A 58,839-nucleotide genomic window follows, 5' to 3' on the forward strand; every position below is an offset into this window, starting at 1 on the left:
CATCTTCAGTTATATGAGAGGCTAAGACTCTATCAACAAATATCTACTGAGGGCCTAACATGTGCTGGGTTTCCCAGTTGGTTCAGTGGTAAAGAATCTGCCAAGGAAGGAGACACAAGAGATGCTTGGTTTGATCCCTGGGTTGGGAAGATCCTCTGGAGGAGGAAATGGCAACCCGATCTGGTATTCTTGCCTGGAAAATTGTATGGACAGAGGAGCCTGGTGGGCTACAGTTTGTGTGTGTTAGTCACTCAGTCGTGTCCGACTCTTTGTGACCCCATGGACTGTAGCCCACCAGGCTCCTCTGTCCACAGTCATGCCCTCACTTTAGCAACTCACAGGCCACGACAATATGGCATATTTTTGTGGGCTCCAGAGGGTAGACCCCAGTGCAAGGTGGGGGTCTGGGGAGGGGGTTGTCTAAGTGACATGCTGCTCAATGTAACAGACTCTTTTCTCAGCCCGAGCTGCCCTGAAATGCCCTGCTTGAAGGTGGTGAGTGCAGCGGGACTGCAGTGTTCAAGCCGGGCGCCAGCCAGCCGCCCACCTGTCAGAAACTGTGCCAGGAGTATGCGGGAGAAGAGAGTTCCGCCTCGGGTGAGGTCACTTCCCACCCCCAGATGCTCTGCCTACAAAACCCTGCAATTCTCTGACGCTGGATCTTATTCTTTTCTGAATTTCAAGGTCTCATGATGTTGACAGCTCCAAATTCTAAGTCGTCAGTCTGCCCACACTCGCGGACCCAAAAGAAAGAAAGCCGGATTCAGCCTGGGTCCTACCACCCACTGTCTCTGGGGATAGTCAGCGCCCCCTCCCCGCCTCGCGGGGGTTCTGAAGGGAGGTAACTCGGGCGCGGGGTGTAGAGGACGTCGTGGGGAGATAGGTGTTCCAGAGATGGAGTTGACAGGGCCGAGACACGTGACAGTCGAAGCGTCACGTTCTATGGTCTGAGAGGCTGGGACCAGGCAGGTCACGTGACGTGCGCGGTGGGGTTTGCACTATGGGGTGATGCGAGATGAGGGGCCTCTCATATCACGTACCAATGACGCATTCCCACCCCTTTTGGCAACAAGATTTCCGCTGGAAGATGCGATAGTTCCGGCAAAGGGGGCGGGTTCTCACGTCCTGGCAATTTCGCTTCCGTTCGGGGCGCTGCGGCTTCCGACCTCGGCCTTTCCCTGGGGTGGGGAAGGGACACGATCCGGTGCGCATGCTCCAGTCTTTCCAGAGGGGGCGGGGCCGAGGCTACAGGAGAGGGCGGGGGGGAAAGAAAAGGGAATTCCAACCTGTGGAATCTTGGGGGTCCCCGAGGTCGGCTCCTTCCCTTTGAAACTGTGAATGGTGCCAGGGACAGAGCCTCTAGCGACTCTTGGGGGGGGATTTGGGGTCTTCAGGGTGAGGGCGAGGGGAGTGTCAGAGTGTGAGTTTGGTACGGGAGTTCCAAACTTAGAATCTTGAGGCCCGCCGGGCTCCGGCGCCGGCGAGAGGGATCTCGGGCCGCCATGCGGGACAGGACCCACGAGCTGAGGCAGGTGAGAATTTGGCGCAGCAGGGTTGGGGATGGGTGGACGGGATGGGGTCTGCCGGAATGCAGGACTCCTGGTCCTCGGGGCCGGGAGGGATGACTGTGGGCTAGGAAGGAAAGTCCCGGAAGCCCATGAGTTCTACTGGGGGAGAGCAGTAGCAAGGAAGTGATGCCAGTGACCCCGGCCCTGGCAGGGGGATGACAGTTCCGACGATGAAGACAAGGAGCGAGTCGCGCTGGTGGTACACCCGGGTACTGCACGGCTGGGGAGCCCGGACGATGAGTTCTTCCAGAAGGTAAGAGGCTGGAGTCTCGGTCTGGATTCACGAAGGGGCTGGAGGGCCCGAGAAGCAGAGCAGCCCGGAGCACCCCCCATATCTCCCTCAGCCTTCTCGGTCATACTCCCCAGGTTGGGACAATTCGGCAGACTATCGTCAAGCTAGAGAATAAAGTCCGAGAGTTGGAGAAGCAGCAGGTCACCATCCTGGCCACGCCCCTTCCCGAGGAGAGTGAGTGAAACCCCGGGTGCAAAACGCATGCTCAACCGGCGGGCTTGTGGGGGTTGTAGTTCTGCACAGGTGGTGGCCAGGGAGATTTGTTGAGGTAGAGGTTGCTATTTGGGCATCATGGCTTTCTCTTGTTTAGGCATGAAGCAGGACCTGCAGAACCTGCGCGACGAGATCAAACAGCTAGGGAGGGACATCCGCGCGCAGCTGAAGGGTGAGCTCCTAGGACATCAGCCAGATACTTTCCTCTGATCCTGCCCAACTCCTGGTATATCTGGGGAGTGTGTGGTCCAGAGAGGCCAGTGATATATATCCAGGTCACACAGCAGACCAACGTCTAGAATCTCCATATCCTGGCTTCCAGTTCAAAGTTCTTTCCACAGCATATGCCTGCCTCTCAAGTTCCCTTGTTTATAATGAAACCATTTCCAGTTGACCTTTGTCCAAGGCAGAGGTTAGTGTTGCCACCCCCACCTGAAGGTCATTATCTACATATAACTGTATAGTCTGCCTTCCACATCCCAGGTTCTGCATGGGTGGATTCATGCAACTGTGGATTGTGTAGTACTGTAGTATGCATTTATTTTCTGAAAATTCAGGTATAAATGGACCCACACAGTTGTGCAAGGATCATCTGTACTCCTACAATTCTTGCTGCCCAGTGTGTATTCTTGGGGCGGGAAGATGTGGCTTTTGTTAGAAACCTTCTCCAAACATGTGGAAATTCTCTGGTGTATTTATTGCAAAGAAAAATATACTTTTGGCTGTCAGAGGCTCAGAAGTAGTCATTTTATGATGAATTTTATTTCCAAAAAAAAAAAAAAGCCCTGTGGAGATATTGTATCTCTCTCTATTGTATGCCGGGGTGGCTGGGTCCCAGTCCTCAAATGAATTTCAGAAGCCAGAGTCAAACCCCCTCCTCTACCAATACTCTTGTGTCTTTCCACAGCCATAGAGCCCCAGAAGGAGGAAGCTGATGAGAATTATAACTCCGTCAACACAAGAATGAGAAAAACCCAGGTGGGTTCATTATTCCCAGAAGTATGACATTTTAGCAAGTGTTCAATAGATCATTAGATGGCAGATGTAAGAAGGCAGGGCTCTTGGAGGTCATTAAATCCAACCTGATGATTTTCCAAATGAGGAAACTGAGGCTCAGAGATAAAAAAGGATTCACCCCAAGGTGAAGAACCCAGGTCTCCTGACTTCCAATCCATTATAACACCTTGCCTTCTTCTCCTCCATTCAGTGAGAAGTTGCTGAGACCCCAGACATGATCTGGGCTCGGCTGTAGGAGATATACTCTCTAGAAGCCAAGATGGGGAGTTAAGCTTGCATAGATGACAAAGACATTACTCAGGTAGGATTCGGTAGTTCATGGCTCTGCCCGGGAAGAAGAGGGTGCAGTCAAGTGACCGGGTGGTTCCCTACCCATGTGATGGGACATCCTCTGCCCCAGGGACAGAATTCAAGAAGTCAGGAAGAGGAACTTCCCTGGTGGGTCAGGAGGGGCCGGGAGAGGGAAGGTCACTGAATCATCATCTTTTTTTTTTTTTCCCATTTATTTTTATTAGTTGGAGGCTAATTCCTTTACAGTATTGTAGTGGTTTTTGCCATACATTGACATGAATCAGTCATGGATTTACATGTGTTCCCCATCCCGATCCCCACTCCCACCTCCCTCCCCACCCCATCCCTCTGGGTCTTCCCAGTGCACCAGCCCCGAGCACTTGTCTCATGCATCCAGCCTGGGCTGGTGATCTGTTTCACCCTAGATAATATACATGTTTCGATGCTGTTCTCTCAAAACATCCCACCCTCGCCTTCTCCCACAGAGTCCAAAAGTCTGTTCTGTACTTCAGTGTCTCTTTTTCTGTTTTGCATATAGGGTTATCGCTATCATCTTTCTAAATTGCATATATATGCATTAGTATACTGTATTGGTCTTTATCTTTCTAGCTTACTTCACTCTGTTTAATGGGCTCCAGTTTCATCCATCTCATTAGAACTGATTCAAATGAATTCTTTTTAATGGCTGAGTAATATTCCATAGTGTATATGTACCACAGCTTCCTTATCCATTTGTCTGCTGATGGGCATCTAGGTTGCTTCCATGTCCTGGCTATTATAAACAGTGCTGCGATGAACATTGGGGGTGCACGTGTCTCTTTCAGACCTGGTTTCCTCGGTGTGTATGCCCAGAAGTGGGATTGCTAGGTAATATGGCAGTTCTATTTCAGAATCATCATCTTAATAAGGAGATTTGAGATGGTTTGAGCAATGTCCTCTGGGTGCCCAGAGAGGCATGGTTTGGTGTTCTTGGAGATCAGATTTGGAGTAGGTGGGCCCAGAACTCAGCCAAGACCCTAGATTGAAGATTGAACAATTTGGGCATATTTTTTTTTAATGGAAGAGAAGGAAAGAGTAGCTTTATTACTTTTCCAAACAAAGGGGGAACACAGTAGGCTAGGGCCTTAAGAACTGCACCTCCTGCAATTTGGGCATCTTGAAAGGGTGCAGCTGAACCCAGGACAGCAGATGTGTCTTAGAGAAAGGAATTCCAAGGAATGAGCAGATTTTAGACATCAGGAAAATGGACAAGCAGGGAAGGCATTTCTGGGGGTAGGGGGTGGGGGGCTTGTGGTAGTCATTGTGTGAGAGGCTGAGTGCCCAGGTGGGCCTGCAAAATCTGGGCAATCAGCTGACCTCCAGGTATCCTGGCACACCTTTAGTCTAAGCAGGGATGCTGGTGTTCAGCAAGCATTCCACTAATATTCTTCGAGGGCCTACTGTATGCCAGACCCTTTTCTAGCTGTTTAGGAAACAGCTGTCAACAAATGATCTCTATCCTCATGCAGATTTTATTCCAGTAGGGAGAGACAGTGACCATAATAAATCAGTCAGTTATTGTAGAACATAGAAGTATGAAGGGAAAAGAGAAGAGAGATTGAGAACAGTGGGAGAAGGCAGGTTCCAACAAGGTGGAGAAAACTTCTGAAGGTGACACTGGAACAAAGACTTCTAGGCTTCTGTGGGGCCTGAACATTCTGGGCTGAAGAAATGGCAACTTCAGAGGCCTGAGGTGGGGCTGTGTACTGATCAGGGAGGAGTCAGGAGCCCACTGTGGTTGGAGGGAAGGAGTGAGGCAAACAGTGTGGGGAGGTAAGATGAAAGAGGGAATATCGGAAGGGGCGGGTCCTGTAGGGCCTTGTAGGCCCTGGGACGGGCTTTGACTTTTTGTTTTTTTTTTAGGGCTTTGGCTTTTATTTTGAGAGACCAGGGGAGCCTTTCAAGGAGGTCAAGGCCACAGGCACCTCTGAGCTCATGCTCTTTGCTCACTGTACCCAAGGGGATACTGAGGCCCAGACCAGGCAGGGATCCTCGCAGGGGTCCCCAGCTTCTCTTCTCCCTCCTTAGCACGGGATCCTGTCCCAGCAATTCGTGGAGCTCATCAACAAGTGCAACTCAATGCAGTCTGAATACCGGGAGAAGAACGTGGAGCGGATTCGGAGGCAGCTGAAGATCAGTGAGTTGTGGTGCCCGGCACACAGGGTCAGCTGACCCAACCGGCTCTGAGCCTGGCCTTTTCCTTCACAGCAAATGCTGGAATGGTATCTGACGAGGAGCTGGAGCAGATGCTGGACAGCGGGCAGAGCGAGGTGTTTGTGTCCAATGTGAGTGGCCGCTGCCAGCCTCCCTCTGCTGGGCCCCCCGTTCTCTCTGAGTCCTGACCCCTTTTTTAAAAAGAATTATTTATTTATTTTTGGCTGTGCTGGGTCCTCGTTGCTCTGCGGGCTTTTCTCTAGCTGCAGCGAGCAGGGGCTATTCTCCAGTTGCGGTGTGTGGACTTCTCCTTGCAGTGGCTTCTCTTGTTGTGGAGCACAGGCGCTACAGCCCATGGGCTCAGACAGTTGTGGTTTTGGGGCTCTAGAGCACAGGCGTAGTAGTTGTGGTGCATGGGCCTAGTTGCTTCTCAGCAGGTGGGATCTTCTCCGATCAGGGATGGAACTGGTGTCTCATGCATTAGCAGGCGGATTCTTTACCACTGAGCCACCAGGGAAGCCCTCCTGGCCCTTTTTCATGGAGGGAATCCTGAGGCCCAGAAGAGAACATATTAGCCTGCCTGGCATCCCTCATTAGGGTCTGGGCCCCAGTTCTAGGCCCGAGAGCTGCCCCGAAGCTGAACAGGAACTACTAAACGTGCTGCTGATTTCTTTGTGACCTGTCCCATCGCTCCTGTCCACTCTGCAGATACTGAAGGACACACAAGTGACTCGACAGGCCCTAAATGAGATCTCGGCCCGGCACAGCGAGATCCAGCAGCTGGAGCGAAGTATCCGTGAACTTCATGAGATTTTCACTTTTTTGGCCACTGAAGTGGAGATACAGGTGGGTGCCCGAGGTCACTGGCTGGGCTTGATCCAGCCCCCAGATGTGAGAGCGTGTCATGACAGTCAGCCTGCCTCCACCCTTAGCCTCTTGCACCAAGGCTTTTGTTACCCTCCAGACTGGCCCTTAGTTCCATCCTTAGCTGTGTCCCGAGGTTTCATCCTCCTCAGTAGCTACTCAGATGACTACTGCTCTATGCCTTGTACCCCACCCCTTGAACTGGAGCCCACACCAGGTGTGGCCCCCACCCTGGCTCCTCCTCCAGCAGCAGAATCCATTCTTATACACCTAAGAGCTCTTCAGTTGCCCCCTAGAGGAGCCTGCCTCCTAAAATGTAGACGAGGATGGGGTAGGAGGTGGTATTCTTCCCCCGGCCCTTATCTCATGATAAGGGGAGCTTCCAGCCCCATCTGGGAGGAGCTGACTCCAATGCCCTTTTGCAGCTGGGAGTCCTGGGGGAGAGATTTCACTTGGTAGGAGTTCAGGATCTGAAGGCTGGTGGTACCGTGAGGAGGCAGCGACAGGGAGGGTTTCCCAGCAGCTCAGAAAGAGGCCTGAAGAACAAGGGACTTCAGACAGATTTGCGAGGGGACAAAAGTTCACCCTCTGTGAAAACATATGAGCCATTCAAGGTGCTCGGCTCCCAGCCGGCACTGCGAGTAGAAATTGTATGGGGCGAGAGCGCAGGACAGAAGGGAGCATACGGTAGGAGGGAGCCTGGAAGCCATCCCCAGGCGTGGGGACTTCTGTCGGATGCGGTCCTGTCCCCACCTCTTAGTGCACCGTTTTCTGCCAGGAGTGTCCTTCAGTCCTCTGTGGTTGGGGTGGGCAGAGGAACTGCTGGGCCTTCCGCCCCCAGTCATTCCTTCCTGCCTGAACCGCCTCCTCTTCCGAGCAGGGGGAGATGATCAACCGAATTGAGAAGAACATTCTGAGCTCAGCCGACTATGTGGAACGTGGGCAGGAACATGTCAAGGTGGCCCTGGAGAACCAGAAGAAGGCGCGCAAGGTGAGCCTCCGCCCTTCCCCCCCGCCACCCCTCCCCCCTGGGTGGCCCTCCCTCCACTCCTGAGTTTCCCTGACACCCACCCCCACCACCCCACTTCCTCTCCCACAGAAGAAAGTCTTTATTGCCATCTGTGTGTCCATCATTGTCCTCATTCTGGTGGTCATCATTGTCATCTCCACGTTGGTTTGACAGCGCTGAGTATTCCTGGTGAGATGCCGTGGGCCTGCCCCCTGGCCTGCCCCACCCCCGACCCCAGCCTCTTCTCCTCCCCTCAGACCCTCTTCTCCCGCCTTCCCTTGCAGACACTAAGAGCACCAGGGACCCAGGGGCTGCCTTCTCCCCCAGCAGCTGAGGGTGGGCAGGACAGAGCCTCCAGCCAGACTCTTTCCTCACAGTGGCCTTGTGCAGAGGGGCAGACAGTTCTTCTGGGGTTGGCAGCCACTCATCCATGGGGGCCTCCCCCCCTGGGTCACAGTGCTTGGGGGCAGGCCTGCAGTGTCCTGTTTGGCAGGGACATGTGGTTTTGTAAGAAATTAAAAAAAAAAAAAAAGCTTGGAGATTCCCCTGTGCACGTGTGTCCTTGAAAAGTCTGGTCCAGGGCCTTCAGGTATCCAGCCTTCCTACCTCCCGGCCACCCTGGGGGAGAGACCCAGCCCAGGCAGACTCAAATCAGACTGTCTCAGGTGACCACGCCAGGCTGGCAGTGCCCTTCTCCTCTCCCATGAGAATGGGTGGGGCCTGGAGGAGGTGACACCCACATGTGGCTCAGTACTGTCCCTGGGGAAAGAGCATTGTGAGGACCTAAGCCCAAAGCAGTGAGGCTGAGCCAGGCCAGGCTGGGACACAGGGATGCGTGTGTGGCATCTATGGGCATTCCTGAGACCAAGAAGAAGAGGCACTGTGAAAAAGGAACTGAGTCTGTTACTTTGGATACAGTGGACAAGGAAGGGCCTGTCTCAGAGATGGCTATATTTGAGTCCAATGGGAAGCGAGGAGTCCAATGGCTGGTTATGGGAAGAATCAGTGAAGAGGTTGCCAGGCAGAGGGTTCAACAGGCCAGGCCTTGTGCTCAGAAAAAAAAAGCATTGCCTTTTCTTTTTATTTATTTATTTATTTAATTTACTTATTTTTGACTGTGCTGGGTCTTTGTTGCTGCACTCAAGTTTTCTCTAGTTGCGGTGAGCAGGGGCTACTCTTTAGTTTTGGTGGACAGGCTTCTCCTATCTGGGGCTTCTCTTGTGGAGCACAGGCTCCAGGCTGCGGGGGCTTAGTTGCCCCAAGGCATGTGGGGTCTTCCTAGACCAGGGATCAAACCCACGTTTCCTGCATTGGCAGGCAGATTCTTAACCACTGGACCAAGGGAAGTCCCCATTTATTTATTTTTTTAAATTAATTTTTATTGGAGTATAGTTGCTTTACAATGTTCTACTGTACAGCAAAGTGAATCAGCTGTATGTATACATTTATCCCCTCTGTTTTGGATTTCCTTCGCATTTAAAGTCACCACAGAGCAAAGAATAGGGTTTCCTGAGTTATGCAGTAGGTTCTCTTAGTTATTTTATACATAGTAACAATAGTGTAACAATAGTGACAGGGAAGCCTGGCGCGCTGCAGTCCATGGGGTGCAAAGAGTTAGACAGGACTGAGCAACTGAACAAAAACCCAGAGCAATAGTGTATATTTGTCAATGCCAATCTCCCAGTCACCCGCTCCCTCTCCCCACTTGGCATGGCATTGCCTTTTATATAAGAGTTCAGATTAGAGAGGGAGGCACTCTGAATCAGCCCACACCTTGTTTCTCAGGGGTCTTGTGGCTGAAGCGGGTAGAATAGGCCGAGGAGCTGAGTTTCTATGACTCACCTGAGTTCCAGACTCCAGCTCGAAATTTCTAAGAGTTCCAAGCGCCCTGCCTGGTTTCTGGAGCTGGATGTAGCGCCTGTCCCCAGACACTTGGTTTCAGGGCTCCTGCCTCCGAAGCCTGGTAGGAATGGGGCAGGGCCTGACCCCTGACCAAGGTCTGGGGGGCGGGGCTCCAGCCGCCTCGTCCCATCCCACCTTCGATCCCACTGGTCGCCGCCGCTGCTCCTGGCTGCCAAGATGTACCGCTTGCTTCGGCCGCCAAGTATGGGGTACACACGTGGGCTCCGGGGCGACGCGAGCCAAGGAAGTGATGGGCCAGTGGAAGTTGGTGCAGACTCGCACCCCGCCCCTGGACCCGGGCTGGGTGGGACCAGGGGGCGGGATTGGGCCGCAGTGACGTGCAACCGGACCTGCCTCGCCTCCACCCGAGGCTGGGCGACCGCCTGCAGCGCCTCCCGGTGGCCCGGAAGCGGCGGTTGCGCGGGGCCTGCGCCAGGTCCGAGGGTTACACTTGGCACCGAACGTACGGGGCGTGGCTGGGGGGGTGGCTGGGCAGACACTTAGAAAACGGACCGCTAGGATTGGCCAGCGGACCTAAATGTTGTTCCTGAAGAGCATCATGATTGGTCCGCAGGGCGTCCTGAAGGAGTGAGCATCCGGAATTAAACTCCAATTAGATGTGGGCGGGGCCTCAGAGCGAGACCGCAGTCGCACCGAAAAGCGATTGGATCACAGAGCGCAAGGGGCGTGATCAAAAGCCTAATAAGGCGGAAGGGGGCTGGCCTGAGAGAGACCCGTGAGGGTAGGGGCTGGGGACCTCATGAGAGAAGGCGTGGCCGGGTCCCGCCCCCTAGCAGCCGGAAATTGCGAGTTCTAGAGAGTCCGGGAGTGTACCCACACTTTAGTCCTGCTTGAGGTCCTGTGTCCCGTGTACAGAAGAAACTAGACGCCTGCAGGAGGAAGCCCCTCGTTTTTAGCAGCCTGCAAACACTCTGGATGTCCACCCAATGGGGAAACCGAGACCGGAAGGATCCTGCCCCAGTGGAAGACTGATTTGGACTCTGGGCTTCCCTGATTCTCCACTCTCCGTCTCTTCCCCTACGGGCCTGCTTCTTCAGCGGAATCCTGTCCTGTTGGTCGCCTTTATCCACTCTCTCACTTTTCTGCCTTCAGAATCAACTGAAGTTGACAACCCATGGCACCTACGGGGATCTGACAGAGACTGTCAAACCGACGCGGAGATTGCCACGTCTACGCAGCTGGGTGTCCACGTAGAGCATGTGCCTTCTGCTTGGCAGTGCTGGACAGCGCCACCCCCGAAAGGCTGCTTACTTGTCTCAGGACACCATCCAGAACTTCCCAGAAGAGTTGGCTTGACGGCCAAGCAAGGGCTCGGATGGTGGGTTCAGTAATTTGAACTTTTCCGGTGGGCTGTGGGGACCCATGGAAGGTTTCTGAACAGGTGAGTGGCAGGTTTGGAGCAGACCTAGTAGGCAAGTGGACCCAGGCACTGGAGATTTTACAAGTTCCTTTGTGTATACCCCTTCTGTGAGGGAAACCAACCTGAGTGAGGGGCCATGGGAAGGTTTTTTTCACTGAAATCCTGGCTTGGGTGCTGTCAGCCCAACTTTTAAGGAACACGGTCTGCGTGAGTTGTGGCTTTTCCAAATCCATCTTGTATCACAACCTTTCAGCTGCAGCCTTCTCCACTTATTCCTCAGCCACTGAATATGTCATGGTTCAGATTCTTAAGAAAAGGGACCTAATTGGTTTAGGTCAGGCTACATTGACTTACTTGGGAATTGTCTACCTTGAGTCAAGATTTTACCTTTGACCAAGGTGTATGCCAGGAGAATCCCAGGGACAGAGGCACCTGGTGGGCTACAGTCCATGGGGTCACAAAGAGTTGAACACGACTGAAGTGACTTAGCACATACACAAGATGTATGAGCGATGTTACAAGGTACAAAACGCATCAGCACAGTGTGTATGAAGGAAGAATGGACAAACTCAGTGATTGACGTTTCTGGTACAGCCCTGTGGTAGATTATATTATTATTCCAAATATATGCTGTTCTTCCTATTGGGCCCCTCATGTTATTAGGAGCCTATTTACAATAGGCTTGGCTATATAACATGCTTTGGAATCTGAGTAGATATTAAGACACCACTTCCAAGTAGAAGCTTTAAGCACCAATGAGTAGTCTGGCAGCTTCCCATCTCTTTTTCTTCTGCCACGAACCTGTCAATTGCCAGATGAAGACTCCTTCAGCCTAGAACCCAGCATTAATTAACAGGACATCAAACTGAGCTGTAGCCCACCTGTAAAGTGAGGTGTAATGTAAATGAGAAACTTCTGCTGGGAGCCACTGATATTTGGAGGTTGGTTTTTACCACATTATCTTAAGTCTAGTCCAGCTGTTACAGAACTAGTACCCAGAAGTGAGGTGTTGCTACAATAAAAAGAAAAACCTGAGTTGTGTGTCATTAACTTTGGATCCGGACAGTGGCTGATGAGGAAACTAGCATTGGAAGTTGGAAAGATGGTGATGTGTGTTATGTAAACGTGAAGCATTTGTTTCAACTGTAATCTGGAAATAGAACTAAGAGTACAAATAATGTCCAACTGAGTTTAGAGATTTAGGGAAAAAATTGGGGAAAGAGAATATTAGTAGCATGCCCTGATTGCTGTTGAGTGCATCTGACAAGTTACTGTAAGAAAGATGACTCAGAAAACAATTGGCCACTTTTAAAGCAGAAATGGAAGAGAATATAGAAACTCCAGGCAAATGATTTTTAAAAAATGCATTTTTGGTTGTGCTGTGCAGCATACAGGATCTTAGTTCCCCGACCAGGAATTGAACCTGTGCTCCCTGCAGTGCGAGTGAAGAGTCCCTGGGAATTCCCTCATCCAAATTTTTAACCAGTGAAAGATGCAACTGACAAGACCCTTAACCCACAAAGTTTCATTAAAACTCATCTTTGTGGGACTTCCTGGGTGGTCCAGTGGTTAAGACTGCAATTCCAAGGCAGGGGACATGAGTTCAATCCCTGATCAAGGAACTAAAATTCTACATGCCTGAGAGCAACTAAGCCTGCAAGCCACAACTACTGTGCCCACGTGCTCTGGAGCTAATCCCTAGCAAAGAAAGATTATGAATGATGCAAGGAAGATCCCTCGGGCCACAGCTAAGACCTGGCTCAGCCAAATAAATAAAATGAACAAATAAAGAAATATTAAAAATAAACAAATAGCCAGGACATCCCCAAACCAGGATATGTGTTATTAAGAAATTAATCAGTGTGTTGTGACAAAAAATTTTGGGGGCTGTTCTAAAAGATAGTCAGGAATGGCTGCTTAGGGAAGGTGACTGATTCAAAGGGCAGAAGTGACAGCTCAGAAGGCAGAATAAAATCATGGAGGATTGTTTTTAGGCCTAGAAAGCTAAAGAAATTTGGTTTGAAATTGCTGGTTTGCTGAATTGCTGGTTTTTGAAATTGCTTTGGATCAGTGACTCCTTTTTGCTTTCCATTTCTCCTCTTTTTTAACCAGAATGTCTATTACTATTACCAGATGCATGTCCCAGGCTTCCCTGGTGGCTCAGTGGTAAAGAATTTGCCTGCCAGTGCAGGAGACTCAGGTTCAATCCATGGGTCAGAAAGATCCCCTGGAGAAGGAAATGGCAGCACACTCCAGTACTCTTGTCTGGGAAATCTCATGGACAGGAGCCTGGCAGGGTACAGTCCATGGGGTTGAAAAAGAGTAGACCCAACTTAGAGACTAAACAACAAAAAATGCATGTCCCAGCATTGCATGTTGGAGTACATGACTTGTTTCATTCTTTGTCTTTTTTGGTGACCTGGCACAGCATGTGAGGTCTTCATTCCTCAATCAGGGATTGAACCTAAGTCCCCTGCATTGGAAGCGCAGAGGCTTAAGCACTGGACTGCCATGGAAGTTCCCACGACTTGTGTTTTTAGATTCATAGGTCCACAGATGGGAGGAATTGTGCTCCAGAATGGATTATACCCAGAGCCTCATCTGCATCTAATTTAGATAATGAGATTTGGGACTTTTGGTTTGATGAGATTTATGAGATTTTTTTTTTTTAACTCTGACTTGATGCTGCCATGGGATGAGACTTTTAGGGACCTTGGGAGGAAGTAAATGCATTTTGCTTGTGGGACAGATGTGCACCTTTGAGGCCTAGAGGGTGAACTCTGGTAAGGAGAATAATGACCCCCAAAGATTCCATGCCCTAATCTCTATGAATGTTATGTGCCAAAAAGGACTTTGCAGATGTAATTAAGTTCACCGATCAGTTGAGACAGGGAGATTGTCCTGAATTATTCACATGGGCCAAATGTAATCATATGAGCTCTTAAAAGCTGAGAAGCTTCTCCAGCTAGCTACAGAAGAGAAAGACAGAAGTCAGAGAAATTTGAAGCAGGAGGACTTAATGCACCATTGCTGACCTTGAAGAGGGAGGAGCTCCTAGCCAGGTAACATAGACAGCCTATAGAAACAGAACAAACCTCTGGGTGACAGCCAACAAAGAAACAGGGACCTTGGTACTACAGCCAAACGGAACTGAATTCTGTTAATACCCCCAGGTATGTCTGGAAGTGGATTCTATGCCAGAGCCTCCAGATAAAAGCTCACATTGGGCAAGACCTTGACTTCAGCCTTGTGAGACACTAGGTAGAAGCTCAGTCAGAGCCTGGACTTCTGAACCTACAGAACCATAGTATAAGAAATAGATGTTGTTTTTAAGATGTTAAGTTTATGGTCATTTATTATGCAGCAGTAGAAACAGAAAGATTTGAGCTGAGATGTGAAAGAACGGAAAACATCATGGGCACATCTAGGGTGATGGGTTCCATCCCCAGGAAAGAGCAAGTGCAAAGATTCCAATACGGAGAAGAAACAAATCAACAGAAGCCCAGCATAGCTGGAGCCTGCTGAGTGTAAGGAACAGGTAAGAGATTAGTCAGAACAGGGATAGGACTTGAATGGAAGGCAGGCTCCAGGGAGAGGAATTTTTGTTGAAGTGGGCTGTCTGTGTCTGTGCTAAGTTGCTTCAGTTGTGTCCGATTCTTTGAGACACTATGAACTGTAGCCCGCCAGGCTCCTCTGTCCATGGGATTGTCCGGGTAAGAATACTGGAGTGGGCTGCCATACTCTTCTCCAGGGGTCAAACCCAAGACTCTTACAGTCTCCTGCATTAGCAGGCAGGTTCTTTACCACTAGCACCATTTGGGAAGCCTGAGAGTCGGCTATGCATAAGTAACTGAGAACAAGTCACCAAATTTCCGTGGTTGAATACAGAATCACTGCCCCACCTACAAAGCCTGCTGCCTTCCCTTACCCCTGGCTCCGGCCCTGGTGCTAGAGTTTTCTTTCTTTTTTTTTTTTTTAGAGTTTTCTCCTGTGAGGAATTCTAATGTATCCAGCCACTTGGCTGGGGAGGGGATGATGACTGCAGTCCATGATAAGGAGTGATGTCAGCTATTGCCCTAGCAGTGGGGGCTATGATTTTGCATTCCCAAGATGCATTCACTACCTGGAACAGTCCTGGCAGAGCCAGGGAATTAAAGGAAGTTGGGACAGAAGAAAAGTGAGGGCTGGAAGTCAGACTGTCTGGAATTATCCAGATAACAAAATGAGGACAAAGACATCACAAGGAAAGAAAACTTCAGCTCACTATTTCTTATGAACATAGATGTAAAAGTCCTCAACAAAATACTGGCAAACAAAATCCAGCAATATGTAAAAATGACTCTACAAGTGAGATTTATCTCAAGAATGTAAGATTGGTTTAACATCTGAAAATCAGTTAATGTAGTAATAATAAAGACTATTAATAGAGTAAAAGACAAAAACCTTTTGATCATCTCAACAGACACAGAAAATACATTTGACAAAATCCAACAACTTTGATTTTTAAAAAAGCTTAAGAAACTACGAATAAGAGGGAATTTCCTTAACTTGCTAATTAGCAAAAGGCATCTATGAAAAAGTCACAGCTAACATCATACTTAAATGATGATAGACTGGATGTTTTCCCCTCCTCAGACTCAGGATGTCTGTGCCCATCACAGTTTAACACTGTAAAAATAAACACAATAAAAATAAATAAAAGGTATCCAGATTGGAAAAGAAGAACTAAACAACTGCATTTTACAGATGACATGATTTTGTATATAAAAAGTCCTTAGGAATTCATATACACAAAAAGATAACAGCTAATAAACCGGCTCAGCAAGGTTGTAGAATATAAGAACAGTGTACAGAAATCTATTGTATTTCTCATCACTAGCAATGAACAATCCAAAAAAGAAAGAAAATAATTCCATTCACAATAGCAACAAAAAGAAAAAATACTTCTATATAAATTTAACAAAAGAAATGTAAGACTTATACTCTTGAAAACTATAAAACACTGTTGAGAGAAATTAAAATCTAAATAAAATTTAAAACACCCAAATGTTCATGGGTCAAAAGATTTGATACTGTCAAGATGACAATACTCCTCAAATTGATCTACGGAGGCAGTGCAATCCCTATCAGAATCCCAGCCAGTTTCCTTTTCTTTTAGGCAAAAGTTGACAAGTTGATCCTAAAATTCATATGGAAATGCAAGGGATCTAGAAAAACAAAAATAATCTTGAAAGAAGAACAAGTTGGAGGACTCACAAGTCCTGATTTAAAATTTTACTACCAAGCTACAGTAAGCAAAACTGTGATACTGGCATAAAGAATGATATATACCCAGGGAATAAAATTGAGAGTCTAGAAATAAACCCTCATATTTATAGTCAGTTTACTTTCAGCAAGAAAGTCAAGACGACTCAATGGAGAAAGAATAGTCTTTTCAACAAATAGAGCTGGGATAGTTGGATATCCATATGCAGAAGAATGAAGTTGGACCTTTACTTCAAACCATATACAAAAATTAACTCAAAGTGGATCAAAAATCTGAATGGAAGAGCTTTTAGCTATAAAAACTTTAAATTTATTAAAAAAAACTTATGCATTTTAAACTTTTAAGCTTATAACTAAGTTATAAACTTTGTAAATGTTTATAAAACTCTAAGATGAAAACATAGGCATAAATCTTCATGACCTTGAATTAGAAAATGGGTTATTAGATATGGCTCTCAAAACACATGTGTGAGTGCGTGGTGCTAAGTGGCTTTAGTCATGTCTGACTCTTTATGACCCCATGGACAGTTACGTCTGTCCATGGGATTCTCCAGGCAAGAATACTGGAGTGGGTTGCTGTGCCCTCCTCTGGGGGATCTTTCCGACCCAGGGATCGAACCCATGTCTCCGAAGTCTCCTGCACTGGCAAGTGGGTTCTTTACCACTAATGCCACATGGGAAGTCCCTCTCAAAGCACAGGCAATAAGAAAAAGAATAGACAATTTGGACATCATCAAAATTAAAAATGTGCTTCAAAGGGTACCATTAAGAAAGTGAAAAGACAACCCACCCAATGGAAAGGAATTTTTGCAAATCATAAAGAATTTGTATCTGGAATACATAAGTCTTATCACTCAACAGAGTCAATCCAGTGAAGACAATGGGCCAAGGACTTGAACAGACATTTATCCAAAGATGATATATAGATACCCCATAAGTGCATGAAGAGATCCTCAACATCATTTTCCACCAGGGAAATACACATCAAAACCATGAATTTACACCTATTAGGATGGCTGTAATAAAAAAAGACAGATAATAACAACTGTTGATGAAGATGTGGAGAAATTGGAACATTCATACCTTGTTGGTGGGAATATCAAATGGTGCAGTCACTTTGGAAAACTGCCTGACAGTTGCTTAAATGGTTAAACATAGAGTTACCATATGATCCGGCAATTCTATCCCTAGATATATACACAGAGAATTTAAAAAGATGTCCACACAAAAACTTGTTCATGAATGTTCACAGCAGCGTTACTCATAATAGACCAAAATGGAAACCCAAATGCCCTTTGGCTGATGAATGGATAAACAGAGTAGTATATCCATACAATGGAATATTGACAATAAGAAGGAAAGAACTGATCAAACTGTCATTACAACATGGATGAGCCTTGAGAATGTTATGCTAAGTAAAAGAATTGGTCACAAAAGACCACATATTATATGACTCCATTTACATGAAATGTCCACAACAGGCAAATCTAGAGAGACTGAAAGCAAATTATCTGTTGCCTAGAGCTGAGGGTAAAGGATTGTCAGGGAATGGGGGCTTGGGATCAATAGGAAGTGACAGCTACCGGGTATGGAGTTTCTTTTAGGGGGTATGAAAATATTGTAAAATTAGATCATGACTGCATAACTCTGTGAATATACTAAAACCCCCTTAATTATATACTTCAGACAGATTAATTGTAGGGTGTATTGATTTTTGTTTAGTTTTGCCAGTTTATTGCTACCAACCCATCTCCCTCCACCCTCCTCATGTGTGCGCATGCTCAGTCATGTAACCCCATAGACTGCAGCCCCCCAGGCTCCTCTGTCCATGGGCTTTTCCAGGCAAGAATATTGGAGTGGATTGCCATTTTCTTCTCCATGAATTTTAATAACACTGTTAATTTTTTTGAAAGTCAGACTGAGTCTTCAGGGAGCAGGAACTTGGGTATAGGATGCTGGGGGTGTCAGAGAAGGGGGACCAAGGGATGGGCGGATTGTCTGGGCCCAGAAAGGGAGCAGGAGTTGTGGATCTCTTCTGAACATTCAGGGAACCCACTCCATCCTTCATTGTAGATAGATAGCCAGGGAGATCTATCAATTAGTGTATATGGTTTCTTTGTGTATGTGTATGTACACGCACTCAATTGTGCCTAAATACTCTTTGTGACCCCATGAACTGGAGCCTGCCAGTCTCCTCTGTCCACAGGATTTTCCAGGCACGAATGCTAGAGTGGGTTGCCATTTCCTACTCCGGGGGGGTCTTCCCCACCCAGGGATGGAAACTGCATCTCTTGAGTCTCCTGTTTGATAGATGATTTTTTACCACTGTGCCACCTGAGAAGTCCATATGGTATCTTTACACGAATATATCTTTAAAAGGTGCCACCCTAACCCCCAAGATAAATCGTCTTGTTCGAGGCCAAAAATCAAGTCAGTAGTAAACAAAAGTTCTTCTACTTTCAGTCTCCCAATCTGATGTCAGTTTCTTTCCTGGTCCCTTAGACTTTGATCCCAGCCTGGACAGGAAGGAGGCCTGGGGACAGTACTTATCCTGCTCTGGGTGTGAGTATGGCCAGTGAGTGTCCTTGGTCAAACTGGTGCCCTCTTTCTGCAGCCATTACAGCCTGGTCCCTGCTGTTGCCATGTGCCCGCCTTGTTCTGCTATGGAGAATGGACGTGAGGTCCCTGACACTAAGGTGATACCTACTATTTCTGCTTCGGGTGCTACCACATGGGCTGGAGGGGGGCTGAACACGAGACACTTCCTAAGGCTGCCAACTTGGTGGCCCCTAAGTCTACAGGTGCCAGTGTGGAAAGGAGGATCTGGTTCACTGTGACCTTTGGCTTTGTTTTGTCTTATTGTGAAAGGCCCTAGTAGTTGGGATTTGTAGTTCAGAATCAGTTCCTGAGGACCCTTCTAGAAATACTCTATAGCTTGAATTTGAGCACTTATGAGTAATTTGGCCCAAATGGGAGGATTCTAACCACACTGCTTTGCAGTTTTTCATTTGACATTTTTTTGGGATATTATTCAATGACATAGATTGATAAGCCTAATTTTTTTGGAAACTGTTGCATATTTTACAGTGGCTTTTAGTCCTTTGTAATGGACACAGAGGGTGTTCCCAGTCATCACACATTTTGCTGCACTGAACAAGGCTTCATTTTCAGTTTTGTCACAGAATTGGAAAAAGAAACTTGTGGTGTAAATTCTTTGAGGTGTATTTGCTGAGTGGAAAAGTGTATGCTTTTTTTTTTTTTTTTGCTGTGCTGCATGGCTTGTGGGATCTTAGTTCTCCAGTCAGGGATCAAACCCATGCCCTCTGCATTGGAAGTGAGGGGTCTTAACCACTGGACCGACAGGGAAGTCCTTTTACTTTTAAAAACTGTGTTTGCTTGCTTCTTTTTTCCTCTTCCAGTTTTACTGAGATATGACATACGGCACTGTGTTTAAGGTGTACAGCATAATGATCACATACATCACAAAGCTTTTAACTTTTGATAAACATCACACTGTCTTTCCAAGAGGTTGTACCAATTTACACTGTAGGGCCTCATTTTTGTTTTTCCATTTTTGGTCTTTGAAAAATTACTTTAGTGTCAAATACATCACCTCCACTGTTTTTAAAAATATATATTGCACAGGAATTTAGGATTTTCAAGTTCTGTTAAAAATATCCTTTTGAATGGCAATGAACTTAAAGATTAAACTGAGAATCAACAGCTTTTAATAGTATCTTTCCATTCAGGTACATGGTTATGTCTTCATTCAGTTAGGTCTTATATCCTTCAGGAGAGATACCATTTTCTTCATGTAGGATTAGTATGTTTTTGTGTGAGCTTTATTCCTTTGTAGTTTATGGGTTTTGTTGTTATTGAAAATGGGACTCCAAGTATATTTTCTAGTCTGTTATTGTAATTTACAGGAAATATAATAACTTTGGCCTTGGTTTATAATCTGTAAAAAGACAGAAGTAGAACGCTCAGTAAAAGGTTAAATAAGTATGGGCTAAAGAAAGCTAAACAGATTTGTTCATTGCAGGATTTATCAATGACTTTAATATACTCTGATCACCAAGAATTCCCAAGAAGGTACAGGAATTCCCGGTACTTACTTGACCATGGAACCCTTCGTCACAAGATATTCTGAAAACATATTTAGAGAAAACAATGCATCCAAAGACCCTTCTAGTTTCTAACTTGTCAGTCCAGGGATCTCCACTAAACCTTATCAGGTGCCCAAACTCCTCTGTTACTTACCCCCAACCAGGACACAGAAGACAACCCAGTGTCAAGTGAATGCTTTAATGAGTGGTGCTTGGAGGGAGCCAGGTCTCCCACCAACTGCTACCAGCCACCACTGTCCCCAGCTTTGTCAGGAAGATGAGCTAGCTGCCTGCGCACAGAGATGGATCTGAAGTCTAAGAGTGAGCTGGGGCAAAGGGGGGGTTTGGGAAGCACCTCATAGGGGCAGGGTTCCCAGGAGTGTGGCAGCGGGGACCTGGACCTCAGGCTGGTCCCTCTTCAGGCATTCCTAGCAAAGCCACGAGGGGCTCGAGGGGCGTGGGGGTGCCAATGGGCACAGGGTGGGTGCGTTCGTGCTTGCGCAGGTCGCTGGCACTCAAGAAGGCCTTGGGGCAGTGGGGGCAGGTGTAGGGGCGCACGGAGCTGTGGGTGCGGCTATGCTTGCGCAGCCCAGCCCGGTCTGAGAAGCTCTTGCCGCACTGGGTGCAGGGGAAGGGCCGGAGCTCTGGGTGGGAGCGCTCATGCCGTCGCAGCAATGTCAGCGTGGAGAACGTCTCCTTGCACTCCCGGCACACAAACTGGGGTGGTTTCTCATCCACCTCCTCACCCCCCACCTCACCTGCCGCCCCTAAGGGACCAGGAGCCTCCCCAACCCCTGCATCTTGGCACTCCACGTGCTCCACCGTCATGCCCACCACTTGCCACTGGGTAGCCATCACACCACCCGATTCCGGGGGCAGCCCCAGCAGCCCAGCTGGAGGGTCTCCGAGCGCTGCCCCTGATGCCGGGGCGGCGGAGCCCTCACCAGCCATGTTGACCGGCAGTGCCAGCCCCACCACCAGCTCCTGTTGCGGGGGAGCCCCTGTGGCCTCGCTGCTTCGATGGGTCCGTTCGTGCTTCCTCAGGCTGGATGAGACCACGAAGGACTTTCCGCAGGCATTGCAGTGGAAGGGGCGCTCACCCGAGTGCACCCGGCTGTGCTTAGTAAGGCTGGCTCGCTCGGCGAAGGCTCGCCCGCACTCCTCGCAGCGGAATGGCCGCTGGCCCGAGTGCACCAGCGCGTGCCGCTTGAGGTCCCAGGACGCCACGAATGTCTTGTCACACTGCAGGCACTTGAACGGCCGGTCGCCCGTGTGCACCCGCCGATGCATGGCCAGGTCGGCCGGCTGCCGAAAGTCCTTGCCGCACTTCTCGCAGCGGTAGGGCTTCACGCCCTCGTGTGCCCGCTGGTGGCGCCGGAAGCTTGAGGGGTCGGAGAACATGCGGCCACAGCGCGGGCACAAGAAGGGCTTCTCGCCCGAGTGCGTGCGCTCGTGGCTCTGGTAGGAACTGAGCTGCGTAAAGCCCTTGCCACAGGCTGGACAGCGGTAGGGCTTCTGCGCGGCGTGGATGCGCTGGTGGCAAGTCAGCGAGGAAGAGCGGGAGAAGCTCTTCCCGCACTCTGAGCAGAGGAAGGGGCGCTCGCCGGTGTGGGACCTGTGGGAGTACGGAGACCCGGTGTGAAGGTGGTAGCCCATTGCCTGATCCCCGCTGCCTGTCTGCACTGTAAGTTAGGACCCCCTAACCTCTCTGGGGCCTTGGTCTACCGGCCACAGCACTGTACCCCAGAGTAAAAAGCCTTCAGGACAGGTGTAGATTCCAGATCCATCACTGCACGCCCCAGACCCGGGCCCGACTCGCACCTCTTGCACTGGACCAAAGACCCTAGGAGCAGCCCAAATTCAAGCCCCGTCCCCTTCCCTGTGCGCTAGGAACCCAGGCCAATCATGTACCAGAAGACCCTCCAGCTCCCATAGATCCTTCCGCTAGATCCCACTCACCTTCCCATTGGTTCTTTCCGCTCTCTGGGACTCAACGCCTTTACCCTATTGGTGCACTCTTCCCAACCCCTTCAGAGGCCCCCACCTAGTCCACCTCCCTCACCGTTCATGGTTGCGAAGGTCCTTGAGCTCTGCATAGGCCTTGCCACAGCGCTCGCAGCTGTAGGGTCGCAAGCCTGCGTGAGTGCGCCGGTGCTTGCGGAACACCGAGGGGTCGGCGAAGCTCTTGCCACAGTCGGCGCAGGTGTAGGGCCTCTCGCCGGTGTGACCACGCTGGTGGATCTTTAGCTTGGAGAGCGCGCCGTAGGCCTTGGGGCAGTGCGTGCAGCGGAAGGGCAGCTCGCCAGCGTGTGAGGCCAGGTGCACGCGCAGACACACGGGTTGCATGAAGCGGCGGCCACACTCGGGGCAAGGGAAGGGCTTCTCGCCCGTGTGGCTGCGCCCATGGCTGCGCAGCTCTGGTGCTGTTTTGTAGGCCTTGGGGCACAGCGGGCAAGCATAGGGCCGAGGCTTGGCTGCTGCACCTGACACCTTGTCCCCGCTGGCATCTTCCGCTTTGGGGTCTGTCTCTGGCTTCAGCTTCGCCTCGGCCATCTCCTCAGTGCAGTCTGCAGGCCCATGCGTGGCAGCATGGCGTGCTGCCCGGGGTGCATTTGGAAATGTCTTGGTACAGGACAGGCACTTGTAGCGGCGGCCAGAGCGCTTGTAGCCGGGGGCTGGGGACCGGTCCTCCGGAGACTCTACCTCCATGGCCTCGATGGGCGGATCTTCTCTGCAAGAGAATCAAAGTTAGGAGCCACACCCCTTTCTGATTTCTCCAAGGACTCTCTCCTTACCAAAGCCCTCGGAGGCCTCAGAAGGAACTCTTAACTTATCTGCATGTCCCACCTGGGTGCATGTCCTGTCTGTGCTCCTGTTGCCCCTCTGGTCCATTCACTGATGAAAGGAGCTGGACTAGGTGACCTCAGAGGAGCCGACAGGGGAGGCTGGGGTCATCCAAATGTTCACTGGCACTTCTCTCCCCAGCCTTTGGGCTTCTCTAAGTCCTGTGGCATTCCCAGAAGGCCCAGGCTCGGTCCATCTCACCATCTTCATGTTCTTAACCTCAGCGTCCAAGACCTGTGCCAGGCTGCAGGCACGGAGGCTACCCAGGTGTGAGTCTGGCCTGAAGGTCTCTAAGTGCTCAGGAAAGAGACATGGGTCCAGAGGAGGGCAGAGCCAGCGGGCTAAATGTGGTGATTGGCATCATCTGTCTGGAAGGGTAGGTCCCCAGCATGTGTATCTTGTCTTTCCTTTCTGGTTGGTTAGCTGTCAGAGGCAGCAACTGTTCGCACAGAATTCTGGCCTCGCACAGCTGTAAGATACTCCACCCCAGATAGGAATCCTGGTCCACCCTCTGTTCTGGAATGGCCCTTTGGTTCTTGCTCCCATAACTCTGGTAATGGGGAGTTCAGTCACTCTCCAAGCGGCTTGAGCCACTGCTAGCAGAACTTAGAAGCCTCTGTCTCCTACTCAATGTATCTGCTCTGGCCTGGCCTCCTGGGACACCCGGCTGTAGCCACGACCCCTTCTTTTTCCATTCAGAGTCCAGACACCCTCCACCCAGCTGCTCCTGGGGATCATGGCTGGGAGGAAATAGGATTAATGGCTACATTAGTCTTAACACCAGCTCATCCTCCCTGGGGGATGAAGGGAAGAGGATTATAGCAGATCCACTTAAGGAGTGCTTGCAGCAGCTGCTGGGGGCAGCCAGGGATGGGGGGCGAGGACAATACTATGGAGAGGGGAGGGGAGCCACGTGTGCCCAGAAGGTGGACTGGGAGATGAGAGGTCAGGATTCTCCTTTCTGGGCCTGTTTCCTCATCCGTATACCGCAGGGATTTGGTGGCTTTAATTTATCACCCAGGAAGGACGCAGGAGTCTCTGAGGGTGAGTGGCAAGGGGTGCATCTTTAGAATCAGCATCCTTCTGCCTAGTGGCCCTGCCTCGGTTCCTGTCCCCCACATACACAGTCTAGTGTGCACAGGCAGCTGGAGTCTTCTCCCTAAGGTGCCATGTAATGCTCGGTCCCCTACTCAGGAACTTCCCATGGCTTCCATCACATCACACAAGTTCCCAGATCCTTCCTGGCTGTTACGGATCTCACCAATCCTTCCTTTTGGAGCCTTACTTCCCAAAGGAAGCTCATCCCGCATCTCCCTTTGGTTTTTGACCCCCATCCTACACAGCTCTGTTCCACCCCCAGCTTGGTTTTGGTACTTTTCCGACTAAATCCTAGGACTGGAAGGTGAGTTAAGGGCTTGAGGCCCCACCTTCCCCAGGGCTGAATTCCACCTACAGTTTCCAGGGGATCTGCTTATCCCTGGATGAGGCTCTCACAACCTCCCTTCCAGATCATCTCTGGCCAGTCTGACAGTCTCCTTAATAAAAATAAGAGCTCATATGTACAGAGTGCCTGCTAAATAACAGACAATATCCTAAGCTCTTTACATGCATTAACTCACTTGACCTTCACATGGGCACCAGGAGATAAGTTCTATCATTAACCTTCTTTCTCAGATAAGGCATTGAGGCCCAGAGAAACAAGGTAGCTTTGTGGTTAAGTGCAGTCTCTGAAGTCGAACTGCCTGGCTTTGACTCTTAGCTTGCTCACTTCCTAGCTGTACATTGACCCGGAGAAATGTACTTCCTGCTCCAGGACCTCAATTTTTCTCATCTGAAAAAAGGGAGGTAGTAACAGGACTTACTTCACAGGGTTGGGAAGGGCTGAATGAGATAATAATTACTGCCCTCAATTACTGAATCTTATCAGAGCCAGATACTTTGCTGCATGTGCTACCTTATTCTCTCATAGCTTTCTGAGATCAGGATTATTTATTCTCATTTTACAGACGAATAAACTGAGGTTCTAGACTTCCCTGTGGTCCAGTGGTTAAGAATCCACCTGCCAATGCAGGGGACATGGGTTCGATCCCCAGCCTGGGAAGATTCCACATGCTCAGATCAACTAAGCCTATGTGCCACAGCTATTGAGCTTGTGCCCGCAACAAGAGAAGCCACCTCAATGAGAAGCCCAGGCACTGCAACTAGAGAGTAGCCCCAGTTGCCACAACTGGGGAAAGCCAGTGCACAGCCACAAAGACCCAGCACAGCCAAAAATAATAAATAAATAAAATTTATTAAAAACAAAACTGAGGTTCCAAGAAGGTTAGTGATTAACCTATGATCACATAGCTAATAACTCATGCAGCAGACTTGAAATCCAGGTGTTTAATCTGCCTTGGGTTGTTGGGCCCTCCCAGACTTTGCTGCTTGGGCTAGCCCCATGGGGACGAGAACTCTTGAGCTCAGGTTACACCTTGGTCTTTTCACATCCCTGTAGAATTGCCTGGAGACCAGAGCCAGTCCCCATTATGTTTCTGTCTCCCTCTCAGAGGGCTGGACCCAGGGGTTCTGAGCTTTGAGCCTCAACCTCCCCCTCTGAGCCAGAAAGCAGGTAGCTGGAAGGGTAAACCTGTCCTAAAGCACTTCCCAGGGAAAACAGGAGGGGAGCACCAGGCTGGTCCCAGAAGATATCAGCTCCAGCAGCAGTGGAGGGCCAGGTAGCCTAGGCTCTGTCTGAAACCCCACTATCAGCTCCTCACTTCCCTGTTCACAGAGGACTCTTCCACCCACCACTCCTTACAGTGAAGACTCTGAGCTCCTGGCATGAGGATCATCATCCAGGGAGCATGGGGTAGGAGTCATAAACCTATTCTCAACATGTTTTCTGGGTCATCCCAACCAACATTTAACATTTAAGAACCAAAGACACATCCATGGATCTTCAGAAGCTTCCAGGAGAGAGGCATTTTTAACATTTTTTTTTTTCTTCAGATGTGGACATTAAGGCCTCCATAAGCGAAAAAACTTACCCAAGGACACATAGCTAGTCAAGGAGCCCAGACTCAAACCCAAATCTGCAAGTCCCTGGGCTGGGCTCTTTCTCTACTGTTCTTCGCACCTGATGCGAAGAGCTGACTCATTTGAAAAGACCCTGATGCTGGGAAAGATCGAAGTCAGGAGGAGAAGGGGACAACAGAGGATGAGATGGTAGGATGGCATCACCAACTTAACGGACATGAGTCTGAGTAAACTCCGGGAGTTGGTGATGGACAGGGAGGCCTAGTGGGCTGCAGTCCATGGGGTCGCAAAGAGTCAGACACGACTGAGCAACTGAACTGAACTGGGCTGGGCTCATTCTCTACTGTTCTTCATTTACTTAAGATTTATTAGCCAAACCATGAGAACTTCCAGGGCTCCCAAGACAAAGACCATGGCCAGCAAGGCCATGAACTACCTAACTCCTGCCTATCCCATCTCCCACTCCCCTCTCCTTGGCTCCCTAGGCTCCACCCACACAGGTTCCCCCTTTTCCACCCTCAAAGACCTAAATTCCTTCCAATCTCAGGGATTTCACACTAACTGTGTCCACTGCTAGAAACACTATTCCCCAAGGATCTTTGTGTAGCTATCTCTTTGATTCCATTTGGGTCTCAGCTCCCTGTCACCTCCTTAAAAAGGGTTTTCCTGACACTTAAAAAAATTTTTTTTTTAAGTTTACTTGGCTGCACCAGGTGTTGTATGTGGCATGCAGGATCTTTAGTTGTGGCATTCGAACTCTTAGCTATGGCACGTGGAATCTAGTTCCCCTACCAGGGATTGAACCTGGGTCCCCTGCATTGGGAGGACAGTCTTAGCCACTAGACCACCAGGGAAGCCCCTGACCACCTTTCTTAGTGCTATCTGCATCCCTGCTAATCACTCTTTGTTCCCCTCCTCTTTAATCTCCTTCATGTTGTTCATGTGGATAACATTTCTTGCAAATATACCAAGGGCCAGGTATCATTCTAAGCATTTTATGTGTACTACTCAAGCTAAGCTTCACAACTTCCTAGAAGTTTGTTATGAATGAATATGTGCAGGCATGGAAGAAAGGGTCATGTGAGAACTTAGAAGGTGGTCACATATATAATCCTAGAAGGGAGGTCTCACCAGGATCTGAATCAGCCAGCACCTTGATCTTGGACACCTAAACCTCCAGAACCATGAGAAATAAACTTCCATTGTGCCCCCAGTTTGCTATCATTTGTTGGTTTTGGTTACAGTCAGACTTGGTAGAGTCTGTTATATAACAGACTTATTATAGACTGAACAGACTACCTTAAGTAGTGTTTTCCCCATTTCCCCCATTTTACAGACAAGGATACTGAGGCACACAGAAGGGAAGTAAGAAGTCATGGTCACAACCCATACTCAAAGCCAGATGGTCTGCCTCCCAAACTTCAGCTCTCTGTCCCCTGATTATTGCTTTGCTAGCACTTACATATCTTATGTTTCAGTTGTTAATTCTCTGTCTCCAGTGCAAGCGTTTAGGCTGGCACAGAGCTAGGTACCTTTATTTTGTACCCTCTACAAATAGAACCATGCTTGGTGCCCCAAAATAAACTGAACAGATGAACCTCTGAGACAGTATCTGAACCCAGGTCTCTAGCTTCCACCTCCCCCATAACAGGAGTTTGTACTGAATTTCTTTGCCTTTCCAAGTTCACAAGGTCCAAATATCCCAGTGGATTCACTGCTCTTGTGTGGGAGCCTTATCTTTGTTTACTACTGGATTTAGGAGGGGGATGACTTCCTGCTGCCTGAAGACTCTTATCGCCAGGGATCGAGATATTTAATTCCGAGTTTAAGCTAGAACCCTGCGGGCAGGGACAGTGAAGAGCCACTTTTTTAATGTTCTCAGACCTCAGTCTCTCCACGTCTAAACAAGCAGGCACGAAAAGGCCTCACAGGCCATGAGGGATCCGGTGAGATGGCAGATGGGGAACTGTGAACCACGCAGAGATGAGAGCTAATCGTCTCCCAGGCATCCAATCTGGTCAGTCCACTACGTAATCCCAACTCACTTTTCCGGCCTCGCCTCTGGCGGCAGTATGGCCCTCCCCCCTGCCCCCCGCCCAACAACGACCTCAGCTCCAGCTACAATTCTCAAATTTCCCCACCTAAATCCATCTCCATATTGCAGTTCCTTCTGCTTTCTCCAGTGGGAAAACTCTTTTTGCATTCTTCAACTACCTGCTCCCCCAATGTCCTCAGGAAGACTTAACAGGCAGTAGAGGTAAGAGCGCCATGGCGCTCTGGGCCTCAGTTTCCTCATCAGTAAAATGGGGTCTCTAAGGCATGTGGGAGTTTTAAGGGCGTTAAGAGCCAAGAGCTGCAGAAACGCTGTGCTTCTTGCTCCCTGCAACTGTCTACGTGTCGGCGCTTGTGCCAGACAGACAACCCCACATGGCAGGGCCCTGGGCTGGCTCTTCTCAGGAAATGCCCTGGGAAAACGTGGCCTCGGAGAACACAGCAAAAAGGTGAACGAAGAAGGACAGAATGAACAAATGAATGGACCGAAGGCCAGACCTTGGACAAAGGCCTGCAAGATGGCGTTCTCTAGGACCGCGGGAGGGGCGGCCAGGACCTCGACCGGGGCGGGGGGGCCGCCGGCGCCAGGGACCATGCTAGGCGGGCAGCGCGCCGGGGACAAAAGCCCGCAACATGGCGGGCTCTAGGACCCTCGGGTCCGCACGGCACTACGCGGGCAGCCGTGCCGCCTAAGCCCAGGCGTCTGCCGCTGCCGGCCCGCCGGGACAGCCGGCGGGTTCTAGGACCCGCTGGGCCTGGAGCCCGCCCGCGCCCTCCCGGGGCCGCACTCCTCCCGCCCCGCCCGCACCGCTCGCGCCAGGCCAACCCCATCCGCCCTAGGCACCCAGAGGGAAACTGAGGCCTGCCCGGATTGCGTCTGCATTGGGGCTGCCCGAGGATCTCTGCATCTTCCCGCCGGCGTTTCCTACCTGAAGAGAGTTGGGCTGGCTTCGTGGCGTCAGCTGCAGCTCCTCTCACCGACAGAGCTCGGGACTCTGCCAGGGAGGGGCAGGCGCTAGGACCCAGCGGGGGGTGGGGGTTGGGGGGGGGGAGGGAAGAAGGGGAGGGGCAGGAGGCGGGGCCGGCGAGCGGAAGTGGAAGAGAGCTTTCCGGGCAAGGGAGGAAGACAAAGTTCACCGGAGCAGCCCCAAGAGAAGGTGGCGGAGAAACACCTTGCAAGGGGTCTCTCTGGGTGCTAATGACAAGGGACACGGGAATAGGTTTACGGGGTGCACCGACTGTTGCTAGCGTGGAGCTAGATCACCGTGAACTAGAAGGTGGGAGGACAGAAAGGCCATGTCCAAGACTTGTAGTACCTAAATCTGCCTATATTCCACAACATTTGCCTTAATAGAAAGCAGTAAGTGACGCTCCCTCCATCTGGCTTGAGAAGTTTTTCAGGGAACCCCACAATAAGTGTCGCCCAAGTACTCAGGCCAGGGCTGCAGAACGCTTTCCCCCCCCCTCTTCTGTGCTCAGTCAATTTGCACCGGAACGATTTTAGCGGATCTTCCCGGAAGTGTGGCTAAGGTTAGTGCAGAACAACGAGCTCTTTGACCTACGTGGGCGGGGTCGGAGTCGTGCGTTAGTTGCTTCTCTCCTAGCACCGGAAATGTGTCTGTGTATAACCGCTGCTTGGAGGCGGGACAGAAGCATTTTTAAGGCGGAAGTTTCGCGGGGAAGATTTTGAGGCTAGGACACTTCCTGTTTCCTAGTAACAATAGGAAGTGTCCGCGGAGCTGGGCGATAGACGGCTGGTTTGTGCCAGCTGCGCCCTTTTTCCTCTACCTACTTCCTTTTCCCCCTCTCCTTTCCCTCTTTCCCTCCTCTTCCACTTCCTTGAGCCTTTGCAGAGTGTGCGTGTGTGGGAGCGCGAGAGCCCCCGCACAGCCATCCTTTGGGGCGCGCGGCTGCAGTTAGGGTGAGGGTCCCATTGCGCAGGCGCACTCCCGTTCGCGGTCCCCAACGGACGCACCCGCGGCGGGAACGAGAAGGGGCCACCGGTGTGAGGTAGGGGTCCTAAGAGAAAACTGGTTGAGGAGATGAATGAGGCGAGAGGACCTCTTTGGTAGTTGATTCGGAGAGGAGACTCTTGAGCGAAGGGGCTTTGTGAGAAGTGAGAATTCTGGGAGCAGGTTCAGCAAGGAGGTTTAAAGTCGGAGATAGGAATTGTATTGGGGCCCCCAGGGGGTTAAGAGTCCGAGTCAGAAGGCCAAGGTGATGTAGGAGGCTTGGGGGCCTGCTGTGGAGTAAAGGCTTTGGAAGGAAGATTGAGTGGGCTTCCTCGTGTGTCAACTGGAATAATAGAGGCATTGCAGTGAGTTGTGAGAACTAGGTGACACAATGAATTTTCTTTATTTAGCAAAGGGCCTAGCACATGGTAATGTTTAGGTAGCACGGGTGGCTGTTGTCATCAATATTAGGAGAGAAGGTAGAAGGAAAAACGAGAAGAGATGGAGAGAGAAAAGTGATGAATAATGGGAAAGAAAAAGGTAAGGGGCGAAGTACCAGAAAGGAGATGGAATTTCCAAGATGGAAGATGGTTTGGAATCCGGGGAACTCAAGAGAGTCTTTCAGAAAGGAGATTTTGTGACCCTGAAAGGAATAGGGCAGAAGGGGGAACAAGTCAGCCCTTTTCCCTGTAGGAGGCCTCTAACCTCACCTCTCAGGTCCTAGGCTGTCTATTGGAGAAAGGCTCCTTTTTCAGTGCATCTCTATGAGAGTTGCTCAGTTTTGTCCGACTTTGTGACTCCACGGACTGTAGCCAACCATGCTTCTCTGCATGGGATTCTTCAGGCAGGAATACTGGAGTGGGTTGCCATTCCCTTCTCCAGGGATCTTCCTGACCTAGGAATTGAACCTGGGTCTCCTGCATTGCAGGCAGATTCTTTACTGTCTGAGCCACCGGGGAAGCCCCTTTCAGTGCCTCTAAGCTACTCTGTTTAGCTGAGGAGTGAAAGATGGAGGATTGGACTTACCTTATTGAAGGTCCTAGGAGAGGTACAAGTTTCCTGTTAAGATGTCACGTAAGATAGGTTGTTTGTTTCAAAATTATAGAGAGCAGAAGGTTAGGGACAGTAAGGTTTTTGGGACTTGGTCTAAAGACAGGATAATACATTTGTGATTAGAGATGGGATGCAATCCTTTAGATGTTAGTTTCCTTATATATACTTCTAGACATTAGTTAGGCCTAGGAGAGCTTCCATATTTGGGGAGCCGGTATTTAGAGAAATTTTAAATGGTATTTCCAGAATAGATCTATTAGAGAGCAGGTCCCTGGGCGTTGCTACTTGGGGGTAACTGTGACCTCTGGTGAACTTGTTGCTCATAAATAAAATCAAGAGGCAAAGTTAATTCAGGCCTTCCTTCTGACCACTGCCCCCTTTTCCTAGGCCTTGGACCCTCCATCAGAGGAAGATGCTGCTGCCATTTGCCTGCTCTTCCTGAACCTCCAGGTTTCTGCCACACTGCCCCATGGAGGACACGCCCACCTCACTCAGCTGCTCTGACTGTCAGCGCCACTTTCCTAGCCTCCCAGAACTGTTACGGCACCGAGAACTGCTCCATCCATCTTCTAGCCAGGGCAGCGAGGCCGACAGCATCCCTCGGCCCTACCGCTGTCAGCAGTGTGGCCGGGGCTATCGTCACCCAGGGAGCCTGGTCAATCACCGCCGGACCCACGAGACTGGCCTTTTCCCCTGTACTACCTGCGGCAAGGACTTCACCAACCCCATGGCGCTCAAGAGCCACATGAGAACTCATGCTCCTGAAGGCCGTCGGAGGCGCAGGCCTCCCCGCCCCAAGGAAGCCACTCCACGTCTCCAGGGGGAGACAGTGTCCACTGACTCCTGGGCCCAGAGGCTTGACCCTGGGGAAGGCTGGGAAAACCAGAAAAAACATATTGAAGAGACATCTGGCTGTGAGTCTGGGCCAGACCCTAGGGCAGCTCTGGGCACATGGGAAGATCCACCCACCAGACAAAGAGAAGGCTTGGAAAGTCAGCCTGATCCTGAGGAGGGTGTAGAGGGCTGGGGTCCCACCACCAACTCTGCCAGAGACACTCCACTCCCCACCCCAGCCAGCAGTCTCCTTAGCAATTTGGAACAATATCTGGCTGAATCAGTAGTGAATTTTACCGGGGGCCAGGAGCCCACCCAGTCCGCTCCTGCTGAGGAGGAGCGGCGGTACAAGTGCAGTCAGTGTGGCAAGACGTACAAGCATGCTGGCAGCCTCACCAACCACCGCCAGAGCCACACCCTGGGCGTCTACCCTTGTGCCATCTGCTTCAAGGAGTTCTCTAATCTCATGGCTTTGAAGAATCACTCCAGACTCCATGCCCAGTATCGGCCTTACCAGTGTCCCCACTGCCCCCGTGCCTTCCGGCTCCCCCGAGAGCTGCTGGAACACCAGCAGTCCCATGAGGGTGAAAGTCAGGAGCAGCCGTGGGAAGAGAAAGGGATGCCTACCACCAATGGGCACACAGATGAGAGCAGCCAGGACATGCTCCCTGGGACACAGATGCTGAATGGCTCAGGGGAGCTGAGCACGTCTGGGGAGCTGGAAGACATCGGCCTGGAGGAGTACCGGCCTTTCCGCTGTGGAGACTGTGGCCGTACCTACCGCCATGCTGGGAGCCTCATCAACCATCGCAAGAGCCACCAGACAGGTGTCTACCCCTGCTCCATCTGTTCGAAGCAGCTGTTCAATGCAGCTGCCCTCAAAAACCATGTGCGGGCTCATCACAGGCCCCGGCAAGGAGCTGGAGAGGATGGGCAGCCATCAGTGCTGCCAGCTCCCCTGCCTCTGGCTGAGTCCACCCACAAAGAAACAGAGGCCCCCACCACCACCTTAGACCACCGCCCCTATAAGTGCAATGAGTGTGGTCGGGCTTACCGGCACCGGGGGAGCCTGGTGAACCACCGCCACAGCCATCGGACAGGAGAGTATCAGTGCTCTCTCTGTCCCCGCAAGTACCCCAACCTCATGGCCCTGCGCAACCACGTGCGGGTACACTGCAAGGCTGCCCGCCGCAGCACAGGCCCAGGGGCCGAGGGTCCCCCCAGCCACCTCAAGGTGGAGGTCCCACCTGACCCAGTGGGGCCAGAGACAACTCTACTTTCCCATCAAGGGCCTGGGTGCAAACATGAAGAGGGGGCCCCCTGCTGTCCCCCCAGCAGCAGATCGGACCGCACCACAGATATGTAGCATGTGTGGGATGCTCTTTGAAGACTCTGAGAGCCTTGAACATCACAGCCGGACCCACGGGGAAGGGGCACAGAGCAAGACTGAGGCCAGAGAGTCGCCTCCTCGGGTATTTGCTTGCCGAGACTGTGGCAAGAGCTATCGCCACTCAGGCAGCCTTATCAACCACCGGCAGACCCACCAAACGGGAGACTTCAGTTGTGGGGCCTGTGCCAAACATTTCCACACCATGGCTGCCATGAAGAACCACTTGCGTCGCCACAGTAGACGACGGAGCAGGCGGCACCGGAGGCGGGCTGGCAGTGCCGGCGGCGGGGGAGAAGCCAAACCCCCATCAGACGGGAACTGGGCCCCGGAGCCAGCGGACAGTGAGGGCCTGGGCTGTCCCCGAGACTCTTCCAGGGCAAGTCCGAGTGAAGCCAAAGGCAACGTGGAAAGTAGTGGGGGCTGTTTGCAGGCTGCAGCCGAAAGGGACAACTGTGGGCTTGAGAGGAATGAGGCCTGTTTCCAGGGTGATAAAGGGAGCCGAGGCACCGAGGAAGGACTGGAAAGGATGGAGGCCTGTTTCCTTGACAACGTGGACATCCCAGGCACTGAGGAAAGCAATGGAACTCGCTTCTGCGATGGCCTCCCTGGGGTGGAGGAAGACCAGAAACCAGCCCCTGGCCAGCTCAGCTCCCCTTCCCGCTCTGCCAGCTCTGCGGGCTGGCCGGCTGAAGTCTCCCACACGTGTTCTGACTGTGGCCATTCTTTCCCCCATGCCACCGGCCTGCTGAGCCACCGGCCCTGCCACCCACCGGGCATCTATCAGTGCTCCCTTTGCCCAAAGGAATTTGACTCCCTGCCTGCCCTGCGCAGCCACTTCCAGAACCACGGGCCCGGGGAGGCCGTCTCAACCCAGCCTTTCCTCTGTTGCCTCTGTGGCATGATCTTCCCTGGGCGGGCTGGCTACAGGCTTCACCGGCGCCAGGCTCATGACTCTGGCATGACTGAGGGCTCAGAAGAGGAGGGGGAGGAGGAAGGAGCTTCAGGGGCAGTCTCCATCCACAGCCCCCCACTGCAGCTCTCAGAAGCCGAGCTGCTGAATCAGCTGCAGCGGGAGGTGGAAGCGCTGGATGGCGCTGGGTATGGCCATATTTGTGGCTGCTGCGGTCAGACCTACGATGACCTGGGGAGCCTGGAGCGTCACCATCAAAGCCGGAATTCCGGGAACACCACTGATGAGGTTCCCAGTCTCATGCATCACCCAGCAGAGTCAGGTGATGCCACGGTGGTGGTGGCAGACGGTGTCTTTGAGGGCATGGTGACCTCTCTCCCTGCAGAGGGTGGGGACACAAAGCCGGGTGAGGGTGTAGGTGACACGCTTGCTGACAGCCTTTGCCGGCAGGGTGAGGAAAGTTCTCTGGAGACCCAGCCCCGCCCCTTCCGCTGCAACCAGTGCGGCAAGACCTATCGGCATGGGGGCAGCCTGGTGAACCACCGCAAGATACACCAGACTGGGGAATTCGTCTGCCCTGTCTGCTCCCGCTGCTACCCCAACCTGGCTGCCTACCGCAATCACTTGCGAAACCACCCACGCTGCAAAGGCTCAGAGCCCCAGGTGGGGCCCGTCCCAGAGGCAAAAACCAACAGTGAAGCCCAAACTCTGGCAGAGGAGGGCCTCGAGCAGGCTGAAGTGGAGAGGTTCCAGAAAGAAGTTAAAGTTGAGCCCCTGGAGGAGGGGGCGAGAGTGAAAGAAGAGGCCTGGGAGGAGACGACTGTGAAGGGGGAGGAGATGGAGCCGAGGTTGGAGACAGCGGAGAAGGGCTGCCAGACAGAAGCCAGCTCTGAGCGGCCCTTCAGCTGTGAGGTGTGCGGCCGCTCCTACAAGCACGCCGGCAGCCTCATCAATCACCGGCAGAGCCACCAGACCGGCCACTTTGGCTGCCAGGCCTGCTCCAAAGGCTTCTCCAACCTCATGTCCCTTAAGAACCACCGGCGCATCCACGCCGATCCCCGGCGTTTCCGCTGTGCTGAGTGTGGGAAGGCCTTCCGCCTGCGGAAGCAGCTGGCCAGCCACCAGCGGGTCCACCTGGAGCGTGGTGGGGGTGGTGGCTCCCACAAGCTGTCCCGGGAAGATCGGCCCTTTCGCTGCGGGCAGTGTGGGCGGACCTACCGTCACGCGGGCAGTCTCCTGAACCACCGGCGCAGCCATGAGACAGGCCAGTACAGCTGCCCCACTTGCCCCAAGACCTACTCCAACCGCATGGCCCTCAGGGACCACCAGAGGCTGCACTCGGAGAGCCGGCGGCGGCGGGCCGGGCTGTCCCGGCGGGCAGCTGTGCGCTGTGCCCTCTGCGGTCGGGGCTTCCCTGGCCGGGCGTCCCTGGAACGGCACCTGCGAGAGCACGAGGACGAGACCAGAGGTGGTCAAGGAGGCCCAGACGGCACAGAGGGTGGTCAGGGGAAACTGGCTGACAACCAGGCACTGGAGGACAGATCGGGTGGTACTGAGTCGGCACCTCAGCTGGAGGATGGAGCCACAAGGCCAGCGGAGCCAAGTCAGAGCCCCATCAGGGCAGCGGGTTTAGAAGCCACAGAGCCAGCATCCTGGGGCATGGGGGAAGCAGATGGGTGGCGAGACCAGGGACCGGAGAATCATGATGGAGATTGGGTTCCTGGGCGCCACGTACTGACCAAGCCAGAAGACGAGCCAGGGGACAGTGTCCCCAGAAGTCCTTGTCCCCTTGGCAACACCCAGCCCAATGGACCTAGTTTGACTCCGGTGGACAGCTGGGACAGTGGAGACTGTGGCCCTCAGCCCCAGCCAGAGAGCCACTCCTTTTCCTGCAGCCATTGTGGCAAGATCTCCTGCCAGTCAGAGGGCCCCTTGAACCACCACAGCACCCACAAGACTGACCGTCACTATTGCCTGCTCTGCTCCAAGGAGTTCTTGAATCCTGAGGCCACTAAGAGCCACAGCCGCAACCACATACATGCCCAGACCTTCTCCTGCCATGATTGTGGCGAGGCCTTTGAGTCCCACCATGAACTCGCCAGCCACCTGCAGACTCATACCAGGGACCTCAGTCAGGTGTCACCCCAGGTGGAGGCCAGAAGTCCCAAAGTGGGGGCTGAGGAGGAGGAGGTGGAACTCCCTGGTCAAGGGAAAGCCCCATCAGAACTCCCCAGGGCCCCAGGTGAGAATGCGGGGAGAGCTAATGGAGGCCAGGGTGTCGAGTCCGCGGTGGCTGTGCACGAGGAGCGGCCCTTCCGCTGTGCCCAGTGTGGGCGTTCCTACCGCCATGCCGGTAGCCTGTTGAACCACCAGAAGGCTCACACTACGGGACTCTACCCCTGCTCCCTCTGTCCCAAACTTCTTCCCAACCTGCTGTCCCTTAAGAACCATGGCAGGACCCACACGGACCCCAAGCGCCATCGCTGCAGCATCTGTGGCAAGGCCTTTCGGACGGCAGCCCGGCTGGAGGGCCACGGGCGGGTCCACGCACCCCGGGAGGGGCCTTTCTCCTGCCCCCACTGTCCCCGCCATTTCCGCCGTCGCATCAGCTTCCTGCAGCACGAGCAGCAGCACCAGGAAGAGTGGACAGTGGCCAGCTCCGGTACGGGGGCACCAGCAGGCGTGGGCAGAGGGCCGAAGGGTCTTGGAGGAGGTGGGCACACAGTGGAGGGTAAACACTGGCCCCGTGGTGGGCAGGAAAGCAAGGAGTGAGAGGATCATGGGGACTCCAGGAGGCGGCCCAGGCTGGGATAGGGAGAAAGCTAGGTTGAGGATGCTGCCTTTTGAGTGGCTGAGATCTGACCACATGAGTCAGGTAAGTAGGGAGCATCGTGGGTTGGTGCAGTGCCCGGGTGGCAGGGTCAGCTGCTAGGGCTCCCCTGCTGTGCCAAAGAGGAATGGTCTTTCTGTCTGGGGAGGACTGGTAGCCAGCTACCATCTGGCTACTATAGATACCTCTGGAAGCCCTTCTGATCCAGCCAGTTAAGTAATGATTTCCGGAGAAAAAGATAGTCTCAGTTCAGCTCTTTCTTAGAGTAGGCCAGGATCCCGGGAATGAAGAATGGGGCATAGGAGGCACCCCCGGACTGGGCTGCTTTGTGGCTTCCATGCTGACTTGTTCTGGGAAACCAGGTCACTTGTTGGCACTCAGCGCCCTGTCCCTCTTTCCCCATATCTTGTTTCTGCTCCCCCTCCTCTTTTCTGGGAAACTAGACCCTTGGCCCTTGCCCACCCATGTTGGTCCACGTCTCTTCTTCCCTTTATTCATCCTTCTCTCTGTGCTGTGCATTTCCTTCTTGGGATCCAACCAAACCACCCTTTCCACCTGCACACCCCCGTCCCGGCCAGCACACCTTTAACTGGAGGACTGAGTCACAGATAATTGTTTCTTTGAAGCCAGGCCCAGCTGTGGCAACAACAGTCATTAGCCTCTATCTCCCGTCCTTTATCAGGGGAATCTTCATGGAAAGTCACCTCCGCCCAGACTTGTGGAGGAATGGGAGGGTTGGTTGTCTCTGCAAGTTGCAGGCTCACTCTCCACCTCCTCTAGGAGCCTATAGCCCTTATCCCAAGACCCCTTCCATCTAGTGCATGGGTGTCCCTGAGAGAGTGGATGATCGCCTTGACCAGAGATCATCAGGGTGGGGGGTGGGGGTGGGGGGACAGCGGTGAGATTCCCGAGAGTGCTGACAATGTGGCTTTTAGAATAAAAGATTTTATGTGCTCGCTTCAGCAGCACATATACTAGAATAAAAGATTTCTTGTGGCCCCCAAGGGAATGAGCAAGGAGCTAATTAGCCAGGTCTGGGAAAATAATTGGGAATTCGCATACAGGACTGTGGGGTATGGCCTTCGGGGTTGGGAGCAGGGTACATGCTGTGTGGGGTTTGCCCCCTCAGTCACCTCCTCTCTCTCTCCCCAGGAACCCCAAAGGCACCAGCGGTGGGCAGAGGGGACTTGTCATTGCCTCCTCCACCCACCCCCACGGCCCCACTCCTGGACCCTTCACCCCAGTGGCCTGCAGACCTCAGCTTCTCCCTCTGAAGTTCCAGTCTCCAAAGATCAGAATATGGGGTGGGGGGGTGGGTGGGTGCAGGGCGAGTTGCAGGGAAAGGCTTGATCTCCTTGTTTTGCTCAGGAGTAGTTTGGGCGTCCCCAGCTCTTTTCTCCTCTCCTCCTTCGAAGAGGACCCAGATCTGGCTTCTTTCCCAAGGAGGGGGTGAGATGTTCCTTCTGTCCTGTCCTTGAGGGACCTCCTTTGCCCCAGCTTTTGTCACCAGGTTCTTTCCTATGACCAGCCCCACCAAGAAACCCAGTGCCCGGCTTGGCCACTATGCTGGGCCACCCTTACCAGCCAGATTGCAACATCAGGGAGAGGCAGATTCAGAGAGCACCTCCACAGGTGGAAATGTTGCCTGTGGATGGGGAGCCTTTTACTACAATTTGTAACTTATTTTCTAAAGTCTATTTTGTAACAATTTATTTAAGTTTAAAAAAACAGGAAAATTGCTCCCCCCCAAAAAAGAAATTTTCCAAGTACTTGGCTGGTGTCATTGGATCTGAAGGGATGAAGAATAGGAAAAGCTTGGGACGCCTGTGTTGGACTGCAGAGCTGGGTGGGGGGCATCCACGGGCGACATCTCCCTGTCCTGCAGGGTGGAGCTTTCAGGGCAGGTTCCCTCCCAGAGCCCTTTGCGCTGTCAGACCTGCCTGGGAAAGGCAGGGGGCTGGATGGGAGAGAAGCAATTTTGTGGGAGTTGCCTTGCTGTGACTGCAGCGTCCCAGAGCCACCTGTCAGCAGTTGGCTGGCTGGCCTGTCAGGGAGAGGAAGGAGGGTGGGGTTGGTCTCGAGCTCACAGCTTCCCTCCCTCCCTCAAAGGAAGAGGAAGGAGGTGCCCCTGAGCCCCTATGACAGATGAGAAAAGTGAGGGCCGCACAGGTTGAGAGGTGTACTCCTAACCAGTCAATGACAAGAGCCAGTACTTGAATCCCCATGACTCCGTCCACAGCTCCACCCGCCGCAGCTGGAGGTGGCTGAGGACAGACGGCCCCAGGCCGGCAGAGAAGGGGTCTGTGGAGGCAGGTGTTGGCAGGAGCCCCCAGGGCCACGTACTCATGTTAGCCGCACAGCTTCTGGGCTCGGGCTCGGGCTCCTCAGCGAAGTAGACCTGCCAGTCCAAACTGCTGACCCAGTTCTCATAGGTGGGGAGTGCTGCAAAGACAGCAGGTCTTGCGGGGCCTTGGCAGGCATCTCCGAAGCTGTGCAGCCCAGCCAGGAACCATGTGCCCCTCACCTCGTGCACCAGCGGTGCCCCCGACAGGCCCTGAAAGGGGTCAGGTCAGGGGACTCTGCTTTGTGACTTCCTCTTCTCCCTAGGCGGCTGCATGGGGCAGGAGGGGCCGGGGCTGGGGGTCTGGCTCTTTGGGAGTCAGTTGGCAGAAAGGTTACAGGTGAGAGGTCAGGCTGTGAGTGGGAGGGCAAGGGGCCTGTGGGGTGACGTTAGGGGAGTGGGGCTCACCTCACAGCCGGGCGGCTCGCCCACAACACTGGTACACACCATCCCCGGCAGAATGCTAGTGCTCCCAAGGGCTGCGTGCAGGCGGCTACAGGCCCTGGGCCCCAGGAGGGTCACAGGCACTGTCTGAGGGTAGCTGGTGTCTGCAGGGTGAGGGAGAAGACCCAGCTGCTACCTCAGCCTCCAGGCTGCATGCCCAGCTGCTGGGCGCCCTCTCCTGTCCACACACCTGCTCCTTGGCGGGCCAGCCCTAGGACCCAGCCGCGTTCCCCATCAGGCAGGCGGTGGTCCGAGTAGGGCAGGCAGAGGGGCCGCAGGCTGGGGCCCAGGGTTACAGGCTGGGCCAACAGCAGGAGGGCCACGTCATAGCCCCCCTCCGGGTGGGTATACGCCCCATGCAGGATGACTTGCTTCAGGCCCGACTCCTCTGGGCCGACCCCCAGGCCTACCGTCCATTCCTCTGGGGCCTGGCGCCTGTGCAAGGACAGCATTGAGAGCACTGGGTGGCAGAGCCACCGTCAGAAGTTGGGTCACAAGGGCGAGGGAGTTAGGGCTCACCCAATGAAGCAGTGGGCAGCAGTCAGCACCACCTCCTCTGACACCAGGGCTCCACCGCAAGCTAGCTTCCCTTGGTGCTTCAGCCTAGCGTCCCAGGGCCACGGGGAGGGAGCTCCCGCCTGAGGGCCTTCTCTCCTCAGAGATCCACAGGCTGAAACAGATGCATTACATCATCTGCCTCCTTTAAGCACTCACTGCATGCCAGGCCCTGCGCTAAGAGCTTCCTGTGTGCTACTGAATATCCTTACATTATCCTTTTAAGCTGAATCTTTGTTATTTTCATTCCTGAAGTAACCAACATTCCAGAGGTTCAGAGACTTTCTAGCTCAGTAACCACAGGCAAGTAGCCAACTTGGGATTCAAAACCCAGGGTCTAAGCTTTAACCCTGATGGTCCAGCATCATGGGAGTGGCCCACTCATCATTCCTCTACCCCGCCTGTCTGCACCCCTCTGGGCTTGGAATGGCCCCAGAACTCCTGGCTCACTGATGCTTCTCTTCCCATCAAGATAGAGCTTCCATCCCAGGAATTATTTTGCATGCTATTTGCATGTTAGTCACTTAACGCCAGAATTCACGCCCTACTGAGTGGGAACCCTGCCCTCTCCAATCTTGTGGAGTCTCTGCTTGGAAATTTGCATCTAACCCCCCCCCCAGACCTTCAGCCAGGTACCAGAAATTCCTCTTCTTACCTGAACCCAAATGCATAAAGTTCTGAAGTGTCTATGTCTCAGACATAAATGGAGCTGTTCCCATCCTGGTCTGAAAGGGTCCTTTAAATCCCCTTGTTAGCCCGTGGCAGTGTGTGGATGCCTCGTTAGTCAGTTTTCTATTCTGAACTGAAATTTATTCCACTGTGACTCCCACCTTCTGCTGCCCAGAAGTCCTCATGCAGCCCAGGGGGAGGTTCCCCCGCATCCCACTCCTGACACCCACTGCTCATACCTACACAGCTGTCCTCATCACTGATCTCCGGGGTCTCTGGGTTCTGTGTTAGGAAGGCTGCCCCCTGAGCTCGAGCCTGCAACCAGGAGCTGTGAGCAGCTATGTTGGTCAGCAGCACAGGAGTGTCTTCCCGGGCACAGCTTGATGCAAAACTGATGATCCCAGCTTGAACCCAGTGTCCATCAGGTTCGCGGCACAGCACAGGACCCCCGGAATCTCCCTGAAATGGGCAGTGTTGTCAGAGACAGACATCTGAGCCCCAGCCCTGGGTAGACACCTGCTGTGGGCCACCCTTCCACCCATCCCTGTGGATTGAGTGTCCAGCCTATGGCAGGCCCCCTCCTCTTTTTTTTTTCCCTTCCCCTATCCTGCCCCCCTCCCCAGACCTGACAGGGCCCCTGCATCCCAGGCTGGGGACCCCCACACAGCATCCCGGGCCGGGCCGGACTGGCCAGTGACCGCTGGTGTAGGCGGTTGTAGAGACAGTTACACGTGGGGCGACTGATTAGACGCAGGCGCAGATTCCGTAGGGTCCTGGGAGCTGGCAAAAGAGAGGGGTTTGGGGCCAAAGTCTGGGCCCAGAGGAGCAAGGGAGATGGGGAATGGGAACAGTTAGCAGCTGAGGCTCTGTGACCTTGGGCAAGCCAAGTACCTCTCTGGGCTTCAGGCCAGCACTTACCATCATTGGTGTCCTGATCCCAGCCAGTGGCCCAGCAGGAAGTCCCAAAGGGGAAGCGATGGGCAGGTTGGGGCAAGCAGAGAGGTGTGTGGGCCACAGGGTGGGCTAGCCGGAGCAGGGCCAGGTCTGAACCCTGGCTGTAGTGGTTGTAGGCCCTGGGCAGCTGCAGAGCTGTTACCCCCACCTCCTCAGCCCCTGGGCTCAGACCTTCATGCTGCAGAGAACCCAGGACAACTGACCAGGAGTTCAGTTCTGTCATTGCCTCCCTGGAAGGGGGAGAGGGGATAAGACCCAAACACTGAGTGCCAACAGAGACAATGACACCATAGGAGACAGCACAAGGAGGTGACAGACGGACAAACTGTGGCTTTGAACAAGGGCCATCCTCCCAGCCTCAGCTGTCACATTTGTAAGACTTCTACCACGGAAGTTTGACATTAATCTGATAGTGTGTTCCCGGCATGTGGCACATTTTAAATAAATGGTAGGTTGTTACTCTAGGGGCAGGGCTCAGTCTTGCAGGGCTTGGGGACAAATCACCCACCCCAAAGCCAGAAATCTTTTGACTGCAGCCATGACTCACTTTTCAAAGCAGTGGGCTGCAGTGAGGACCCAGGTGTCTGCCACCAGGGACCCGCTGCAGATGTGGATGCCCTGCCTCCTCACGCTGGCCTGCCATGGCCACTCGCCAGGCACCGTGTTTCCCTCCTGAGGCTCAGGGGGACCGGGGCCTCGCTGCCCGCATGCTGTGGAGGGACATGAATCAGCTGACAGCAGGCCCCTGGCTTGCCCTCACCCCCAGCACGACCCAGACCCAAGTAAGGCCCAGGCCCCACAGCCCCAGAACTTACCACGCTGAGCTGCTTGAAGACCTGGGAAGAGAAACACAGGTGAGCCTTGGGGGAGGGGACATGTTTTGGGGGGACTGGCCTGGGGTCCTTGCTATGACTCCATCTGTGGCTACCACACCGGCCCCTCCCAGAATGAAAATATTTATATGAGGTCAAGAAACAGCTTTTATTGGAAGCTATTCAGAGTGTACACTCAGTCATTAATTCTCCTCTCCCAGTGCTGTGCTCAGCACTCCTGGGCATTGAGTGGCGGGGCCTGGGGTTCAGCTTGGGACCAGGCCAACCCTCCTCCAGGCTTCAGAACCCCCAACTCCTGCCCCTACCGCTGAGTCAGGGAGCAGCCTGTGCCTGTGGAGAGCATTAGCTTAATTGTGCCCTGGGCTGTGGAGGCCTAAGAGGAAGGATTAGAGGCCTGCGTCATGTCCAAGTTGCGGAGGGCGTCAGGAGTTGAGACTCACCCCACCCCTATTCTGACGACTCGGCCTCCCCCGTCTTTTTAGAAAGAGACTCTACCAAAGGGTCCCCTGCCCTGCCTCTTCCCCATCACAGGCACACACAAACACACCCATTGAACATGGGAGAGATGGGATGTATGTAAAGACGGGGAGACTGAGACCAAAGGGCCCCAGAACTTGCCTAAAGCTATTGTGGAAGGAGAGAGGCCAGTGAGGGCACAGGGTACACACACAGGCATAATGACAGTTCTGCAGATGCAGATTATAATACAGTCCAAGGAAATCACACCCATCTGGACACAGGCGGCCACATACGTGTCCCCCACACACACACCCGGACACAGTTACGTTGCCACAGGCTGACTGTCACCCCCCCCAGGCAGGCTCCCTCCCACACACCCAGCTTCAGGGGCTGCTCTGGCAGAGGACAGCCCTCAAACCATCACCGTGACCCCCCCCCCCCCAAACCCGGGTGACTCACCCTCTATGAGGACCACGGCTCCCAGGATGAACAGCTTCAGTCCCCAGCTCTGCTTCATGCTGCTCCAGGTCAATCTGCCGCCTGTGCTCTGGTTCTCAAGAGAGGCCACCTGGGTCTCCCTAGCTCCACCTCTGCTCCACCCCCAATTTGCTAGGAGTCAGGTGTCATTGCTTTTGCTGGGCTGGAAGGGGGCCAGCAGTTTCTTGCTCTGGGGCTGTGGCTGTGTGACCCTGGGCTATTCACCACCTCTCCCTGGGCCTCAGCCGTGGCCTCACTGCCTGGGTTCACATCCCAGATCCCCCTAACACGTGAATGACTTTGGACAGTTAGCTCCTCATGCCTTGTCTGAAAAGCTCAGGGCTGTTGGATGTAAAAATGCCTTAACCGCAGCCTGGCAGAGTGAAGTTGCTCCCAGCAGGGGAGCTGGTACAGGTGAAGAGCACAGTAGGCAGGCCTTTCCCACCTCTCTCCTAGGCCTGGATCCAAGTGGGTTTCACATACCTTCTCCCATCTTGCTTCAGAGGCAGCATGTGCTAGACTGGGTGTCAAGAGGTCAGGCTCTCTGCTTCTTGCTGGCTGAAGCTAGCAAATCGCAATGCCTTTCTGGCACCTTCCTGGGAAACCAGGGTTACGTGGGGCCCACCTCCCCCACCATTTTATTTTTATTTTTTGGCTGCATTATGCAGCTTGTGGGGTCTTAGCTCTCCAACAAGGGATGGAACCCTGGCCCATGGCAGTGAAAGTGTAGAGTCCTAACCACTGGACCACCAGGGAATTCCCTAGAACATTAAGGGGCTTGAGCATCCTTGGATTTTGGAAAACTCAGGGGCTTGAGCATCCTTGGATTTTGGAAAACTCAATCAGGAGGCAAGAATACTCAGGGTGAATTCTTTTTCTCTCTAACTCAGACCAGCCCAGACTCTTTAGGAACCATGGCCCCAACTCAGAGGCAGCTGTGGCTTGGGTTTAAAACAGACAATGGAGCTAATATGGACCTGGTAGATTCAAATCCTGAGGGCTTCCTAACCCCTCCCCCAAACTAGCTGTGTGATCTTAGGCAAATTACTTAGCCTCTCTGAACCTCAAGTCTCCTCCTCAAGACATACAGTCAGCTCTCTTTATCCACAGGTTCCACATCTGCAGAGTCGACCGACTGCAGATCAAAAAAAAAAAAAAAAAAAAAATCCAGAAAGTTCCAAAAAACAGAACTTGAGTGTACTGCTTGCCAGTAACTAGTTACCTAGCATTTACATTGTATTTACAACTATTTACATTATATTAGATGTTATAAGTAATCTAGAGATGACTTAAAAGTATATCTTAAAGTATATGGGAAGATGTGTATATGTTATGTGCAAATACTACACCATTTTATTTATTTTTTTGGTGTACTCTATGGCTTGTTGGATCTTAATTAGTTCCCTGACTAGAGACTGAACCCTGGCCCACAGCAGTGAAGGCCTGGAGTCCTAACCACTGACCGCCAGGGACTTCCCTACGCCATTTAATATAAGGAACTTGAGCATCCTTGGATTTTGGTTTGGGAAGTGGGGTGGGTCTTGGAACCAATCTCCTATGGATACCAAAGGATGACTGTAATAATACCTACCTCATAAATTGCTATAGGGATTAAATGAGTTGACAGATGGCATGTTTCTTAAACAGTGCTTTGCATGTGGATAAGTACTTAGTATACATTAGGAAAAACAAAAACACATCCTGTCCCTTTCCTTCCAGGGTTACCAAGACTGGCTTCTAGTGGTAGATAAGGCAGCTGGAGGGGTTAAGGTTAGACTACAGGAAGAACTTCCAGGCACGTCTGCACAGAACCAGAAAGTCAGCTCACCCTTGCAAGCACATACCTGGCTGCCCCAGAAGATGAGGCCTGTCTTCTGTGGGTAGCAGGCACAGAAGACTACCAGCCTGTTTGCTGGGAGTGGGGGCTGATGGTGCCCCAGGTTTTGCTGACTCCACATACTGGAGAAGGGACTAACCACCCTTCCCAGGCAGGCCCTCCACTCTCCCTCTGACTCATATCTTCCAGTCCCAGAGGAGGAAAGATCAGGGGAAGCCAAACACTAAGGTCCCTGGCAGACAGATGGCTCAGATTTGGCCATTTAAGAAATTTTATTGCTCCGAACCTTCCCTCCTTGAGCAACAGCAGGAGCTCTGGAAATCAGCCATTGGGAACAGAAACAGAGGCACTAAGGTGGAGGAAACTGTGGCACGTTTGGTCCATTGTCCTGTGTGGGGAGTATAGTGGGGGGAACTTGCAGACTCTTCCAAGAACCCAGATGTGGCCTTCTTGGGCAAAGGTCACTCTGGCTTGGGGTGAGGACTCAGTGCTCCTTGACCTTGCCCTGGGGTCCCTGGACCTCCCGGAAACTGAGCACCATCAGGCCCACATTGATGGCATAAGTAGTGATGCAAACGATGCAGAAATCGTAGAGCACGAAGAACAGGATCCAGGCCAGGTACACAGAACCAGCTAGAGACACCAAGGAACTCAACCTCAGTAGAACAGATGCCCAGCGGCTCTGCAGGCAACCTGTAAGGCAGAAAAGGGGCAGACGCAGGCTTTGGGGACTGGCCACTACTAGAACACGCCATGACTCCATGGCGCCACCCAGACAGCAGGGGCTACTGGGGAAAGAGCCTCTAAAATGAGCAGCTCAGACAGGCCCCACCAAGACCCTGGTTCTCCTACGTGTTAACAGTCCCTGGGACCAAAATAGTGAATCTTCCTGCTGAGCTCTACATGAGATGAGAGACAGCAACCCTTGGGTTTCCCCCAGAAAGGAGTCTGTTCTAGAAAACCGGGCTCCTGGGAAGTCTCTAAGGGCCCTCTGGTTCTGACAGTAAAGACTCCTGTAAGTTCCCACCTCCTTGGTGCTCAGTGATGCACATTTAGTTGGCCATCTGGGTCACCAAGACTGCAAGAGTTCAGGCTGGGCTGGCCAAGAGGGGAAGGAGGCTGTCACGAGAGGGTAAGGCCACTCACCTAACAACAACTGCAGTGTGTAGAAGATGCAACCAAATATGCTGTTGGATTGATTGAAGACACTGTCTTTGCCCAGCACGTGTTCCACCAGTCCGAAGCCACGGCCCCACCTGGTGGGGGGGGGGGGTGTCTAAGTTAGGAGTGTCAACCCAGTGCCCTGAGCCCTATCCTGGGAGGGTTGTTTCCAAGAAGCCAGCTGGGCTGTCCTTCCCCATCTCACCCTCCCCCCAACCCCTACATGAGTCCAAGGGTCAGTGACCTCGGAGCATAGCCTTTCTTTGGCCAAGGCAGGATTCCATGTCACTGCCCCTATCCTCCCCCATCCCCAGATCAGGCCTGGCCATGGCTCTCCCATAGGCTCTTCTTTTCATCCTAGACTTTCAATAAATCCTATGATGGTAAGGTGCGTATAACCCTTCATCTTATTTCACAGAGTTACCAGAGACTGGGAAACCAGGACAGAATCTCTCTGCCTTGGACCCCTAAATCTCCAGCGCCCCCGGCACCCTCCCCCTTCTTCTGTCTCAGGTCATCCCACAAACTCTGTATCCTCAAGCATAACCAGACCTGGCCACCTCGTCGCCAGGCACGCCCATCCTTAAAACCATTATCATTTCCTCCACTCGACCCCATCTCCCTGTGTCCTGCCCGGTCACTGTTATTCCTTGTCATCAGGATTCACATGCATCCCCTCGAATAATCCCAGTCCCCAGCACTATCTGCCCCCCCCTAGCTCCACACGCCTATCTTGGACACACTCGTTTCTCCAGGCAACGCTCCCTTGAGCAGCCTGGTCCCGCGCGTCCGCTCCTCGGGAAACCCAACCCCCGATTGATCTGGCAGCCTGGCTGCCATGCACACCTGGACCCCATGCACCGCTCCCACGAGCAGCGGTCCCCCAAGCCCTCCACTCTTCGTGCACCTGGAGGAGAAGACGCGCGAACAGCTGATGGCGGTGCCCACGTCGCAGAGCGCGCGGTAATCCCGGTCCCGGGCGCGCGCCGCCTTCACGTGCAGCGCGTAGAGAGAGAGCACTAAACCCGCGAGGCAGAGCGCGAGCCGCACCCACCCCGGACTCCGCCAGGTAGTGCCCATGTCTTCTGGTCCCGCCCGAAGCCTCAGCCGGAAACGAACTGGCCACGGGGCAGGGGCGGGGCCAGATTTGACCTCGCCCGCTCCCGCCCCTCTAACTGAACGATTGGCCTGCTGGTCTCCCACTCCCTGATCTAATTGGTTGTTCCTATGATTTGGCAAGCGTGCTGCCGTGGTAGGAAAACAATTGAGGCATGCTGGGACTGGAAAACCGATTCAGGGGGCATGGGTATTTATGGATTTGACGGCCTGCCAGGCATGATGGGAATTGTAGTCCGGGCGGCTGCAGTGCCTCAAGGGTAATGAAATCTCCGGAGTTTTACAAATTATATTAATCGGGCTAACAATATATAGTGTTTACTCTAGTCCAAGCCCTGTTTTAACTTTGGAGAATCCTGGAACTAGAGACCAGCGGATCAGGGAATCCAGGGCATACTGCGATCTGATCAAGAACGAAGCGTTTTCCCTAAAATTATCTCGACAGCATAGCCTCCAATCCACCTAGTTTCTCCAGCCATTCCCTCCTGCTGCACCAGCGCCTCCTGCTGGCCGATCTCTACGTCTCTCTCCTATATTCCCAGCTCCATCAGCTTCGCCGTATCCTGGACAGTATCCTAACCTCTGTTCTATTGTGGCGCCACCTGGCGAAACCTGAGCCCAGATCAACCCAACAGTCCCTCCTTTCGAACCCTTTGATGGGCTAGCTGAACTCTCCCTTTCACACACAGCGTTTATTGACGAGCCATCTCACCCGCGATAGGCTTTCCGGGTGGCGCAGTGGTAAACAATCTGCCTGCCGATGCAGGAGGTGCAAAAGACGCGAATTCCATCCCTGGGTCGGGAAGATCCTCTGGAGTAGGCAATGGCAGCCTGTTCCAGTATCATTACCTGGAAAATTCCGTAGGATAGAGGAGCCTAGCAGGCTCCATGTCGCAAAGAGTTGGACACGACTGAGCACACACACACACACACCCTCACCTATAGCTTCCTTTCCTTCCATTTGCATTGAAACTTTCCCCCATTTTAGAAGCTGCAATAATTACCCCTTTACAACAAGTTTTTGGTGTTTTTTGTTTTTTGTTTTTTCAGAAGATTTTACACTCTTAGCCTTTACTTCCTTACATCTTCCTTGCTGCCCAACACAACATAAACTAGCTCCTGCCCCCAGTACTCCCCAGATAACTTGTATCACCAGGAAGCTAAATTCAACGAATATTTTTCAGTTCTTATCATGCTTAACTTCCCAACAATATTAATCCTTCCTGGGAACCCTGTCTTCCTCTGGCTTTTGTTATATTTCACTCTTCTAAACTGCCCTCCACCCTCCCTGGCTGTTGCTTCTCAGGCCCACTTCTCTTCTTGCAGACAATGTGGTCAGTGGAATAATGGCTCTTAAAGATGTGTGTGTGTGTGTGTGTGTGTGTGTGTGTGTGTGTGTTGTGGTGTGTGTATTAGTTACTCGATCATGTCTGACTCTATGTGATCCCATGGACTGTAGCTCTCCAGGCTCTTCTGTCCATGGAATTCTCCAGGCAAAAATACTGGAATGGGTTGCTATTCCCTTCTCCAGGCTCCCAAAGATGTCAGTGCCCTAATTCCTGGGACTTGTGGACATGTTAGTTTACACGGCAAACGGGAATTAAGGTTGCAGATGGAATGAAGGCTACTAATCTTCTGATTTTAAAACACATTATCCTATGGGTCCAATGTCATCACAAGGGTCCTTAAAAGTGAGAGCAGCGGAAGAGTCAGAAGGAGGTGTGATACTGAAGAAAAGCAAAAAGAGATGCGATGTTGCTGGCCTTGAAGATGGAGGAAAGGGGAGTGAGCTAGGGAATGTGGGTGGTCTCTAGTAGCAGGAAAAATTAAATGGATTCTCCCCTAGAGCCTGCAGAGAGGAAGTTTTCTTTCTTTTTTTTTTTTTTTTGCTTCACAATATGGCTTGCAGGATCCTAGTTCCCTAACCAGGGACCAAACCCCTGCTCCCAAAGTGGAAGTGCAGAGTGCTGACCACTGGCAGAGTCCTAATCATTGGACCTGCAGGGACTTCCCCAGAAAGGAACTATTGCCATCCTGATTTTAGCTCAATGAGACCCATGCCAGACTTCTGAACTCCAGGACTGTAAGATAATAAGTTCATGTAGTTTTAAGCTACTAAGTTTGTGGTAATTTGTTACAGCAGCAATAGGAATCTAGTACAGAACACTATGACTTAGGCCAGTTTCTCAGCTCTTTCCACATTTTTCTGGCATGTTCCTATTATTCATGGCTGACTTCTTCCCAAATGAGTGATCTAAGAGGGAGTAAGGTAGAAACCACAGTATCTTTATGACTCAGCCTTGAAAGTCACATGTTGTCATTTATCTTATTGGGTCAGGTCAGCTCTGTTCAGTGTGGGAAGAGACTCCAGAAGGATATAAATACAGTAAGTTAGGACTCATTGCGGGCTTACTGCTGTTCAACAAATTACCACAAAAATAATGACTGAAGAAAAAAACAACCTTTTTATTTTCTCTCAGTTTTTAAGGGTTAGGAATTCGATATGAGAATTTTGCCTTGGCAGTACTGGCTCACATAACTGCAGTCAGATGATGACTAATATTGGAGCAATGGGAGGCTGATAACTTGACTTCTCTCTTCTTTGTTTTTGGCTGTGCTGGGTCTTTGTTACTGTCTGTGGGCTTTCCTTCTAGTTTCGGCAAATGGAGGCTACCCTCTGAAGGAGTCTTTTGGGCCTAGAAAAGAGAACAACAGTCTCAAAGGCCCCTTGCTGAATCATCTAACTTCGGAGAAAACAAAGCATAACTTTAGTTCCACCCTGATGCTCCAGGCCGGTTGCATCTATCTGGGATTTATCACCCCCTATCCGGAAACCTTCCACCTCCTATACCCGCCCAGAAGACTTATCACCCCCTGCCCAACTACAAATGTCATCTCAACAGAAGAATACTCAAAATATCCCGCCTGATTGACATTTCCCTTATCGCTTCCACAAACCTCCCTATAAGTATGCAGCCTCCCTGATCCCTCTCGGCGCTCAGCCTGGTCGTTAGGCTGTCTGTCGCCCCTCCTTGCCTGAATAAAGGTAACCTACTTCTGTTAAGGTCGTCTTTCCTTTTCTGCCTCCCCCGAACTATACCCTACACTCTCTAGTTGCAGTGTGAGGGGTTCTCATGGCGGCTTCTCCTGTTGCATGGTCTCTAGGCTCACAGGCTTCAGTAACTGTGATGCGAGGGCTCTAGAACACAGGCTGCGTAGTTCTGGCTCAAGGGCTTAGTTGCTCTGCGGCATGTGGGATCCATCTTCCCGGCCCGTGTCCCCTGCCCTGGCAGGGGGATTCTTTAGCACTGAGCCCCTGAAGACTTACACCCCTTCCCCTTTGTGTAGCCTCAGGGGCTCTCCGTGAATCCATGTAGCCACACCTCCACGGGGGCTGGTTTGGGCTTCCTCACAGCATGGCAGACTCCAGGCCACAGCAACCAGTTTCCAAAACTGTCTTCCAGGATTTCCACCTCCTGGTATACATAACGTTGTGTAATTTCTTCCCACCCTAAATAGGGCTGACCTGGCCCAATGGGATAATGCAGATATGATGGTTTATGACTCTGGAGGCTGTCATTAGCATATTGTGGCTTCCATTTTGCTCCCTCTTAGATCACTGACTCTGGGTGAAGTCAGCTGCCATGTTATGAAGACACCCAAGCAGCCCGAGGGAGGGGTCCTCTTCGTGAGAAACTGAGACTTCCTATTAACACCCAGCACTAACTTGCCAGGCATGTGAGACAGCCACCCTGGAAGTGGAGTCTCCAGCATTAGTCAAGATTTCGTATGACTGTAGTTTCAGGCAACATTTTTTTTTTTTTTAAATGCCCATACCATGCAGCTTTTGGGATCTTAGTACCCTGACCAGGAATTGAAACTAAGTCCTTGCCAGTGAAAGTGTGGTGCCTGACCACTGGACCACTGGGCAATATCTTGACCACAACTATGTAAGCAACCCTGAACCAGAACCAGCTAACTCAGCTTCTCCGAGATTCCCGACCCAAAGAAACTGTGTGAGATAATAAATATTTATTGTTTTGAACTGCTATATTGTGAGGGTAATTTGTCACACAGCAACAGATAATTAATACAAGGCAGTCAGGGACTCCTGTGGTAGGCCAATGGTTAGGACTCTGTGCTTCCAATGCAGGGGGTGTGGGTTCGATCTCTGGTTGGGGAACTAGGGTCCTATATGGCCAAAATAATAATTACCAAAAAATAAATAATTAAAAAATACAGGGCAATCAGATTGTTTATGTGACGACTCAGGTCCCCAGTAAAGGTTCTCCAGGGAACCAAGTAGAACCGGTATCATCTTTTATGATCTAGCTTAATACATCATCATTTCGTATCCCTTCCACTGTAATCACAAATCTGCTTAGAACCAATGGGAAGGAAACCAGAACTTCACCTCTTGATAGAAGAAGTGTCAAAATCATAAACTAAGAAGTTCAGGGACTTTCCTGGTGATGAAGTAGATAGGAATCCACCTGCCAATGCCAGGGACACAGGTTTGATCCCTGGTCTGGGAAGATTCCATATACCATGGGGCAATTAAGCCCAGGCGCCACAACTAGTGAGCCTGAGCTCTACAATCCACATGCTGCAACTACTGAAGCCCACACAGCCTAGAGCCCGTACTCTGCAACAAGAGAAGCCACAGCAATGAGAAGCCAGAACACTGAAACACAGAGTAGCCCCCACCCACCTCAACTGCAGAAAGCCCGTGTGCAGTAGTGAAGACCCAGTGCAGCCATAAATAAATATATAATTAATTAAGTTTTTAAAAAAGAGAAGTTCATGTGGGCGTGTGGGGTGCAGCATCTTTGGAAAATACAAACTGCCACATGAAGCGACTTTTTTTTTCCACCCACGTCTTCTCTTACTCCATACAGATTACAGCTTCTGAGCTCTGTCTGAGCCCAGATCTTGCTCCTGGGCTCCAAAGCCCACAGGCTTCTAGGACTTCTAGGACCTCACCATCTGGATATTCTCACAGGTCAATCAGATGCAATGCAACACACTCAAAACTGAGCTCCTATGTTACTCAGCTATAAAAAGAAATGATATTGGGTCATTTGTGGAGACATGGATGGATCCAGAGACTGTCTTACAGAGTGAAGTAAGTCAGAAAGAGTAAAACATATCATTTATTAACACATATGTGTGGAAACTAGAAAATGGTATAGATGATCTTATTTGCAAAGCAGATATAGTGGTTTAGAGTTTAAGAATCTGTCTTCTAAGGTAGGGGACCCAGGTTGATCCTTAGTCAGGGAACTAAGATTCCACATGCGGTGGGGCAACTAAGCCCTAATGCCTCAATTAGAGAGCCCAAACCCTGCAACAGGAGAAATCAGTGTAACAAAAAGCCCATGTGCCATCATGAAGACAGCACAACTCAAAAAACTCCAACAACCCCCCCACACACACATACAAAAAAACAGAAATAGAGACATAGATATAGAGAATAAACATATGAACACCAAGAGGGGAAAGGGGGTGTGGTGGGATGAATTGGGACTTGGGGATTGACTGTATACACTACTGATGAAAAAGTGAAAGTTAGTCGCACAGTCGTGTCCGATTCTCTGCGATCCCATGGACTATAGCCTGCCCAGCTCCTCTGTCCATGGAATTCTCCAGGCAAGACTACTGGAGTGGGTTGCCATTTCCTTCTCCAGGGGATCTTCCCGATCCAGAGATCAAACCCAGGTCTCCTGCATTGCAGATAGATTCTTTACCAACTGAGCCACAAGGGAAGCCCCACACTGCTGATACTGTGTATAAAAGAGTCCCAGCTGGCTCAGTGGTAAAGAATCCGCCTGCAATGCAGGAGACATGGGAGATCCGAGTTTGATCCCTGGGTTGGGAAGATCTGCTGGAGGAGGAAATGGCAACCCACTCCAGTATTCTTGCCTGGGAAATCCCACCGACAGCTGACTGATGGACTGCAGTCCATGGGGTCACAAAGAGTTGTCACGACTGAGCACTCATGCACATAACATAGATAATTAATGAGAACCTACTGTATAGCTCAGGGAATTCTATTCAGTGCTCTATGGTGACCTAAATGGGAAGGAAATCCCCAAAAGAGGAGATGTATGTATAGATATAGCTGATTTACTTTGCTGTATAGTAGAAACTAACAACATTGTAAAGCAATTATACTCCAATAAAAATTAGTTTAAAAAGATAAAATCTGAATGGTTTACAAAAAGCAAACTGAGCTCTTTATCTTCTCCAAATCTGGCTCTTCTCTGGGGTTTCCCATTTTAACCATGCCCCCCTGCCCAATCCAGCCAAACCACTCCTCCTGGACGTCTCTCTCACTCCCGGGAATTTTTTTTTTTCAATTGGAACTAATTCCTTTATTAAGTAAGCTTCATTTGGGAGCTGACTGCCACAGACCTCAGGAGAAAATGCATCTTGCTTTTGCAGAGATCAATATAGTTCAGCAATGCCCAAGCTCCTCTTTCAGAGAGGTGAACCTCAGCTTAGAGGAAAGGCTGAGGAGGCTTCCACAGTGAAGGTGACATGGAGAAGTAACCACATGGGAGCCAGTCCAGGAGCAAACCGAGTGCATGGCCACCTGCCGCTTCCCTGTGCCCTGCCAGGAGAGCGCTGCGAAGCAGAGGCATCCGCACTCCCGGGAATTTATGCAGACCACTACCTTGACCCAAACCATCATCAACTCCTACCTAGATAAATGTAGTAGTCTCCTCTCTGGTCTCTCAGATATATTTGTCCCTCACACCCCAACATACATTCTCCATGCAACAATCAAAGTGATCCTCTAAAAATAAAAATAAAATAAAGATGTAGTGTTATAGCCATGCTTTCTGGGAAACAAACTCACTCAGAAGGACAATGCAGATAGTGGAGTGCAGTTTATTACACCGGTGGGCCCAAGGCAGAGTCTCTTCTTAGCCAAGGACCCCGACCAGCATTTGTGAAAATCTTTTATACCCCATGTGTACGTGTCCAAACCCACCAGCCCAAATCCCTTGAGGCTTACAAAGGAAGGGTAAATACAATCACAATAACCCCATCATTCACGCGTTCTGTGTTCAAACAGTTAATAATCAATAAGCCCGCAGTTACATTCCAACCAGTTAATAACTGATAAGCCTGTGGTTACATTCCGATAGATACTGTCCAGAGTCAGGGGTGATTAGTGTCTTTTTTCTCTTAGGATCTTCAAGATTCCCCTGCCCAGAGAGGGTCTTATCCTTCCATTGTCATTTCCACAGGTGCTAAGCACAGAGTTCAGAGTCCATTGGAGAGGCGGCCTAGCACGACCAGCAGGGACAGACCTGAGATGGAGTCCAGGCCCTATGAATTCCTTCTTCAGTAGCTATGTCACTCTGCCTTTCATCAGCTCAGAGAAGAAAGCCCAATATTTCTTTCATTGATTTAACAAATGTTTATTGAGCACCTGTTACGTGCCAGAGACTGTTAGGAGCACAAGATAAATCAGTATAGCAGGCAAATATTCATACATTGGTCTTACATTTTAGGGAAAAAAATGAGAAATTAATATAAGAAATTCATATAACATGTTGTTGGTGATAAATGCTATGGATGAAAAAATAAAGCGTAGAGCAGAAGAAATTCCCAGGCAGTCCAGTGATTAGGACTCAGCATTTTTCACTGAAAGGGGTCAGGGTTCAGTCCCTGGTCCCAGAACTAAGAGACCCAAAACCTTGAAGTCCGGCCAAATAAATAAATAACTGAGTAAAGCAGTGTGAGGGGAATGGCTGCTACTCCTGCTAAGTTGCTCAGTCATGTCCGACTCTGTGGGACCCTATAGACTGTAGTCCGCCAGGCTCCTCTGTCCATGGGATTTTCCAGGTAAGAATACTGGTATGGGTTGTCATTTCCTTCTCCAGGGGATCTTCCCGACCCAGGGATCAAACTCACATCTCTTAGATCTCCTGCATTGGCAGGCAGGCTCTTTACCACTAGCCCCACCTAGGAAGCCATACTAACTAGAGGGGAATGGGGGAGATTGCAATTTTAAATCGGATTATCAAGTTGGGCTTTGTTCAACTGACATTTGGGCAAAAGCTTAGAGGAGGTGAGAGAGTAAGCTATGTGGAGGGGAAGGGTGTTCTAAACAGAGGGAACAGCTCATGAGAGGTGGAATGTGCCTAAGTATCTTTAGGGGGAAATGGGTGGGCCAGTATAATGGGAGGTGAGGACAGAGAGGAAGAAGGGGGAAAGTTATTTAATCTCTTTTTAAAAAAATTTTTTGGCTGCACCTGGTCTTAGTTGGGGCACTGCTGGGAGCTGGCACACGAGATCCCACCCATGACAAGGTCACGAGGAGAAAGCCTGACAGGCAAGGCAGATCAGGTTTTCAGGAATTTCGAAAAGCTGCCCCCGGCGCTCACCTTAAAGACGATATCTGTCTTTCTGATGCCTGCCTCAATAGATTACTCTCTAATTTCTGTGACACAGGCAGAAGACCTTCCCCGATCTCTTCCCAAATAAGAATCAATTTAGAACTTTAATCAATAAGTTTCCCAGGTGGTGGTATTTTATGAGATTATCCGGGGTGAAAGGAGTGTTTTAATTTAAACTCCTTTGCTGGTATTTTAGTTTGTTTGGCAAATGCATTTATGCCCTGGGTACTAATATGCATGATTGCTTATAATACCCTAATCATAAAATAACATAAAGAACCTGATCATATAAAGGCCCTAACAGACATAGAGCCCTTCGGGGGGTGAGGAAACCCTATTAGAAAACACAAGAAAAATTATTCTAAAAGTAGCTACTGGGTTAACATTTGCTTGCTGTGTTTTGCTTGCTGTGTTTTTGCTTTTAATGTGCTAAGGTTGTGTTATAGAAACCATTGTTAATATAGTTAAAGAGCTAGAGAAATAAGAGCTTAGCCCTAGTGTGGTAACAATGAGATGGTTGTTAATTGTCAGCCAGGAGTGCTAGGCAGAAGCTGCCTCACCAAAGTCACAGAGTGAGTCTAGGGTAAACTTCTTAGATAAACGCAACTGACAACTTCTGCAGAAGATTAATTTTTGTGTTAACAAGGTTATACTTCTACTCTGTACTGTTGCCCTATGAGACTGCTACCTTTCAGTTAAGGTCACCATAGAAACAGAAAATAGGTTTATATTCACCTGACTTGCATAAAATGTTAATGGGCCCCAAGGCCAGAAGATAATATACAAGACCCTCAGAAACAAAGAAGTATGCAGAAAACACCCTGGTTTCGTGAAGTACAAGCTGATGTAACGTTAAACTATCTTCCCCTTAGAAATGTACTAATTTAGGGTATAAAAGGCACGGTAAAAAATAAAACATTGCCAGACTGCCAGACTCTGCACCCCCCGCCACCCCCCACCCCCCCCCCCCGTCTAGTCTCTCTCTCTCTCACTCTCTCTCAGCGATGCCGTTCATCCTGAAGGTACCCCCTGGATCCTGCCGAGGCTGGACCCCGGCAAGGCATGGTGGAATCTTCCTTGCTGGCATGTGAGATCTCTTTCCCTGACCAGGGATTGAACTTGGGCCCCATGCATCTGGAGCAAGTAGTCTTAACCACTGACCATCAGGGAAATCTCCCGTTTAATCTTCCCGGGCCTCTATTCCGTCCTGTGAAAAATGAGGATATTAATAGTACCTACCTCAGAGGTACTGTTACGAAGACTAAAGGAACACATGTCAATCTCTTAAACAGGGGCCTGACTGGCGGTGGCACTCGTGGAGGTGCATGGCCAACTTCCACCGCCGGGAGGCAGCAGCGAGTCCCGGCCGGGCTCTGGGCCCCCGTGCAGGGTCAAACGAGGTGAGGCCCTTCCCGGAAGTCTGCAGACTCTGTGACAGCAGCCGTCTCCGGCATTCCCGGCCACGCCGCGGCCACGTGAGCGCAGAGTTCTGGCACAATGCACGCACTTCTCTGCCTCTATGGGCACGCCGGCCTCCCACCGGGAGCATCCTCCCCTCTCCAGCCCTGCCTGCCTCCAGCCTCCTCCGGCTTCACTCCAGGATAGCGCCAGGATGCGGGAAAAGAGAGTGGGAATGGTGTGGGGATGAGGGGCGAAGAGGAAATCCAGAGACTCAGGGAGCCCCTTCCTCATGATCTGTGCAGACTTTCCAGCCAATTTCTCAGGCAGGCCAGCTGGTGGTAAAGGGTCCAGCTTTCACTGCGGAGGGCCCAGGTTTAATCCCTGGTCCCGGAACCAAGCAAGCCATAGGTTGCAGTCGAAAGAGGGGGAAAAAAAAACGATAGCTTCAAAGACATCTCCTGCTTTACTTGCTTCTTTAGTTTAAATTTTTAAAATATTTAGAATCCAGGCAGTTTAAGTACACACAAACACACTGAAAAGTCTCTCTCCCATCATCTCCTGCTTGGAAAAAAAATTCTTTTCACTAGTCTCTCTGCATTTGATCTCACTTATCCTAATCACTGTAGCCAAAGGGTTCTAAGGCGCAGATCTATTCCGTTAAAATCCCTCAATGATTTCTTACTACCTCAGGACAAACACAGGTCTGGTCACCTCACTCAGCCCCTCTCCTCCCAGACTCCACATGGCTCCAGGCTCTTCTCTGTTTTGATATGCCCTTCCCATTCCAGCTCCCAGGCGTGGCTGAGTCCTACTCACACTGCAAGTGTATCAGTTGTCTATCTTTTTTCCATCAGTTGTCTGTCTTCCTCTAAGGGGTTCAGAAGGGTATATTAATTCAAGACCAAATCTCTCCTAGCACAGAAATGTCACCTAATCAGTGTTTGTTGCTGATATTAATTAGTAATAATATTAATAACAATAGCTAATACAGTGTTAATTCTATGCCCAGCACTATTCTAGGCACTTTACATGTATAAATTCATGTAACCACACAACCCCAAGGTTGATACAACCTCATTTTACCAAGACAGGAATTGAAGTATTGAGAAGTTTAAGTAACTTGCCCCAGATAGTGAGTGACTGAGCTGGGTTTTGAACCAGCTACTCTGGTTTTCCACAAATGAGTCAAGACCTTGA

The 58,839-nt window shown here is 51.3% G+C and overlaps 5 protein-coding genes and 3 long non-coding RNA genes across 17 annotated transcripts; 3 read left to right on the forward strand and 5 right to left on the reverse strand.

The window, feature by feature from the left end:
• Nucleotides 1-761: 761 nt before the first annotated feature.
• Nucleotides 762-11,765, forward strand: STX4 (syntaxin 4). 4 transcript variants are annotated; one of them, XM_020893776.2, is made up of 11 exons: nucleotides 971-1,532; nucleotides 1,720-1,821; nucleotides 1,935-2,034; nucleotides 2,171-2,245; nucleotides 2,981-3,051; nucleotides 5,449-5,557; nucleotides 5,629-5,705; nucleotides 6,283-6,420; nucleotides 7,319-7,429; nucleotides 7,538-7,636; nucleotides 10,463-10,551. In XM_020893776.2, the coding sequence occupies exons 1-10, from the start codon at nucleotides 1,503-1,505 to the stop codon at nucleotides 7,616-7,618; spliced, it is 894 nt and encodes a 297-aa protein (XP_020749435.1). In that variant the 5' UTR covers nucleotides 971-1,502; the 3' UTR covers nucleotides 7,619-7,636; nucleotides 10,463-10,551. The 4 variants fall into 4 exon arrangements, with proteins under 4 accessions (XP_070317324.1, XP_020749433.1, XP_020749435.1 ...); XM_020893775.2 differs by lacking the exon at nucleotides 10,463-10,551 and adding an exon at nucleotides 7,732-7,986 and having other exon boundaries at nucleotides 973-1,532; XM_020893774.2 differs by lacking the exon at nucleotides 7,538-7,636 and having other exon boundaries at nucleotides 962-1,532; nucleotides 10,463-11,765.
• LOC139032881 (uncharacterized) lies at nucleotides 3,575-9,771 on the reverse strand. The gene is made up of 2 exons (XR_011485515.1): nucleotides 9,290-9,771; nucleotides 3,575-7,402 (listed from the first exon to the last, which is right to left on the reverse strand). It is a non-coding gene; the product is annotated as an uncharacterized lncRNA (long non-coding RNA).
• Nucleotides 10,664-38,753, forward strand: ZNF646 (zinc finger protein 646). Its single transcript, XM_070461220.1, is given in 5 exon segments — nucleotides 10,664-10,751; nucleotides 14,710-18,691; nucleotides 31,408-33,172; nucleotides 33,174-36,816; nucleotides 38,137-38,753. Coding segments are annotated over 3 exon segments (5,448 nt in total). The 5' UTR covers nucleotides 10,664-10,751; nucleotides 14,710-18,691; nucleotides 31,408-31,489; the 3' UTR covers nucleotides 38,259-38,753.
• On the reverse strand, nucleotides 20,024-29,638 carry ZNF668 (zinc finger protein 668). Of its 2 annotated transcripts, none has more exons than XM_020893773.2 (3): nucleotides 28,945-29,638; nucleotides 22,164-22,832; nucleotides 20,024-21,716 (listed from the first exon to the last, which is right to left on the reverse strand). In XM_020893773.2, the coding sequence occupies exons 2-3, from the start codon at nucleotides 22,808-22,810 to the stop codon at nucleotides 20,504-20,506; spliced, it is 1,860 nt and encodes a 619-aa protein (XP_020749432.2). In that variant the 5' UTR covers nucleotides 22,811-22,832; nucleotides 28,945-29,638; the 3' UTR covers nucleotides 20,024-20,503. The 2 variants fall into 2 exon arrangements, with proteins under 2 accessions (XP_020749432.2, XP_070317322.1); XM_070461221.1 differs by lacking the exon at nucleotides 28,945-29,638 and adding an exon at nucleotides 22,949-28,042.
• PRSS53 (serine protease 53) lies at nucleotides 38,678-45,701 on the reverse strand. 5 transcript variants are annotated; one of them, XM_070461222.1, is made up of 12 exons: nucleotides 45,561-45,701; nucleotides 43,699-44,851; nucleotides 42,763-42,783; nucleotides 42,495-42,657; nucleotides 41,912-42,177; nucleotides 41,619-41,773; nucleotides 41,233-41,452; nucleotides 40,289-40,439; nucleotides 39,960-40,204; nucleotides 39,734-39,873; nucleotides 39,328-39,538; nucleotides 38,678-39,028 (listed from the first exon to the last, which is right to left on the reverse strand). In XM_070461222.1, exons 2-12 carry the CDS (start codon nucleotides 43,754-43,756, stop codon nucleotides 39,009-39,011), a joined length of 1,650 nt encoding a protein of 549 aa, XP_070317323.1. In that variant the 5' UTR covers nucleotides 43,757-44,851; nucleotides 45,561-45,701; the 3' UTR covers nucleotides 38,678-39,008. The 5 variants fall into 5 exon arrangements, with proteins under 5 accessions (XP_070317323.1, XP_020749428.2, XP_020749429.2 ...); XM_020893769.2 differs by having other exon boundaries at nucleotides 39,328-39,426; nucleotides 39,509-39,538; nucleotides 43,699-45,701; XM_020893770.2 differs by having other exon boundaries at nucleotides 39,328-39,426; nucleotides 43,699-45,701.
• A 105-nt stretch (nucleotides 45,702-45,806) lies between these two features.
• On the reverse strand, nucleotides 45,807-47,843 carry VKORC1 (vitamin K epoxide reductase complex subunit 1). Of its 2 annotated transcripts, none has more exons than XM_070461224.1 (3): nucleotides 47,561-47,843; nucleotides 46,700-46,809; nucleotides 45,807-46,246 (listed from the first exon to the last, which is right to left on the reverse strand). In XM_070461224.1, exons 1-3 carry the CDS (start codon nucleotides 47,792-47,794, stop codon nucleotides 46,015-46,017), a joined length of 576 nt encoding a protein of 191 aa, XP_070317325.1. In that variant the 5' UTR covers nucleotides 47,795-47,843; the 3' UTR covers nucleotides 45,807-46,014. The 2 variants fall into 2 exon arrangements, with proteins under 2 accessions (XP_070317325.1, XP_020749419.1); XM_020893760.2 differs by having other exon boundaries at nucleotides 47,622-47,840.
• Nucleotides 47,844-50,276: 2,433 nt separating this feature from the next.
• Nucleotides 50,277-50,992, reverse strand: LOC110137437 (uncharacterized). The gene is made up of 2 exons (XR_002313925.2): nucleotides 50,886-50,992; nucleotides 50,277-50,526 (listed from the first exon to the last, which is right to left on the reverse strand). It is a non-coding gene; the product is annotated as an uncharacterized lncRNA (long non-coding RNA).
• A 4,522-nt stretch (nucleotides 50,993-55,514) lies between these two features.
• Nucleotides 55,515-57,794, forward strand: LOC139032882 (uncharacterized). Its single transcript, XR_011485516.1, has 2 exons — nucleotides 55,515-55,687; nucleotides 57,534-57,794. It is a non-coding gene; the product is annotated as an uncharacterized lncRNA (long non-coding RNA).
• The last annotated feature ends 1,045 nt before the right edge of the window (nucleotides 57,795-58,839 follow it).

The sequence above is a fragment of the Odocoileus virginianus genome, chromosome 33 (genome assembly GCF_023699985.2).
Source record: "Odocoileus virginianus isolate 20LAN1187 ecotype Illinois chromosome 33, Ovbor_1.2, whole genome shotgun sequence".
Taxonomy (NCBI): domain Eukaryota; kingdom Metazoa; phylum Chordata; class Mammalia; order Artiodactyla; family Cervidae; genus Odocoileus; species Odocoileus virginianus.

Excerpts from the sequence above, each read along its gene's own strand:
- STX4 (XM_070461223.1), top strand. The coding sequence starts at position 1,503 with ATGCGGGACAGGACCCACGAGCTGAGGCAG. Across the intron at positions 2,246-2,980 it reads CATCCGCGCGCAGCTGAAGG|CCATAGAGCCCCAGAAGGAG; the intron begins GTGAGCTCCTAG and ends GTCTTTCCACAG. Across the intron at positions 5,558-5,628 it reads TCGGAGGCAGCTGAAGATCA|CAAATGCTGGAATGGTATCT; the intron begins GTGAGTTGTGGT and ends TTTCCTTCACAG.
- ZNF668 (XM_020893773.2), bottom strand. The coding sequence starts at position 22,810 with ATGGAGGTAGAGTCTCCGGAGGACCGGTCCCCAGCCCCCGGCTACAAG. Across the intron at positions 21,717-22,163 it reads GACCTTCGCAACCATGAACG|GTCCCACACCGGCGAGCGCC; the intron begins GTGAGGGAGGTG and ends GTACTCCCACAG.
- PRSS53 (XM_070461222.1), bottom strand. The coding sequence starts at position 43,756 with ATGAAGCAGAGCTGGGGACTGAAGCTGTTCATCCTGGGAGCCGTGGTC. Across the intron at positions 42,658-42,762 it reads TCTTCAAGCAGCTCAGCGTG|CATGCGGGCAGCGAGGCCCC; the intron begins GTAAGTTCTGGG and ends GTCCCTCCACAG. Across the intron at positions 42,178-42,494 it reads GCAGCCCACTGCTTTGAAAA|GGAGGCAATGACAGAACTGA; the intron begins GTGAGTCATGGC and ends TCCCCCTTCCAG.
- VKORC1 (XM_070461224.1), bottom strand. The coding sequence starts at position 47,794 with ATGGGCACTACCTGGCGGAGTCCGGGGTGGGTGCGGCTCGCGCTCTGC. Across the intron at positions 46,810-47,560 it reads GAGCGGTGCATGGGGTCCAG|GTGGGGCCGTGGCTTCGGAC; the intron begins GTGTGCATGGCA and ends CCCCCCCACCAG. Across the intron at positions 46,247-46,699 it reads CACACTGCAGTTGTTGTTAG|GTTGCCTGCAGAGCCGCTGG; the intron begins GTGAGTGGCCTT and ends TCTGCCTTACAG.